This window comes from Paroedura picta, chromosome 4 (genome assembly GCF_049243985.1).
Source record: "Paroedura picta isolate Pp20150507F chromosome 4, Ppicta_v3.0, whole genome shotgun sequence".
In the NCBI taxonomy this organism is placed as follows: Eukaryota; Metazoa; Chordata; class Lepidosauria; order Squamata; family Gekkonidae; genus Paroedura; species Paroedura picta.
Window position 1 is genome coordinate 124,355,480 of NC_135372.1, and position 70,799 is coordinate 124,426,278.

Below are 70,799 nucleotides of genomic sequence, written 5' to 3' on the forward strand. Positions count from 1 at the left end.
GCCAATCAGGGTGCAGCCAGCTTTTCCAACTTTTCCAACTTCCAGCTTTTACAACTTAGACAGCCGGACATGTTCCACCCCCCAGGCTGTTTCCCGCCTTTCCTCTTAGTTCAAGACGGCGAGGGTGGGGTCTGATCATGTGACTTATTTTCAGGGAAGTTCAGCAGTTTGTGTTTTACCAGTCGTCACTGTGTTCACACAGGTTAGTGGTGAGCGCTATATAAAATCGGGGCAATTATGCATTCAAAATTTTTCATTGAAGTCAGATCACTGATGCTGTTAAAATGCTGTCAAGTCACAGCTGACATATGGCGGCCCCATAAGGCAAGTTTTCTCAACCGTTTCATGAAACCCTGGGGTTTCTTGGTGGCCCTAGAATGGTTTTTATTTATTTTATTTATTTATCTTTATATACCACGGCTCTCAAAAGTCTTGCGGCCATTTACAAAGATTCATAAGAACAATAAAATCCCATAAAAACCCATTAAAATGAAATTAAAACTCAAATGGGTGGGAGTTAATTAATTTATATATGTATATATTTTAATTTGTTAAGCATTTATTGGGCAATATGACCATATATGGTCATGTCGATCCATCCTCAGTGGCCAATGATGGGCCTGGAAGGGGTGGGAAGGAGAGGGTCCCTGCATGGGCATGAACATAGCTCTGCTTCCCAATCATATTCTGCACGATCATACCACTTATGGGGGTTCTCAAAGCCTGAAGAATGTTTCCGGGGTTTCTCAACTGTAAAAATGTTGAGAAAGGCTGCCATTTTTCAAGACAGGATTTTCAAGACAGAAGTGGTTCAGAGGTGGTTTTCCATTGCTTAGCTTTTCACTAGTGACCCTGGATTTCCAGTGTTCATAGACAGAATATGGAGCCTTGCAGAGGGGGGGGAGTCTCCTCCATTGGAAGTTTTTAGGAGGAGATTGGATGAACACCTTTCAGGAGTATGTGATTTTTAAGTCCCTGCCTAGAAGCCCCTTCATTATCTTTTCTAGCTCTGTGTGATTCTGATTCTGACTTCCTTGGTGGTTTGGCTTCCCATCCAAATACTAAGCTGACCCTGCTTAGCTTCCAGGACCCAAAGAGGCCAGGCCATCCTGGGCCTACCAGGTCAGGGCATATATAAGCATAATTACTTATTGCAGACAAGTTAATTTACACTTACGCCCCCTACGATCATCCAAAATCGCACCTAGGATTTGCTCAAACATATCAGATCCATTAAATAGGAGGTATGTGTTTTGATTCATAAGTTTTGAATCATCCTCATGACAATTAGTGGTTTTTGATATTAACAAAAGAGTGATGCTTAGAGATAATTATAGCATTGCAAATACCTTCTTTGGATATATCTACCTCTAAGCATTCTCCTGTTACCAGGGTCATTGGCAATGATTGGTTGTGTACAATGGAAGAACCAGCACTGTAAAACACTAACAAAAGGAAACAATTCTATTCAGGAGTTCAACATGGCACCTTTTGTCACCTTCTGACAATGCAAAAAGCTGAGATGGCCCACATGTGCTGAGCAGCTCAAAGTGGCCTTGCAACAGTATCCGTTTTGCTAATGCCATTCCAGTGGGCCTTGGTCCCCAAAACGCCATCCTCAAAGTGGCCCTAACTATAGCCCTTGCAGAAGTCTTTCAATTCAGAAGTTAGTGGGAAGATCTCATTTTGTACTTTTCACCTGCATGGCATTTTTAAAAGATCTACCAAAGCTGCTGTGGCCATGCAGGCATCAGATGCAAATTTTATTAAGTTGAAATAGGAGAAATCGAGTTGCTAACCTTGAAAAGAAAAAGTCCTGATTGTCCTGTCTTTAACAGAAGTTTAATTGACAGACATGGACCCTGTGAAATGTTCCTTGCCATATTCCATGAAAAGTATGTCTGATTAAGTGTCTGTGCACCATGCTAATAAAGGTAAGGCCAGTAAACAGTAGGGGCATTTCCGCACATTGAAAAAAATAGTGTTATACCAGCATAATGGCGTAGCACTAAATATTATTGTGTGATTCCTCAACTAGTGTTTTAAAACAGAGGATGTAGCCAGCCATTTGCTTCCTGGATGCTGGATGTTGGCGAAGTCGTGCAGAGCAGACGGAATATGACAACTACCTAACGTAAGGATTTCGCTACATTTAATGGGTGCAGAAAGGCTCTAAGAGTCGGGAGAGATGGTTTCAATAGACTTAAAACACTGCAGCTCTTAAGGGGTTCAATGGCATGTTCAACTATTTGCCTGATTTTGTACATGTTTTATCCAGCCCAAGTTTCTTGGCACAGGACTGCAGCCTCTGGTTTATCAAAGGGTTCTTTGTTTCCTGCAATTTCTATGAAGTTTTGTAAGAGGAAGCCTGGAGAATAACTCCACTTGGGCTATAAAGAATATAGTGCAGGTCCGGGCTATATGCACCAACATCTTCTTGTGATTCACAAAAATGTAGCAGTGCAACAGTCTAATGTATGTAATTTATTTGCAATTTTTCAAAATCATGGGCTGCAAGACCGATCTGACTGAACGGATGATGTCTTGGCCGTTTCAGCTTGACTTCTGATCCATGATGCAATCCAAATGAAATTTTCCTAGCAGTAGCATGGATGACGAGAGAGAGAGAGAGAGAGTGAGATGTGTCTCATTCACCCAGTTTGCTCCTAGGAGCAGATCCTGAATGATCTGAATATGGCAGATTATCCTTAAGGAATTTCTCCAACAGGACAGACTCAATACTACTCCAAATATTTTGTGACAGTTACAATGGATCACAAAGCCACTGCATTCATCTGTTGCCTGGTCAGTGCAACAAGAATTCACTCTAAAGCCTCCCCCACCCCCCTCCCACAACAGTACCACCCCTCGTGCCACGCCTTCGCAAACCACATTGGTCATTCCACTTAAATAAAACCCACTCCTTAACATTGCACATACATAACACAGGATCTTGATTACAATGGTGATTTGAATCAGGGTCCATTTACAAACACTTTCATTGAAAGTATCCATACAATCAATTTCATATTAAAAAGTGATCAAAGAGTTAACCTCCTCCCCCCTTTAAAATCCAACACAAAAACAGTCCTTTGCAATGTGTCCACTCACTTAGCAGCTCTCAACTGTGCAAATTAGTATTAAAAATTTGTATGTATTAAGCTTGCATAGTTATGACCAGCAGAGACAGAGAGAAAGAGCCTCCATGGACCTGTCAAGATGAGACAGTAATCTGGCACTGCCTATCAACAATTCTCCGGTCAGCATCAGGAACTGAGTAAAGTTATGTCCCCCTTCTGTAGCACTCCCTCACCCCCACAACAGACACTCCAAAGCAGGTTATCTTTATCTCCGCCTGAGCTGCGGACGAGGGACCACGAATGTCCTACTGGGATTAAGAAGAAGATCAAAGTGCCATATTTTGAGAGTAATTGGTATAATTTGAAAGTGCCCTCCTTATGTTCAATATGAACATACCTTTTTCTGTGCTGCAGAGGTCTCCCCCAAAATGTGTGTGTATTTTCAACATCGTTCAGTTTGAACTATGCCAAAAAGAATTGAGGATAGATGCCCCCTGCTGGCTAGCACCGAGGGTATTTCTCCCACCCTGGAACAGTTAAGCCACTGACTTTGCAAAAGGTTTATAAGATAAATAAATGTGTAGGCCACAAAACATATGGGCATAATAAGGCAAGTTATGAAGCCAGGGTAACACTGCTAGTGAAAGACCTGCGGTGACCACTATTAAAATGCCTCCAATTAAGGGAACTCTGCCTTTTGAAAGCTATTGGCCTGAAAATTGTGTTAGTCTCTACGGTGGGGCTGGACTCAAATCTAGCACGGTCCAAATGCAAGATCTGTCTTCTTCCCCAAGTGAGTGATTTGGTTCACAGGCTCACAGGTCACCCTCAAAGTTCAGCAGTGCAAATCAAGTGCTTGGAAACACCCGCGCTTCTTCCTGTATTTCTTAATTGTCTAGCAATAGAGGAATACCCCAAATGCCACTCCCAGTAATGCTCCTGAAGCAATAGGTCTTCATGTTACACAATGTGATTGCTTGCAAAACGTTAAGTATACAGTGTCTTGCCACTTGTATTACCACATCCCTGCATCAGTGCTTCTCTTCTTGTTGGGCCTCATCCACATAACTAGGCCAGGATTAAACACCAAACATTACATGCCAATATGTCCTTCTGGTATGATGAGTACATACCATTGGGCAGAGGAGCATTGTGGGTACTAAGCCAGATCACGCGGTATTGCTGGGATCAGCATGGAAAATCCAAGAATGACTTCTCGCTGTTGGGTACAGTGTTAAGTGACGCTTTCCCAATCAACCGCTATCAATAAGACACATACTAAGGGTGCATCTGGACTCACAATTTTTCTCTCTGCTACTGATGTTCACGAGAGGAGAATCCACTGTGTCACTCTTGATAGGCCGCTGTATATTTCCTAGTTTTCTAATCCCAGAGGCACACCTTTTCTTCTGGACTGAAGCTTTATTATATCTTCCCCTAGGTGCCAAACTAATTTTATCTCCTAGCAGAAACTACAAACGTAGCTGCGTCACAATTCTGTCTCCAGGTTCCCTCTCTTGCCCTTCTCTTGGCATACCTGCAAGGCTTTATTATTGGGAGTAAGTCAGTGTGCAGGTATTCAAATGCAATTGCAAACATTAGTTCCCATTAAAGCAGAATACATTTAAAACACAGCCATGGAATTGTGGGAGAGGAAAATGCACAAAATTGGTCCTGTGAAAGAAGTCACCAATACAAAGAGAAATGAGGCAGGAGCACTGATGCAGACACACACCTAAGGCTCAGAGCTGCTACCCAAACCCTTTGGCCACGAGGGGTCCATGAGCCCAGCTTGTTGGCAAAATTATCCTTCCATGTGTTGAAATGTCCAAATGTAGATGTCACAACAAACTGGGGCTAGATTAATGACTTCCTAAACCAGGAAGTGTTTCAGTCCTGGGTGCTTTGTCTGAAGGAGGAGAAAAGCATGAACACAAAAACAAACCAAGCTCATTCGCATCATGAGCAAGCCCTGGTTTATAATTCCAAAGGGTTTGGTTTCATGAAGGCTTAGTAGGGGGGGGGGGGAATCTTTTTTTTAAAGGTGCCACTAAACTCTTGTTCATTTAAACTCTGGTTTGTTCCAAATAGCAAAGTCTGATTTATGTGCTCCTAGAATTTTTCAACCAAATAAGCTGTTGGACAGTTGCACGTTCCAAGTTGTGGCCCATCCTATGACTGTTTTGCTCTGCCCTGGAGGCTGTTCTCTAAATTGTAAAGGAGTGGAAATATTGCTGTACTTTTCTAATGATTACAGTTCCATCTGCTGCATGTAGTTGCACCCCTCCCCCCACCAAATTTGCCCCCTTATCTCAAAAGGAACTTTCAAACCCTGAGCGCTCAGCCATCCGCTGGGGCCAAGCCAGTCCATCTGATCAAGAAAGTCCGCTTTCCAGAATTCTGCCTCCTAAGCAGTGGCAGATGCAGCTGGGGAGCCATCAGGACAGACACAGGAGACGAAAGAGATCGTGTACTCAACGCTGACTGATTTCAGGGCCCAGATCGGAAGGCGGTCGCTCCCTCTCGAGGTTGCATAGTTCATGATTTGCTCAGTGAGTTCAAAGTGATGTTCTGAACATCCTGCAGGAGGGAGGTAGTGGTGTTTTCCAAATGTACATTGGCCCAGGCAGGGAACGTGCCTAACTGGAAGATGCTCTTGGCCCAAGTGTTGATAGCCAGGCTGAGAAGTAAAACCCCCATCAGGTTCATAAGCAGGCCAGTCTTTGCCTGTAAGAAAATAACAACAATGAAAGAGTGAATTGCTTTTGATTGACAGAGTAAATAGAGTTTTAGGGAGGGCCCATGGCTCAGTGGTAGGACATCTGCTCTGAATGACAAAGGTCCCAAGTTCTCTATCAACTCCAGTTACAAGGATCAGGTAGTATCTGAAAGAAAGACCCCTGCCTGAGACCCAGGAGATCCACTACCAGTCTGTGTAGACATCACTGACATCAGGACCATGTAGACAACACTGACATGCTACAAGTCCTGCACTTCCAAGGGCCTCACACGGTGCCTTCTTCCCTCCACAGATCAGGGCCAGAGCCTCTCTCCTCATCCCCTTTTCTTTCTTAAGGACACTCGGAGTGACATCACTTTCCACTGTGGGAGGCCCCTCCATCCCCAGTCTGGCACAATTGTACTCTGCCGTGGCCCCGCAAATCCTTAAACTGGCTCTGGTGCTATGGGCCCCATGAATCCTTAAACCTCTCCTGACTGACATTGATAGACCAATGGCCTGATTCAATATAAACCAACTTCAAGTGTTCATGTGAATGAAGCCAAGTTAGGGGAAGAATGCCAGAATCAGGCAGAGAGAAAAAGGGGGCGGGGTATCAAGTTGTAAGAGATGGCACATTTCCCTTCAGCTTTTGGCCAACTGGTATTTGACAACAGCCCAACCTGTCAGTCCCTGGAGAGCACAGGCCAGCCACAAACTGGCTGCTAGACAATGCCACCCTCTGCCAGCAAAATCTGCAGCAACAAGCATGACCTTCCTTGTGGAAGGACCAGTTTATACAAATGATGCTTCCATTATGGGGAGGGTTCAGGGGCTTGTTGTTTTTGTCTTTCGTTTTAGCTGGGAATGTTTTAATTATTATTGTATGCCAAGAGGTAAAGCAGGATAGAAATGCTTTAATAAGTAAATTAATTCATTAAATAAGGGCACATCTCAGCGATGGAAACCATTAAGACCAAGACATCTCCAGGCACTTGCTTAGAGCAATCATCAAATCTGCTCAAAATGGCCCTGCTGTTTTCTCCCCCAGTTTCTTGCACTCCTTGGAGGAGGATGCCTTGGGGATCCCTTTGCTTGATTTCCAGTTAATGCAGTCACTCAACAACAACAAAAAAGCAAATGAGAGATGCTGAGAATAAATTTGGCACAGCAGCTAATTCCAAGCCAAATTCATGCAAGAGGCATTGCTCAGAGAGAACGCCGCAAACCCTATGGTGAGATGCCAATACACTTCAAGAGATGGTTCTCAAGGTCATTCATCTATGATTTACAGGAAGTGGCAGTAATCAGTAAAAACACTGAGCAATTCTGAGTTTAGGTTGACCTGCAGGGCAATTCTATACGAAGTCACAATCTTCTAAACCCACTGAAGTCAATAGGCTAAGAAGGGTATATTTCTGCTTGGGATTGCACTGCTTTCCAATCAAAATATGAGACAGGCCTTTCTGAAAAGGTTCAAGATATGCTGAGGTCACTTCTTAATCCAGCTGGTCCCTGTCACACTGTCAACTCACTTAATTGGGTTGACACACCACTGTGTCACCATTCCCAGATTAATCTGCTAATTTATAAAAATATACTCTTTGCCTATCCTTAGTTAGTTAAATAGAATATTGCTTAGAATCTGCCCTTTTTCTACGTTGTACTGTCAAGTCACTTTTGGCTTACGGCGACCCTAGGATTTAATGGCATCCAAAACTTTCTATTGTTAACAGCTATGCTCAGATCCTGCAACCTGAGGGCCGCAGCTTCCTTGACTGAGTCAATCTACCTCATGTTGGGTCTTCTGTTTTCTTGCTTTTTTCAGCTTTTCCTAGCATTACTGTCCTTTCCAGTGAGTCTTATCTTCTCATTATGAGACCAAAGTACAATAGCCTCATTTTAATTATTTTAGGGAGAGTTCAGACTTGATTTGTGGCTGGATAGCCATCTGATGGAGAGGCTGATTCTGTAAAGGTTCAAGGGGGTGGCAGGTTACAGTGGATGAGTGGGTTGTGAGTGTCCTGCATAGTGCAGGGGGTTGGACTAGATGACCCATGAGATCCCTCCCAACTCTATTAGTCTGTGATCAAGAACCCACTGTCTTTTGGGAAGTCCATGGTATCCATAAAACTCTCCACCACCACCACATTTCTGATGAATCAATTTCCGTCCTGTCAGCATTCTTTATTGTCCAACATAGGTATTTCTTCCCTATCAAGGAAGCTCAATATAGGAATTTCAGTTTGTGTCAAAGTCTGGCAACAGTATGGGATTTTAATCCATGGTCAGATAAATGCAGTCGGTGCTTTCAGTAAGTATGTATGGGGGGGATCCTTCCTCTGCAATTTTTGATGTTCTGTTGGAGGAATTTAGACCGAGCTGATTAGTAAATTCTTCTTGTTATCTCTTGGGAAACGAAGCAACAGTTGGTTTAATATCTGTTCAAGTCTCAGAAAACTGAGAGCTAATGAAGTTCAGCAGGAGCCAAAGGTCAGTCTGCAGTTACTGGCACCACTGCTGGAATTCAATTCTTTGAATAAATATAGCCGGTTGCCAACACATCTGAGAATGAACTTTCCCTCACCAGTCCACACCTTCATAAATTACATTTATTGTTATGGAGCCTTAATAAGTGAAAATTTAGTTCCCACTGACTTACTGGTTTTAAAAAACGGTCACGTTTGAGTGCATTAATTTCATAAAATCACAGAGTTGGAAGGGACCTCCAGGGTCATCTAGTCCAACCCCCTGCAAAATGCAGGACACTCACAACTACCTGCCCACTCACAGTGACCCCAATTTCCAGCCCAAGTGTTCCCCTCCCACCAAAAATCTCCAGAATCCAGCCTGGCCTGGAGGAAATCCACCTACCAGGTGTATTCCCTGCCACCAACTGATTCAGTCCAGGGGCACTTTGCTGTTACATGACTGCTGGAAGATCTAACAGCATTCTGTTGTTGCTGAAACCTATCAGATAAGTTCTAAAGCAGGACTTCATGGCACCCACCCACACCTTTCCTGGCACCCATCAAGTATTCATAAAAAGTGGGCAGGAACATGTGGAGCTTCTGATCAGCGAGGGTTCTGATTGACCATGGGAAATATGACATGACTAGTAAAAAAGCCCATTGTATGAAGAAGACAATGGGCGCTAGCAGGTGGGGACCAGAGCGAGCGGCAGGCGAGGGACAGAGCGAGGGACAGGCTACCTGAAAGAGGAGGCGGACGGCGGCTCCTCTGCATTTTTTTTTTCTTCTGCGGCTTTCCCGGCGGCTCCATTGTGTTCTGGGTCCATGAGGGCAGGGAGCACCCAGCAGCTGCGCTGTGGGCGGCTGCTGGGGCTCCCAGGGCGCCGGCTTGAAGTGGCGAAAGGCTCCTCCAGGGTTTTTTTTTTTCTGCTGGCTCTCGTGGGCGGCGGCTTGGAGCTGCGAAAGGCTCCTACAATTGTCTTTGAGCTGAAAGGCTCCTACAGGAGTTTTTTTTTTCTGCTGGCTCTCCTGGGCGGCGGCTTGGAGCTGCGAAAGGCTCCTACAGGAGTTTTTTTTTCTGCTGGCTCTCCTGTGCGGCGGCTTGGAGCAGCGAAAGGGTCCTACAGGAGTTTTTTTTTTCTGCTGGCTCTCCTGTACGGCGGCTTGGAGCAGCGAAAGGGTCCTACAGGAGTTTTTTTTTCTGCTGGCTCTCCTGTGCGGCGGCTTGGAGCAGCGAAAGGGTCCTACAGGAGTTTTTTTTTCTGCTGGCTCTCCTGGGCGGCGGCTTGGAGCTGCGAAGGGCTCCTACAGGAGTTTTTTTTTCTGCTGGCTCTCCTGTGCGGCGGCTTGGAGCAGCGAAGGGCTCCTACAGGAGTTTTTTTTTCTGCTGGCTCTCCTGGGCGGCGGCTTGGAGCAGCGAAAGGGTCCTACAGGAGTTTTTTTTTCTGCTGGCTCTCCTGTGCGGCGGCTTGGAGCAGCGAAAGGCTCCTACAGGAGTTTTTTTTTTCTGCTGGCTCTCCTGGGCGGCGGCTTGGAGCTGCGAAAGGCTCCTACAGGAGTTTTTTTTCCTGCTGGCTTTCCTGGGCGGCGGCTTGGAGCTGCGAAAGGCTCCTACAGGAGTTTTTTTTTATGCTGGCTTTCCTGGGCGCTGGCTTGGAGCTGCGAAAGGCTCCTACAGGAGTTTTTTTTTCTGCTGGCTTTCCTGGGCGCCGGCTTGGAGCTGCGAAAGGCTCCTACAGGAGTTTTTTTTTCTGCTGGCTCTCCTGGGCGGCGGCTTGGAGCTGCGAAAGGCTCCTACAGGAGTTTTTTTTTTCTGCTGGCTCTCCTGGGCGGCGGCTTGGAGCTGCGAAAGGCTCCTACAGGAGTTTTTTTTTCTGCTGGCTTTCCTGGGCGCCGGCTTGGAGCTGCGAAAGGCTCCTACAGGAGTTTTTTTTTATGCTGGCTCTCCTGGGCGCCGGGTTGGAGCTGCGAAAGGCTCCTACAGGAGTTTTTTTTTCTGCTGGCTCTCCTGGGCGGCGGCTTGGAGCTGCGAAAGGCTCCTCTGGGGGTGTGTTTTTTTTTCTCTGCAGCTTCTCGGCGGCTGGAGTCTTGTGTTTGCGTCGGCGGCTCCCTTGGGGGCCGGCCTGACGCGGCGAGAGGCGCTTTGCGCCTCTCACCGCGTCAGGCCGGGAGGAACTGCGAGCCGCGCTGCGCGCGGCTCGCAGTTGCTGGTCCCTCCAGTTGTCTGTCATGAGGAAGGGTCCAATCTGGACCCTTCCTCATCCCGGACACATCCCGCCCCAGAACCCGTTACTGTTTTATTTAGTCCGTGGCACCCGCGGCGCCACGGGCGGTGTACAGATTAGGACTAAGACAGAAGCATCGATTCCTCAAAATTGAAGCCAAACAGATGAATCAAAAGTTGGCTGTACAATAAAGTCTGTTAATACCAGCAAAATTCTTGTGTTTATTTCGTGTAAGAAGTCATCAGTGATATTTCATGCAAACATATGTAGTGTACCAGGAGTCTGCCAAAACAAGGTCCCGGGTGCAAGCCCCGTTTTCAGTGTGAACACCTTCCTCGGTGGCTACTCCCTCTGCTATTTAAAATCTTGTTGATCGTTGCTTATCTCATCTCAATTGAAATATAATCTTCCAGTATCACTTGGGCAACAGCTCAAAAAGTAATGGAGAATTCAATTGTCTCTAGCATTGCATCTAGAGACAAGAAATAATGGTATCATGATTCTGGACTCTTGGGGGAAAAACAAAAGGAAATGCAAAAAAAATTCCAGAAATCCTAGAATATGGGGGGAAGGGGGGAAGATCCCCCTGAATTGAGTCCAGACTTTTTTCTGGTGCATACCCCTAATCTGTATACAGATGTATGTCTCTATGGGCCTCTCTGACCACACTCAGTAAGTCACCTACTGGCTCATTTGTCATTTTCTGAAAAGTTCAATAATGCTAAAATATATGCTCCTGCAATGGCCTGTGTTATCAACAGAATATAAAACCACTCCAAGTCCTCTTGCAGGGAGGAGAGATATACAAATAAAATTATCAATAAATTTAAATAAAAAATAAAACAACTTACCATGTCTTTGACCATCAAGTGCCCAGAAGCAAAGGCAATTGAATTCGGGGGTGTGGAGACAGGAAGCATGAATGCAAATGAGCACCCTACAGTCCCTGGAATCATTAAGTAGAGGGGGTGGACTTTCAGATGAATGGCCTTAAAAGAACAAAGCAAAAGTGAGGAAATTGGTAAGATGGTATTTTTTGAGCTGGATTGTAGTCCCTTGCCTTCAGCATCAGTGAGGGCCTCTGTGGTCAAGGATATGCAAGTTCAACAACCAGGCATAATGAGATTGTACCCAGCAGCAGAAACATGTTTTACTACTGTGTGGCATGTGGCAAGCAACCTTCTTTATTTCCCATGTTCTGCAGGTGTAGCATTGAACCCTGATTGCTACAACCTGCAGAACGTGGAAAAGAAAGAAGGTTCCTTGCATTTATCAGCACAAACTGTCCAGAGAAAAGACAATAATAATATGGGGTGGCATACATGCTGCTATGGTCCAAAGCAAAGGTAAATTTAAAAGCACTGGATTTTACCATCACTATTGGGAACCCAACATTAGCAGAGATTTTTGCCTGGCAATGAGCAGGAGGAATCATTGCACAGATGGACGATTTGGCTTGTTTTCAGTTATGCGCTGCATTTTGGCAACAGGTACTAAGCTGGTGAAACACAAAGGAAGCCCAAGCATACCAATTACATGCATTCAGGACTGATCCCTCAGGGGGCTTCCCTCTCTCTGCCTTCGTTTCCTTATAGAAGTGCTGTGTGGGAAAGCAGCCACATGATGTTGACCTGTGTTTGTCCTTGACCTGTTTTAATGTTTTCCCCAGTGATGCTGTGATCTTTCCTAAACCTGATTTGATACTATTGGATTGGATTTTTTTTAAGACTGCAAAAAGGGGAAAAAAAAAAAGAAAGAAACTTCTGGTGGCAGCTGGGGAATGAGGAAAGGACAGTGAGGGGGAAACTTCCATGTGTATGCTCTAATGGTGAATGCCACCGCATTTGAAGCAACAGCAAGAGCTATGCAGAAACTCACCTCCAGGCGGAAGATGCCCAGAAGTCAACTTTACAGCTGTGCCGCTCAAACTTCTAATAATTACGCCATCCCTTCCGCTGATTATGGCATGTGTCCAGGCTGCTAATAGATGTATTAGCCAGCACCAGAAGGGGAAATAATGTAGGCCATTGCAGGGTTTACTTTTGAGCTGATTTAATCCGCATGTGCGAGAAAGGCCTACGTTGGTGCAGCTGCTATGAGGCTGGGAGATTAGCAAGCATCTCTTACCAATTCTGCCAGAACAGGAAGGAAGATGATGATCGTGGCCGTGTTACTAGCGAATTCCGTGAACAAGGCAATTACTACGGTGATGAGGATGACGGCCACAGGAGGAGGGAGGTTCTCCAGCGGGTCCAGGCGACCTCCGATCCAGATGGACAAGCCTGACTCCTGCAGCAAGGAAGAAAATCCAGAAGTTTGCGTAGGAGAGTTGCCTGGACTGTGTCTTTTGTGACTTTATTATTATTACTAGTAAAAAAGCCCATTGTATCCTGAATACAATGGGCGCTAGGAGGCTGGGGAAGAGTAAAAGATCACTTACTTGTTGCGGCGTCTTCTTGCTGGCGTCCATCTTCTGCAGAGAGGCTTGAGCAGCGGTGGAGGCGGCAGCGGTTTGAGCGGCGGGCGAGAGAGGGCGGCCAGGTCCACCCGCCGAGGCCTACCCGCCCCCGAAGCTCCCCAAAGCCTTCTCTCGCCCGGCGGAGCGGCGGAGCGGCGTCTATGACGGCGCGAAGCCGCTCCGGCGGCCGGGAGAAGGCGGCGCGGCGGACCACTCACCTGTGCCTGTGCAGGTGAAGCAGGGAATGGGAAGCCGCGCTTTGCGCGGCTCCCCATTGCCTTCTTCGGGCGGGATGGTCACTTGGAGGGGCCAATCAGGAGCCGCTTCGCGGCTCCTGATTGGCCCCTCCGAGTTTTTATCCCGGACCGGTCCCACCCTAACTCCTCCCCACTACCCCTTACTCCTTTATACAGTCCGTGGCGCCACGGGCTGTTTACAGATTGTTATTGTCAAATCTAGTCAAATTTATTTAATACAGCACTGCGGCCACATAAAACAGATGGCAAAAAACATATCACAGCAGAAATTACAAAATCGGGGAACCAATACAAAATTTAAAATATTTAAAATTGCATAATTGATAGGTACATTATAAAAAATGCATAGTAAAATTCCTCTAAAACACCTTTACTTAAGCTTAAGTTGTCTTTCCCGTGTGCTAAGCACATGAGCACAAAATTTGGCAACTTGCTTAACAACATGGCCCTTAGTATTTCACAGGAGAAATTTGACTTTTCCTTTGTTTGAGATATTGGAGGAATCCCTGAGTAATGGGAGGATGAATTTATTTCTTACAGAGTTGAAGGTAGGGCACCTCAAGAGGACATGCTCGATTGACTCTATCTCCCATATTGTTATTGTTATTTGTTATTGTTATATTTCAATTTATTACCCGGCACTCCCAAATGGCTCGTGGTGGGTTACATTAGTCTGGATCAGACTCCTAATAAAACTCCCATTAAAACCCCAGACAAAAAAACAGCATAAATCCCATAATCATAGTACAAAAAAGGAAAGATACAGTGGAAAAACAATTCAAAACACTATCCATTCTCCCGGTACAGATCTCATAGATCAGGGATGGGCAAACTGTGGCCCTCCAGATGTCCATGGACTACAATTCCCATGAGCCCCTGCCACAAAATGATGGTAGGGGCTCATGGGAATTGTAGTCCATGGTCATCTGGAGGGCCAGTTTGCCCTCCCATGTCATAGAGGATGGTGGGTCACACCTGGTTTCATTTCATGCCCTTAAAAAGAGATTGTACACAGACAGAGAGGCTGAATGGGACCTTAGCATTCAGAGGCAAAATATCTCTGAATGCCAGTTGCTGAGGGACAATTAAATGGGAGTTTTTGGCTGCTGTGCCCTCCTTGTGGGTCTTCCATGGCATCTGACTGGCCTCAGTAGGAAACCGGGTGCTAGACTAGATGGACCTTTGATAAGATCCGGCATGCTGTTACAATCAGATAATTTCATACCCAGGGACTTTCTAGCTTACAAGCATGGTGTTAAGAGTAGCAGAGTAGGATTTGGGAGACCCTGCCGTGGAAGCTTGCTGAGTGGCCTGGGGCCAATTACTCTTTCACCCTAACCTCCCTAACAAAGTATGCTACCCTGAGCTCCTTGCAGAATAAAAATGCACTAAAATCAATATGACTGCACTGGTAGGATGACACAGGTGAGTAGGCTTTCATTAGAGCCAGTCTGGTGTAATGGTTAAGAGCGGTAGCCTCTAATCTGGAGACGTGGGTTTGATTCCCCGCTCTTCCACATGCAACCAACTGGGTGATCCTGAGCCAGTCACAGTTATCTCAGAACAAACTCAGTCCCACCTACCACACTGAGTGTCTGGTGTGGGGAGAGGAAAGGAAGTGATTGTAAACGGCTTTGAGACACATGAGGCCTGCTGGGTGACCATGGGCCAGTCACAGTTCCCTCAGAGCTCTCTCAGCCTCCCCTAACTCACAGGGTATCTGTTGTGGGGAGAGGAAGGGTTGATATTACAGTTGGCTAATCTTTGATCATAATCAGTGTTGTTGATGATATTACAGGGAAACATGACAGCGGTACGGCCATGTATTATCCAAGCAACCACTAGAGGGAGCAAAACACATGTGGGGAAAAACCAACCAAAAGCAACAGCGGCACACTAGTGACAAAAAAGCCCTCTAGTGAGCTGCAGGGTAGGGCAGGGCGTCCCTCGGTCATTGTCTAACAGTCTAATCACCCTACCAACGTAGTTCATGAAGCATTTCCAGGAAAAGTCAGTCTCTAGAAAACCAGAGATATGACATACCTCACACCCCTTGGCCATAGCAAAACCTCCTCCGAGCAGCAAAATTATATTCCAAGGTACACTCTCTTCAGCTTTTCTCCATGATAGGAGGGGTTTGTTTTCCGTGTTCGGTGCTACACAACCAAGTTAATGACACAGCAAAGAAACAGCATCATTATTTATCTGAGCCAAAGACTCAACCTAGTCCTCAGGCTCACTCCCTTCCATCCTCCCCTTGTGAATTCCAGCAATGCTCTTTCAAGCAGACACAAGGATAACCTGCAATCCCTCCATCCCCCCCCTCCTTGTTTCTAAACCAGGAGTCCAAGCCACAGCCCAAGGCTGGATTGGAAACTGAGTTTGCAGGCCAAGAAACAAGAGACGGTTTGTTGTTCTGCAAGGTTTGGCTGTCACAAGAATGCACAGGGCAGTAGTCTCTGAGCTGTGTATGGAGATGAGGATGTGAGCCTGAAGACTTCCAAGTGAGTTGTTATGACACGGTAATGTGATGCCACATTAATTTCCAGAATTTCATATCTGCACATGCATACTGAAAGTCCCCTATCTGGGTAACATTATGATAATAGTTTGAGTGTAGTTTACTTTGGAGAAAGATGACTCAGGAAGCATGTGGCAAAGGTTTTCAAAATCACATGGTAAGGGGGAGTAGAGAGAAATTATCTCTTTGTCTCAGAAAAACAGAACTCAGGGTTATAAAGCAAAGTATTTTGATAGTAACTTCAAAAGTTTACTTAATGGTAATTTCTACAGAAAACTCGGAAAATAAGAAATGGGTCTTGATGTTGGTGGACTAGCCACTTACCTTTCAAGTCAAACCACCATTTAAGGGATGGCCTTTCTGAAGGGAAGAAGAATAATATTGTCACTATTGTGACTCCAGTAACTGCATCGGAGACAAAACTATCAAAAAAAAGGAGGAAGAAACATGTTGAAAGCAGAGGAAAAAAAGGGTGTCATTATGTTCAGTATAAGGAGGTGGAAGTGAATTAGGAACTCTCAAAGAAAATTTTGCATCACATGTCGGGAACATTCATGGTTAGTTTCTCTGCGTTGAGCCCTGTCCTGTGAATTACAGTCCCCAAATGGGCTATTATTCTAATGGGATAACTAGTTATAAACCTAAATGCAAATGAAATGTCTCCTACATTTTGTTTGGCTATTGATCACATAGGCCAAAGGCCGGGTTAGGAGATCAGAAGGTGACCTCTACCTTAGGAAAAAGGATCTGGGAAAACCCTTGAGGTGATTACACGGAAAAAGAGGCCCCAAACTTTGTTTCCATGTGGTATGGCTATAAACCAGTCTGAAACTCTGCAATTTCTTGCTGAGAAAAGTTGGAGATGCAGTGCATACAGCTGAGAAAAGTTAAATGGTTTATGTAATTTGACCTTAAGTATGTTTATAGATAGAACCTCTTGTGGCGCAGTGTGGTAAGGCAGCCGACATGCTGTCTGAAGCTCTGACTATGAGGCTGGGAGTTTGATCCCAGCAGCCGGCTCAGCCTTCCATCCTTCCGAGGTCGGTAAAATGAGTACCCAGCTTGCTGGGGGGGAAAACAGTAATGACTGGGGAAGGCACTGGCAAACCACCCCATATTGAGTCTGCCATGAAAACGCTAGAGGGCGTCACCCCAAGGGTCAGACATGACTCAGTGCTTGCACAGGGGATACCTTTACCTTTACCTTTATGTTTATAGATAGGTCCATTCTGCACAACTTTAATATAGCACTAGTCTTGCATTTTGTTTTCACCACTAAAACTACGTTCCGCATGACGTCGTGAGCAATCTGCAACACTAGCGCGAAAATCGCTTCATTGTAGCAACTTCCGGGGAATCCAGAAAAGTGGATTTACCCTCAGAAAATCGCTACACTCCTGCCAACAACCTGCAACACTTGCGAAAAAGACCTGTGCGTTCTCAATGTAGTGGTTACTACCCCCCGCTAACCCCTCCCCCTGTCTCTCTCCTCCAAACTTCCAGCGAAGTGATCGCCATTTTTTTTTCCTCGGAGCGAGCGGGGAAAGCAATGAACCAGCGACGCTTCATTCACCCAGCGAGGCTTCTTTGGCTACAGTCCCTCCACAGAAGTGCTTTAAAGCTCCCCTAAGTCCCCAAGCACAACACAGCCCCTTGTTCGCCAGTCCCCTTTAATTTCAGCCAAAAATCGCGCCTGTGCAGGGTTCACTCGGGGGAGCGTGGTAACGATGACTCGTCAGCTCACACGCCAGCTAGATGGGTCTCTACGTTAGGAAGAATCAAGGCATATTCTATGAAACGTGTGTGTGTCTGTTTTGTTTTTTTTAACTGTGCTTAAAGGGAAAGGGGCTTTTCAGGAGCATAATAACAACCGCCCATTGGCTGTTCGTTTGATTGACAGCCAGGGGCGGGAACAAGCACAGAAAAAAATCGCTTTCCTTCTAGCAATTCCTGCAAGACCGGAAACCTGTGGGGAATGAATGAAACGCTACTGGATTCCACTACAAAGGCAGGTATGCGGAACGCCAAGATTCCACTATTTAAAATGGCGTTATTGCTTTGTGAAACCAATTGGCAACATTGGTCCTTGTGTGGAATGGGCCATAGTATTTCCAAACCAAAATTCTGATGTCATATTCCCATTGGTAGGGCATTTGCATTATTCACATCAAACAGCCACTTTTCTGTGACATATAAGCACTTAGACAGGCTTTTTCAAGAGATGCATGAACATTTAATTCATTTAATCCATTCAAATAGGACAACACTATGAAAAACCAGGTTTGCCCCAACAGACCTAAAAGAAATTTCCTATAGTGGGGAAGAAGCATCTTACCCTGTTGTAAACAAGCTTGCCCAACCTGTGATGAATTTCGGGTCTCTGGAGAATAAGAGGATGGCAAATAGGCAAAAGAAAACAAAAACAGCCTGTTCTGCAAACCTGCAGGAGAAAGAAATGCTATGAGTCATTGTTGGAAGACAATCAGCAAGTTATTTGGAACAGGACTACCTTGTAGGGCTGATTACTGCAAACTGCAAGGTCCTGTTCATATGCTCAGCAGAGGCACCTGATGGCCGCAGAATGCCCATTTCCTCTTGGAAAAGGAGACAGAAAGGGCTTTGTTTCCAGTCAGACTCTGTCCTTTGCCTGCCTGTGTTAGAGACAGTCCCTGGTTGTCTCCTCCATTTTGTAGCAGCATGTAAGAACTGTTTTTTCTTTGTAACCTGCTTAAATTTGTGTAGCTCTGATTGGCAAGGCTGGCCAATAAGTGAGTATGATATATTTGTGAAGAAGAGTCGGTTCTTATATGTCACTTTTCTCTACCCGAAGGAGTCTCAAAGAGGCTTACAGTCGCCTTCCCTTTCCTCTCCCCACAACAGACACCCTGTGAAGGAGGTGGAGCTGAGAAAGCTCTAACAAGACTGCTCTGTGAGAACAGCACTATCAAGACTGTGATGAGGCCAAGGTCACCCAGCTAACTGCAGGTGGAGGAGCAGGGAATCAAACCCAGCTCACCAGATTAGAAGCCTCTGCTCTTAACCACTACATCAAGCTGTGAAGGGAGACAACTATGTATAGAAAGAGAGAGAGAGAGACCTAACTGTCTAGTTAGCTGTCTGCAGTCATTCTTCTAATCAACTGCTGTTCTGGGCCTAGTCTGCACACATAGGATAATGCACTTTCAATGTGCTTTGGCAGCTGGATTTTCCTGTGCAGAACAGGAAAATCTACTTCTAAAGTGCATTGAAAGTGCATTATCTATTGTGTGCAGACTAGGCTCTGGAGGCAAGCAGGGAAGAAGTGTGCTTTAAAAAAGCAGAAAGTCTCCTGTTGAGCCAGGCAGGACACTGAAGGAGATAATTTGAAAATCATCAGGAAGTTCCTATCCTATCTATGCTAAATATACATCCCTTCTGACGCCACCTGCAGGACGCTCTTTATATCCTAGGCACACTGCAGAACTTGCAGGTTCCAAGACTTTCTTAACTTCTTAAGAACTTGTTAGCACCAGTTTCCTCTGACAAAATATTAAAGCCACAGGAACTTTGTCTTCTGAGAAATGTTTTAAACCAAATCATCTTAATTACTTCTGCGCAACCTGAGCAGAACGCCATTAGCTCTCCATAGTCATTATGTCAACAATTATTAATGAAGCCTTCAGCAGTGCATCATTTGCCCGTGGGATCATTCAGGAACATCTTACTAGAAACATTCTATACTCAGTGGGCTGCCTGATTAGAGAATTACTGTGTTCCCTGGTTGGTGTAATTTAGAAGGTGTCATTAACACATCCTCAGCTGCAATATTTGAGTCGACTCCACAGTTTGAAATTTACTTTGCAGGTATATTTGAGATAGGCCTTCTTGAGCCACCTTACCATAAGTTGAAAGTCAAAATGCTTGTGAAAAGTACATAACCATTTTTTTTAAAGAAAGAAAATGATGGGACAGAGGTTTCCAGTGACTAAAGAAAAGGGCAGTCTAATAGAATTGACACACAGAGTCAAAATACACATCACATTTTTTCCTTACTTCAGAGTCATTCTTTTCCTTCTGAAAATGCCTCTGTCCGGAATATTTTTTTCAAGAAGAATGCCAATGAGGAGGTGGGGAATGCTTTAACTTTTTTTTCCCCACTACTGTTTCCTACTGAGAAAAAAATCTATTCCCAACCTGCTTTTACCACCATTGGGGAATATGCTATCTGTGGGGGGTTTTCTTTTTTTGGGGGGGTGTTATTTGAGTAGGAAATTGGGGTCACTATGAGTGGGCATTTCCTGCATTGTACAGGGGGTTGGACTAGCCGACCCTTCCAATGCCATGATTCTATGATTGGGCCAGTCGTCCCCTTAACTCACAAGGTTGTTCTTGAGAGAAGGAAATGGAGGAGGAGGAGGAGGAGGAGGAGGAGGAGAAAACTGGTGTGGGTTCTGTTTTCTGATCACACTGAGAGCTAGACAAAATAGTAACTATCATGTTTAAAGGTTAATTCCTGACATCTATATGTCACATGCCTTGGAATTATTAAAAACAGGGAACTCCAAGAACATGTAAAATTGACAAGATCCAAGGGAGATGCATGCATTTGCCCTCCTGGGCAAAGCCCATCACTTTAACCAAAACACTGCACTGAGTCTCTATAACATGCTTTCTAATTGTTGGCTCATGACTCATTCCAGGTGACTCAGAGAGCTTCATGTCTGAACAAAGAATATGAAGAGTGGGTTGTTGACTTCTGAACTCAGCACACATTGCCCACTGAACTATACTGACTTTTGGTCTATAGCAGCCGCTGACTTTGAAATAGCTACTAATGAAACTAGCCAAGGACTGATTGCCTGAGCTGGGATACTGGGAGCTAATATGAAAATTGGAGCATAAACTTCAAGGTCAGTGGCTCACCTTTAACACTAAGTTTTAACTAAGATATATACCCTCGTGTGCATGCCCACTTCTTCATTGAAGTGGAAGTTACCAGTCCGTACATATAGGAAGAGTGTGAGCATCAACGTAGCGCAAGCATAATAAAAGGTCAAGGACCAAACTGGAATAATAAGTTTAATTTATATGGTTACCATTTGTTTGGGTTTAATTCCAAGGGAAAACATAATGAAAGAAATAAATATATCAGAGTCGGAGACAGATGGGCAGATGTACCCTTCTTAATTGTGGGATGTTGTAAATATTTTATATACCAATGAAGGTGTTTATTATTGTTGTGGGATGTTGAGAGTAATAACTGAGACCCTGCTGTTATGCTCCTCTCAAGTGTGGAGGTAAAACTTGATTTTGTCATCATCCATGACTTACTTGTGAATTCTCGCACGGCACTTAGCTGGTCACTTCCAGCTGCATTTAAAGCTAGATAAACCACAAGTTGCACCCCAGTTGGAAACTCTGATGTTTACATGTCTTCTTATGCTCATTTGTTTGATATATTTTTATCACACCTTTCATCCAATGATCGCAAGGTGGTGTATTTCATTCTCCCCCCTTTCATTTTATTCTCAGAACAACCTGGTGGGGTAGGTAATGCTGAACGACAGTGGCTGGCTCTGGGTCATTTGGTAAGTTCCAAGGCAGAGTAGGGATCAGAACCCAGATCAGAGTTCAACATGCTAGCCACTTCCCCTTGCTGCTATACTACGGCATCCAACAGTCTCATGGTAGCACGGCTGCCTCTTCCACTGACTTTTTTCATTTCTGGTTTGATTCTTGTATCCCTTTATTTGTGACTTACTTTATTGGACCCAGTTTCTGGTATTCATCTTTTATTACCGATCTGGCTTTGGCCTCTGCATCCGCTCTGATTTCTGATTTCTTTGTTCTCCTACCAACATAGGAAGGGGAAAAAACGTTCTTAGTTCTCATACTCCACACTTCCCCATTATTCCCCACCAAGTCCCCTTGTGGAAAGGTTTACGATGTTATGGGTGGTTCTGTTATCTAATCAGAGAATTTGTAGGGAAAAGGTTAAGGACCATTCACTTCAGGAGGGCTGTTTCATTGACTATACCTTGATTGATAGCAACAGATTTTTTTAAAAAAAATTCAGCTTTGTGGTTTTGCTTTAGATTTCTTTAAGACTTCAGTTTTATTTCTCGGTTTTGATTTTTAAAAAATAGTAAAATGTTTTGAGAGCCACTCGCTGAAAAGAAGCACGCTAGATGCCACTAAGCAAGCTAAATAAAAATGAACCCCACCCCCCAAATCTCCAGGTATTTCCCAACCCAGAGATGGCAACCCTAGAAAAAACCCACTGCCTGACAACAATTTCTAGCCCAGGGCTATGTGGAACAATGCTCTGTCGTAGCATAAAACCACATTAGCTGTTCTAATGAGCATCTCTCAATTACTAACACGCCTTTGTTACTGACACTCAATTACTGACTCCTCCTCTCTATCTCTTTCATATTCATAAATTTTCCAGATACAGAGTGGGCCAAAGAGTACACCACATATTGGATGGAATTGTCCAGTCAGAAGAAATGCCAAAAACGTGTTTTAACAGCTCAGTGAAATTCCCAGGAACAGGCTACACCATGCATGCAGTTTAGCAGAAATATCTATTATACTGTCTGTCCTCAATGTTCCAAGGGAAGAAGTTGATGGGGGAGGATGTTGTAAATACCCAGATTAGCAAAAGATTTGCAATAAAACTATGTTACCGCTCGGTAACAGATTAACAAATTGTGTTACAAAATCACTGAAGTTTAATCCTTGTCACGATGCAACACATTCTGGGCCAAATTGCCAGCTACAGACTTTATACCTGCAAAAAGCAATGCAGTGTGAACATCACGCCTGCAAAAAATAGTAAGTTAACCGCTTAGCCACAACGTTTGCATCAGAGATGTCTCCTTGCCCTGATGAATTTATGCAAGTACAATGCATGCAGGTACCCAAAAACTCAGAAACTAAGTCAAGTGGTATATAATCAAAAAGAACATTTTTGACAAAGAAAGAAGGCTACCGCCATGTGTTCTACCATAAGTGTGGCAAATTAGCAAGCTCTGTAGACTTCAACAATGGTAAATACATTACTGAAATGTTGTTTGTGATCTTACATAGGGGAATGCAAAGTAAAAAAAAAAAAATCACAAGTCAAATACAGCCCAACTCAGGGATCAGAGCACCTTTGCAATGTCGTTTGGATGCTGACAGCATGGCAACATGTATAGTCACTCCAGTGTAAGCCCAATAATTATCATACGTCTACCAAGTGCATGAATTGCCATGACTGCTGAAATCATTCCCTTCCTTATTGAACTAAATATTACATATATAAATTATATCAGTTCTGCCTAGGTTAGTTCCATAGGCAAAGCAGCTCTCCTCCCCACCCACCCACACTGCACTATATCTGGTCAGGAAAATATATTTGAGAAACAGGCTATTACTTTGACCACAATGAGAATTACAGCTAAGTTATACAAACAAGTCAGACACAAAAAAATACCTTAAGGTGATCCCTCCGTACAGGAAGGAGATCCAAAGCCATCCAAAAAGGAGAAAAAGCACCATTAAGGGAAACGCAAACACAAACCAAGAGCCAAAGTTTACAACATCGCATTCTGGAAAAAAGCTTTGACAAGAAGAGAGATCAATTAATATATAAACTGGGGGGGGGGGGAAATGTTACATATGCAACAAAGAGCAACAGAGGAAACAAAAATTCCAGATATGAATACCTGGAATATAAAACATCCCAAATGTAGCCAACATTTTTAACTACTGATTTTTAGTACTTTGGCATGAATGGCCTCCATATTCAAAAAGTCCCTTGTATTTGTATACACACACACCTTGTATTCACAATGGGTTAGATCCAGCAAAAATTTCCACTGATGGAAGTGGTGATTTTTGTCAATTCCCCCCTCTTGCAGCAGATCTCCAACTCCCTAGGGGGGGCGTTTGGGGCTGCAGCAGAAGGAGAAAGTGGAGAAATGACCTCAGTGATGGAAATTCCTTCAGTCAGCAGAGGTTTTACACAGGATCCAACCCAACATGTACACAACCTCCCCACCACCACCACAACAAACAAAGAGGATAGACTGTTTGCATGCATACACATACGTAGATGCATATACATGTGCATTCTGGATCACACATGATGGCTACAGCTATTTAAAGAAAGCCCAGGACTCATTCATGTGCTCCATTGCATGCAGAACCTACAAACTACCAGAAGGAATTGTTGGCCTAGCTTTGAACCACATACGTATATTTATTTAATTTTATTTATGCTTCAATTGATAACCTGCCACTACCACACAGTGGCTCACAGTAGGTAACAATAATTTAAAACCCATATAAAATTCCCTAAAAACATGATAACCCTTATAATCCTCCCTGGTGGCAAAATTCCCATCCCAACTAAAGCTCGACACATTTTTTTGATAAAAATCAGTGCTGCGGGAGGGGGCGGGATGGACTGGCTAGCCAGTGGGGGGCCCAGACCTGACTATAAGAACCCTTCAGCCACTCAGTCATTCTTAAGCAGTACTTGGATGCTTTAGGATGCTTAGGGCTGATTCTGTGTTGAGCAGGGGGTTGGACTAGATGGCCTGTATGGCCCCTTCCAACTCTATGATTCTATGATTCTACCTTTTCCTACCACTATTCCACTTCCCCATAGTCCTCTGTGAACGACCTACCCCATCCCCATCCATACGTCATGCTGAGACAACCATTGTAACTTCCTCTGCTCTCAGAAGGAATGCAAAACAGGAAAAAATCAAATCCCCCATCAACTTGCTACAACACAATAACTACAAAAGTCTTCTTTGTCCCCCCTGCCTACCCAGGCACTACATCTTTAGCCATTCGGAGCCGTGTGCAGCTCCTGAGTCACAATTTGGCAACTCCCGGCTATTAGCAGCACTGGCACATCAGTCCCATCCCCCATACCTCTTTAGCTGCCCCAGAAGAAGGAGATTTGGTGCTGTTCCAGTGAGTGTTGCTGTCCCACCAATACTGGCAGAGTAAGGGATAGAAATGAGGAAACCTTTCCAAATGTTAGTCTTGTATTCTTCTTCCACCCTTAAGTCTGAGGAAACGTCAAGGGTCACGTCCTTCTTCTCTGTCAAGTCATTTCTTCAAAACATTTCAAAAAACAATCCTTGAAATCTGTTGTTTCCTTGTGTAGGTGCTGTTTCTTTTCTTTCTTTTAAAAAAACTGGCTTGGTTTTGCTTTCAGGGATAAAATTTCCACGCTGTCGATTTGCCAAACATACCCGCAAGGGATTTTCTATAAAGCTACTCTGTTCAGGGTTTGAACATGGTAGAATCAAAGCCAGGCCCGCTGAATGACTTCTGTCATTTTGTTTCGAAGGCAACATTTACTCTACCCTTATCATGTTTCCCGCACAGGGCTTAAATCAGCCTATTTTGCATGAATATAAAACCAACAGTTCCCCCTGTTCGTTTTCTGTCCCTCTTCTACCAAGAATTAACAACAGGGTACCTGAATGGCTCTCTTCAGCTTTTTGTCTTGCATAACAAAAGTGGAACACCCCAAAGTAAAAAATATTGTTAGAATCAAATAAAAATGCTTATAGCCCAAGCCTTGGAACATTGTCTTAGAATGTTTGTCCCTAAATTTCACTGGGTTCAACACAGCATACTCACAAATACATTTAAAATAGGGGGAATGGGTGCCTGAGACGGAACGGCAGAGTAGAAATTAATTAAAATTATATTTTAAAATTTAAAAACTGCCTTAGTTTCACCCTCTAGATATAGGGGAGGAATATTTTCCCTTTGAATTGGCACGTTTTGGCTGTCTGCACAATTCCTATATTTTTCCTTTCTAAGAACAATGTTAAGGGAATAGAGCTATATTATAATGTAAAGATTTGAAAAGGCACTTTATAAAAGAAATGGGACTGTGAACAATAGAACTGCATTTGGTGTGTATTATCTGTTTGCTGTATGCATTATCCTGCCCTCTGCAATACAATCTCCTGCCTTGTACTATACAATAAATGCTGTAAACAAACAACTCTCCAATACAACCAGCCATGATCACTTACTCGTCAACGCTGGCAAGAAGCTGCATCTCGGTTGACACCGTGTGAAGTTTATTATGCTGCATGGAAGCTGGAAGAGAAAGCATTTCAAGGAACTCTGAAATATAGGAAAATGTTTCCTAGACCATATTTATAAAATAAGGGTGGGGTTTACCAGTTATGCTTTAAATCAGGGGTAGTCAACCTGTGGCCCTCCAGATGTTCATACACATGGGAATTGTAGTCCATGGACATCTGGAGGACCACAGGTTGACTACCCCTGATTTAAATGATGCTAAATTCCAACCACGGGGAATACTTAAGATATCACTGGAGACACAGTCAAGTCAGTTCACATGCAAGTCATCAAGGAACAGGCAGTGGGAGGCAAGCGTGATTGAAATTTGCAGATAGGGGGATGGGACCCTTATAACCAGGGGTAGTCAAACTGCGGCCCTCCAGATGTCCATGGACTACAATTCCCAGGAGCCCCCTGCCAGCATTCGCTGGCAGGGGGCTCCTGGGAATTGTAGTCCATGGACATCTGGAGGGCCGCAGTTTGACTACCCCTGCTTATAACCATCAGCCTAGTGACCAGTCTTGCTCAGTACAGTCCATTTGGGCTGGGAGGAGCTCTCCAGGGTTTCTAGCAGAGAAGGGTCATTCTCAGCACCTGCAGTTTATGAACTTTTCTCCTGACAATACAAGAGATTAAATGTGGGAGCATCTGTACTCCAAGTGCATGTGTGTGTGAAGTGACATCAAGTCACAACCAACTTACGGCAACTCCAGCAAGGGGCTTTCAAGGCAATTGAAAAGCAGGGGAGCAGTTCCTCTGCAGCATCTTCCTTGGTGGTTTCCCATCCAAGGAGCAACCCTACTTAGCTTCCGAAATCCGACGAGATCAGGCTAGACCAGGGGTAGTCAAACTGCGGCCCTCCAGATTTCCATGGACTACAATTCCCATGAGCCCTTGCCAGCAAATGCTGCGAATGCTGGCAGGGGCTCATGGGAATTGTAGTCCGTGGACATCTGGAGGGCCGCAGTTTGACTACCCTTGGGCTAGACCACGTTGCCTTCCCTCCCTCTGTACTCAAAGTCCATACTTTTAAACAGAACAAAGTCTGAGTCCAGGGGGCCCCTTTAAGACCAACAAAGTTTTTTTCAAGGTGCAGGTTTTTGTGTGCAGGTACATTTCTTCAGACAATGAAATGGAAATCATCAGGCTACTTATATAAGTAAGCGACTTTACTCTCTCCTTTTATATATAGTTTGGTGATTTCCATTTCATGGTTTCAATGAATGCTCACACCTTGAATAAAACTTTGTTGATCTTAAAGGTGCCCCTGGACTGACACTTTGTTCTGCTACTTCAGACCAAGGCAACCTACCTGAATCTATACTTTTAAATTCTGAGCCATGAACTCTCCCTGCTTGCTGTCAATTTATGCCAAATTCTGTGAATGCCTGAATACTGAGGACACCCTAGTAAAAGGTTACATTGTGAGCCTTCATTAATGCAAGTCCCAAAGTGAGGAGATATAATTCTGTGAATGTCTTAAATAGATGCACATGTTCTCTTTCTACAGATGTCTGCCAAGGAATGTCAAAGGATCACTTTTAGCCAGCTTTCAACATTCGCCAGCATATCTCAGCATTTTTAGATATTTTAAAAATGAACTCAGGTCTCATATTCACAGGCAAATGCCAACATTAACCAGTTTCTATTCTTTCTTAAAGAATAGAACAAATCCATCTAACACAAAAAGATCTGAGGAGAGGTCACAGCTCAGTGCTAGAGCACCTGCTTGCAAGCAGAAGGTCCCAGGTTCAGTCCTTGGCATATACAGTTCAATGATTTCAGGTACCAGGTTTAGAAGAAGAAGAAGAGTTGGTTTTTACACCCCATTTTTCACGACCCAAAGGAGTCGCAAAGCAGCTTACAATCGCCTTCCCTTCCTCTCTCCACAACAGACACCCTGAGAGGTAAGTGGGGCTGAGGGAGCCCGGATATTTCTGCTCGGTCAGAACAGCTCTATCAGTGCAGTGGCGAGCTCAAGGTCACCCAGCTGGCTGCATGTGGGGGAGCGGGGAATCAAACTCAGCTACCCAGATTAGAAGCTGTCGTTCTTAACCACTAGACCAGGGGTAGTCAAACTGCGGCCCTCCAGATGTCCATGGACTACAATTCCCAGGAGCCCCTGCCAGCAAATGCTGGCAGGGGCTCCTGGGAATTGTAGTCCATGGACATCTGGAGGGCCGCAGTTTGACTACCCCTGCACTAGACCAAGACCTCTGATACCCTGGAGAAATGTTGCCAGTCTCATGCAAAACCAATTCATCAATAGGTAATTTTTTTGGAAAGTCTCTTTTTCTCTTGAATGCAGTATATTGGCGAGTTTCATTTCCCATCAACAGTGTCTGGGATCACTAAACACTGGAATGTCCTCGTGCTTGTTTCGGCAGTACATATACTAAAATTGGAGTGATGAAATGTCCACTTGCTATTTGGACCCAAGATTTCCCTGTGCTAATGTTGCCTGTTCCAGTTCCACATGTTAGGAAATTACGAGAAAGGTACATCATGGGCAAAGTCTATGGACTTGCTCACCCTACTGTAAAAGGCATGTAAGGGCAGACTGCTCAGTGACCCATTGACTTTTGGAGGGTCATTTTTTTACATTTCACTTATTCATCGGTGCAATGCTCAGAGAAGCAACAGAAGTGAGGTTCGTTTCTATGAATCCAATAATAAATAAATTGGCAAACGCTGGAAGGAAGAACACAGATACACTGGCAGCCAAGTTGGTATCCCTTATCTCCAACATATTGACATAATATTAAAATATGAAAGGTGGCATATACCCATTGCTTGTAGTATAGGCTTTAGATCCAGAAAAGTCCACAAGGTGGAGGAGGGAAGGGTAGACAGCATGAAGCCCATTAGAACTGCTTGGAACGCAGGTGGGGTTGTGAGCTCAGCTTGCAGTGGGCTTGTGGTGTGGTGGAAGGGCTTCCCAAATCTGCACTACTTCCAATGGACCGATTTTAATAGGACATTTTAAATGAAAGTAAAAGGTAAAGGTAAAGGTATCCCCTGTGCAAGCACCGTCATGTCTGACCCTTGGGGTGACGCCCTCTAGCGTTTTCTTGGCAGACTCAATACGGGGTGGTTTGCCAGTGCCTTCCCCAGTCATTACCGTTTACCCCCCAGCAAGCTGGGTACTCATTTTACCGACCTCGGAAGGATGGAAGGCTGAGTCAACCTTGAGCCGGCTGCTGGGATTGAACTCCCAGCCTCATGGGCAGACAGATTCAGACAGCATATCGCTGCCTTACCACTCTGCGCCACAAGAGGCTCATTAAATGAAAGTACCATTACTGTTTCCCAGCATTTAAACAATGGTAAATGAAAGTACCATTGTTTAAATGCTGGGAAACAGTAATGTTCCAGCACTATTGGGTAAAAGGTTTCCATCTGGCAACTCAACTGCTGGTAGGTTTACATTTTACATTACATTGTAGTGAAGGATGCAATGAGCCCTTCTGACTTACCTTGGTTTTCTTCATTTTCCTTGCTAGAGGCTTCTCTCTCTCCAAAGAGACTCTTCAGAATTGCTGTGGCGATGGGCAGCATCATGGCTGTCGAGGCTGTGTTACTCAGCCACATGGACAAGAAGGAAGTTGTCAACATCATTCCTAAAATGAGCCTGGAAGGAAGGAAGGAAGGAAGGAAGGAAGGAAGGAAGGAAGGAAGGAAGGAAGGAAGGAAGGAAGGAAGGAAGGAAGAAGAAAGAAAGAAAGAAAGAAAGAAAGAAAGAAAGAAAGAAAGAAAGAAAGAAAGAAAGAAAGAAAGATTTAGAAGACCATGCTTGGGGAGTATTTTCCAGCCCCATCCCCAGGCTGTGAACAAAGCAGTCTCTCGCTATACTCCCTAAAATACAACTGGGATCAGTGTCAATTAGATTCCAACAATATTGAAGTAGCTTCATTTCTCCTCTTCTGCTAGTCCAGAGGGGAAACTAGGGAACTTTTCACATGATTAAAATGAATTCAATTCTGTAGCTCTCCATTTGTATGGATCTAGCCGTACATCATGGCCTAATCGGTGCTTGACAGCTTCCTATTCACACAGTTCCAGGCATGCAGCAAAAACAGAAGGCCTACTGTGATTCAGAAAGCAGCTCATGCTAATGCTGAACCACATTGGACATGGTCCCCCATACTGGACATGCCCCCAGCCTGCCATCGGTCACACCATACATATCTAGTCCACATACAGCAGTGAGGTTTCTGGCAGTCTCTGCAGAAATTCTCAGCACAACTGACGAAGGAGGCCCTCAAGGAGAACAAGAAGAGCTGGGGCTCAGTGGCCATAAATCTGTATTGCATGGAGGAGGCAACTGGTCCAGTCCCAGCACTTACAGTTAAAAGGAGTAGGAAACCAGTGATGTGAAAGGCTGACGCCCCTGGAATGCTCCTGCCAATCAGAAGAGGCAAGACTGGGCTTGGTAAACCAGTGGTCTGGCTCAGTATCAGGCAGAGAGTCACAGAAGACACAGTTATTAAAGGGGACAACTTTTCATCAGAGCACTCCTACACTTGAGTCGTATATTCACACAAGCTCTAACACATACGTATGGATGTAAGCACAGTTGAATTGGGACTGACTTCTGGAAATTGTAGTAAGGCATTTTAAGGCCATTGCCTTTCTCTGCAGACTGTTCCTTGGTAGTCTCCCATCCAAGTACTGACCCTGCTTACCTTCTGGGAGCTAAGAAGATTAGGCTACGTCATGCTACCTCCCCTCCCCTCTACCACATACTAATGAGGGGAAAGCCCCGATAAAATAGAACTTGACCATGGCACGGAAACCCTCAGCCTCCAAGGATTTCCCAAGCCACGGTTGGCAGCCTAAGCTATGCTGTTTTTTACGGGAATTCAAAGTCAATTGCCACATTGTAGTGACTCCTTTTTGGCATGTTTTCATGTCTGCTAGCGTACCCGGGATAAGGGGAGTGATTAAAAAGTCACATTCTGTCCCATGCAGCACAGATGTAAGTGGGTAAGAGGGAAGAAGGGCACCATGACTGGGAGGGGGTGAAAATGGCTGGGACAGGAAATAAGAAAAGAGTCACACCAAGTGGGGAGAGAGAACGAATGTGGCCATGATTCTCTTCTTCTTCTTCACTTTAATTATATAAAAAATGTTATTCACCTTTCTATCATGGGGCATAAAAAGCAACAACAGCAGCCCAACAATATGAAAAAAATTATCTCATGGACACTATCCACCAGCGTTTGCTCAATCTAATTACATATACTGCTTCCAATTGACGCTACACTGGGTGAGATCACATGTTCCCTGTAAGCACACGTTCTGTAATCTGAGAATTGGGGGAAATGTGAGGCTTTTGCAATAGAAGCATGGCCATCAAGAACCCACCATAATTAATAAAGCCTGTGTGTTTATTATGCAAGAGAATAAAGCCATTATTTTGAAAGACTCATAGTTTCATGGAGAAAATGTTACCATTTGTGTAGCTTTTGTTCATGGTGTTCTCCTTTGTTTCATGTAATGCTCTCTCTCACACACACACCACTCACAAATCCTATGTTAAATCGGGGGGGGGGAGGGCATTGAACCGTGTAGTATAAACTACCTTGAGGCCTTAACAATAACATGATTTAGAATGTATACAGAGAGAGTTCTTGAAATTAGGAAGTTCTCTTCATACATTACAGAGTACGTTAGATGGGCCTGAGTCTCCATCACATACTCTGGGACCTGTCACATGTGATTTGCAGATTCTACTCAATTTCCTGGCATATGGTGCCCAAATTGGACCACGGCTTGATAGGGGGCTACATGACCTACAGGGGAAGCCCACAAGTGTCATCCAAATAGCTCACCCGCATGACCCCTGCAAGTCAAGAAAATGGTGCAGGGGGAAGGCTGAAGACCATTTATACATGCTACAGTCAAAATCGAAACTGGGCTTCACACAGAAATGCAGAGAACCTATAAGCCATGTATGATTGTTTGACAGAACTCTTGACCAGCACCAGAGCGAGCTGGGTTCAAATCCTTGCTCAGACCTGGAGCTCACTAGGAAAACTTGGACCAGACATCCTCTCAGCCTAAATTACCTCACCGAGTTGTTATAAAGAGAAAATGGAGGGGTTCAGAACCATGTGTGCTGATTTCAACTCCTAAGAGGAAAGGCAAGCTACACAGTCAGGAGATACCTTAAAGAGATATTACATGATACACATTAGAAGAATAACAACTGGATAGATAACAGAAAATTACAAATCAGTTGGAGGCTTATAGAATCCCTGGGGCTGTAGATAAAGCTTGAAAGCTTGGTGTAGTGGTTAAGAACAGTGGCCTAATCTAGAGAACCGGGATTGATTCCCTGCTCCTCCACATGCAGCCAGCTGGGTGACCTTGACAAGTCACAGTTCTTAGAACTGTTCTCACAGAGAAGTTCTCTCAGAGCTCTCTCAGCCCCGCCTACCTCACAGATGTCTGTTGGGGGAAGAGGAAGGGAAAGGTTTTTAAGAGTCGCTTTGGGACTCCTTTGGGTAGTGTAAAGCCGGGTATAGAAAACCAGCAGTTCTTCTAAATGCTCTGAGGACTCTTGGAGAAGAGGGTGAGGAAAGGACCACTGAAGGCCCCATGGGAGAAAGGGCAGCAATAAAGTTTCCTTTTGTGACTCAGAACATTTAAATGAATAAATATTCTCATCAGGCCAACAGTAAAAAAAAAGCACTTTCTAAAAATTACAGTGTTACTGAGTTAGATCATGTTTCCAAATAAACGCCTTCTTGGGCCAGCCACAACAGCTATGACAATGTCGTTTCCTCATCATAGATGAAAAGCATCTAGAATGGTTGCTTGACGGGATGAAGGCAGTGAGTGACATTTTCATGATTATCTGGACTGTGAGATTCAGCTGCTGAGATTTCTCTAAATTTTACAAAGTTGTACAGAAAGGAAAACAGCCTCTTGTGGCGCAGGGTGGTAAGGCAGCAGACATGTGGTCTGAAGCTCTGCCCATGAGGCTGGGAGTTTGATCCCAGCAGCCGGCTCAAGGTTGACTCAGCCTTCCATCCTTCCGAGGTCGGTAAAATGAGTACCCAGCTTGCTGGGGGGTAAACGGTAATGACTGGAGAAGGCACTGGCAAACCACCCTGTATTGAGTCTGCCATGAAAACGCCGGAGGGCGTCACCCCAAGGGTCAGACATGACCCGGTGCTTGCACAGGGGATATCTTTACCTTTACCTACCTTTACAGAAAGGAAAATTCCACTTAGCACAACAGCACTGTGGTAGTAAAAGCCACACCTAGAAAAAGAGTCTCAGTCTAGTGCTGGCAATTTGAGGTATCTAGATAAATAATTGTTTTAATTCCATAGTGGAAAGTGGGGAATGGCATGCTTATAATTAGTGTTAAATAATAATAATAAGACAAGTTGGTTCTTATACGCCACTGTTCTCTACCCGAAGGAGTCTCATCGAATCATAGAATCATAGAGTTGGAAGGGACCTCATGGGTCATCTAGTCCAACCCCCTGCACTATGCAGGACACTCACAACCCTATCGCTCATCCAATGTAACCTGCCACCCACTTAAGCCTTCACAGAATCAGCCTCTCCGTCAGATGGCTATCCAGCCTCTGTTTAAAAATTTCCAAAGATGGAACATTACATTCGCCTTCCCTTCCTCTCCCCACAACAGACACCCTGTGGGGTAGGTGAGGCTGAGAGAGCCCTGATAGTACTGCTCAGTCAGAACAGTTTTATCAGTGCTGTGGCAAGCCCAAGGTCACCCAGCTGGCTGCATGTGGCGGGGAATCAAACCCGGCTCACTAGATTAGAAGTCAGCGCTCCTGACCACTACACCATACTGGCTCTCAAGGGTACTGTGATCATATTGAAAAGCATACTTCCAATATTTGATAGAATAGGGTTGCCGACTCTGGGTTGAGAAACCCCTGGAAATTTGAGACTGAAGCCTAGAGAGGGTGGGATTTGGGGTAGTGAGGGACCTCAGAGGGTTATAATACCATGGAGACCATGCTCCACAGCAGCCATTTTCTCCAAGATGGCTGATCTCTATAGTCTGGAGTTCAGCTATATTCCCAGGAGATCTCCAGGCCCCACCTAGTTTTGGATAACTCTACAGAAAGACCATCATGCAGATGTAAGAAGGGGGGAGTCAGTAAGGCTAAGACTGCACAGATGAGAGTCAGTCTATGAGCCCTTTTAATTTTAAAATACCATTGCTTTCTATGCTTTCTCTCTCGAGACTGGGAAGGACAGGTGTACACCCATAGAAAATAATGGCCCTTTAAATTGTAGAGGGCTGGGGCCTTGACTCTCAGCTGGCGAGCTTCTCCTGCTGACCAGCATGACTCAATTCCAATATTAGCAGGAGTGATAATGAGGCTTGTGCCAGAAAGACAGGTGCTGAATATTGCCAACCCATTTAAAATAGCGGCCATCTGAAGGGGTCATATCTGAATCTGACTCTACACCCCTATTGGCCTTTCAGATCCTTTCGATGGGTCCACCTTGCTCAGGCCTGTACTTTCCACTTCTGCAATCAGGTTAACAGCAAGTTCAGGTATTGCCTCAGTCACCTGGCTGGCTGGACTCCCACGAACATGAGGATCCTCAGAGCAATCCTGCGATGCAGATTCCACTCCTCAATGGCAGCTGCCATGATCAAGCCGCTCAGGAAGAGGAAATTGGTGTCTAAAAAATATTGGGGGCAAACTTTGCTGGCCGGGAGGATCCCCAGGAAGGGAAAGAGAATTATGGGAAGAAGAGCTGTCACAGACAATGGCAACGCCTCGGTGCACCAGTAGAAAGCCATGAGTAGAATTACATAGAGGCATTTTCCTTCCTGAAAGAAAAACAAAAGAGAAAAAGGTCAGAGGTAATATTATGCACTGTTTAGCTCTTGGGAATGAAGCAAAAAAAAATCCCTTTCCAATTCTTATCTTCTTTTCTACACCTTACTCATTTTAATACCAGCACTACAAATCAGGCAACCAGTATTTTTAATGGACATTTTAGGTTGCCACACCACTATCCTACAATATCTCAGTTCATTAGTTTATAGCCAGCCTCCTCTCCAGAGCAGAAGATAGGTTATTTATTTGTTGTATATTTGACACTGTACTAGTCTGGGCCTCCAATGCAACAATGCAACCAGGTTCTCTCCGAATCTCCTTATATGGCCACCCACAGCTGCTTTTTTAAAAAATGAACATTTATGGAAAATATTCTCATTACAAGGTAGCACATGTAGTTTTTACTCCATCTCTTTCCAGCCGGAGATGACCTTAGGCACGCTGCAGCCTCTCTGGGTCTCCTTTCCTCATCAAATATTTGACCAATGGGCTACACATTGGCTGGTCCAACCCTCTTGTGCAGGGGTAGTCAAACTGCGGCCCTCCAGATGTCCATGGACTACAATTCCCATGAGCCCCTGCCAGCGAATGCTGGCAGGGGCTCATGGGAATTGTAGTCCATGGACATCTGGAGGGCCGCAGTTTGACTACCCCTGCTCTTGTGCTTTCACACGTAACATCGCTAAGCACAAATCTAAGCTTTACAATATCCCTTCTTTTTATGGCAAGCCTTTAGAAAGGCAAAGTCCATGCTGTGTGTCCATGTGGTGGAAGAGACCAAAGTGCACCATTTTCTAAGTAGATGGTGGAGCAATGAGGAAAGCACCCTCTCCAGCCATCTCCTCCCAATCAATGGAAACTCTTCCCCTATCTCTTTTCTGCAGCAAGAAACTTAAATGCAAGGGTAGATTCAAGTGGGCAGCCGTGTTGGTCTGAAGTAGCACAACAAAATCAGAGTCCAGTAGCACGCCTTGAATAAATCTTTGTTGGTCTTAAAGGTGCTACTGGACTCTGATTTTGTTTTAAAGGCAAGGGGTTCATTTAAAAAAAATGTATATCTGCTGCTCAGTATTAGGAAATGGCTCATCACGGCATGTCTCACTTTTAGGGATGCCAACCTCCAGGTAGAGCATGAGGCTCTCCCAGCATTATACCTGATCTCCAGGCTAGAGAGATCAGTTCTCCTGGAGGCAGCGGCAGCTTTGCAGAATGAAGTCTATGGTGGGCCTCTCCCTGAACCCTGCCATCCTCAGGCTCCAACCCCAAATCTCCAGGTATTTCCCAACCAAGAGCTGGCAACCCAATTCAGCTCCTTAGCAGGTTCCACATACGTTGCTCATTTCACTACAAAGTGCATCTTGGTCATGGCAGCCACCTTCTCCATGGAGCATTGACTCTCGGACAATAAATAACTCTCCAACTTGATTAAAGGACAGCTCATTTTTGGTCTCAGATGCAAACCTGTCATATGTGTCTTGTGATTCAGTTAATTTTTCCAGCCATGTAAATGATTGCCAGGAAAGAAGGAGGCAATGCCTTAGGGTTTTCTACAGTTACATAAGATATTCTTTATACAAACACTTCTATGCAGCTAGGGAAGGAAGAAAATAAGAATACTATGGTTTCACTTCATGAATCAGAGAGTCCCATACATCTGAACATCCAAAGAAGAAAGTGAAAGCACTTAGGGAATTCCAGAGTCTATTTCGCATCACCCATTTCCTTCTTCCCTAAAGCAAAGAGACAGTTCTGGCTGTCTGCCATCTCACTGGAGCAAGAGTTGCCACAAAAGGCCCAAAGAAGCATCACCTTTTTGTCTGCTTGAAGCTCCACATCCAAACCAGCTGCTTGAAACCTCCTAATGTTCTGTGACTGGCCTCAGCTCACAATGGCGCTGTTAGTTAGAGCTTGGTTAGTGCTATGTAAGGGGAACGCTGCTTATGGGAGAAAGTTCATACGAAATATGTTGCTCCAGGAAAGAAATAAAAACACTTTGTTATGAAGGAACTCCATGCTAGATAGGAACAGTAGGAAAAAAGGTTCTAATCTAAAATAGGATGAAGAGAAACTACATTCCTCACATGATAGTTAGGGAAGGAAGAGAAGGAGCTAGTCAGAAGGAAGGCACTTCTGAGGGTGATTCCATACCAGTGGCACCACTCTGGGGGGACACACTTTGGTGGCGGACCCAGTCCACCACTTTAATGTGTCCCTGTGGGGGATACAGCCGCGGCTTCCATATGAGCACCCTCCCATGAGGAATAGGAGTAGCATTCTTGGTAAACAAAAAGGCATTTGCATGCACTTATGCTGCTACTCACCAGCCTAAGCATGCAATAGTTGGGCCCAAGGGCAGTTGCCAACAAAAACTTTGCTGTCCACAAGAGAAAGATAATGCATAAGTGGTGGTTGTTCTGCTTGCACTGGCAGGCATGAACACCAAGGTAGCTCGTTCTCTGCAGTCCACAGAAAGCTGGCTGTTCCTTGCATTATTGGCATGCTTCCTCTCCTGGCCATGTGCCTTCTGCTGTCCCTGGAAGAAGAGGAAGAGGAGGAAGAAGATGCCTTTGCCGTAGGTTTGCCAAGTTCATTGGTGCTGCCAGCGAGGGATGAGAGGGAGCTTTTGGGGAGCAACGTGATGTATCGACATCACCCAGAAGTGACATCGGTATGTTGGAGATGCTCTGGCTTTTGAGCAAGGCTACATAGAAGACTTTGCTTCTAATCATAGAGTTTTGCCCCGATTTTGCATCACATATCTAACTACACATGGAATAGGCCAACATGTGATGCTTTTAAATTACGATGACTATGTTTTAATATGTTGAACTAGTGTACTTTATGTAATAAATATTTGAAAAAAAATTTAAATTATTTTTGCAGCTCAGCCTTTGGGTTCTGGTTTCTCTTTTTGGTTTTGCTAATACCAGATGATCCTGATGTCAGTTACAGGAGATGTCAGCAAGTCTTGTTAAAACACAGCATTCTTGCATTTGGGGGGAAAGTTGGGGGAGGTGTCCAGAAGGTGGGGGAGGACCACCACCCAGACCTGGCAACCCTACATTGCCATTGTGCGCTAACTGAGGAAAGGAAGACGGGTCCTATCCCTTCAGGAAGCCCAGTCCCAAGAGAAAGAAAACTGGCAGCTATGTCATTGCCAAACCACGACAGTCTCTGATGCTCAGCCAACTTCACTTGCGAAGTCAGAATCATAGTCTGGAGCAGAAGATAGTTTCAGGGGGCAGCCATGTGGGTCTGCAGTAGAGCTAGATTCAAGTCCAGTAGCACTTAAAAACCAAGAAGATTTTCAGGGCATAGTCTTTTTGAGAGTCAGGCGTCCAACAAAGGAAGTTTTGACTCTAACTTATATCCAGAAAATCTTGTTTGTCTAACTCCAAAGTAGGGTAGGAGACCAAGCCATAGTTCCCTCCAGGCACAGTTCCCTCCGGACAGAGCTAAAGCAGTTCCACAGGTCCCTCAAAGGGGAGCTCCTCCACCAGGCATTTGGTTGAGGTCAACCTAATTCATTGTCGTTTGATTTATTTCCAAAACTCAATGGGGTTTCACTCTGTTTTCTAATGGAGAGGATCTCCGCAGAGAGACACCACTGTGCAGCCACAGAACATAATAGCCAACGGCTATCGAATATCAGAAGTTCAGCTTTCTCTAACCAGCTCTCAGCCTTTCTCCAGGCTCCTTCCCCTGTCTAGAAGCTACAGTCCAAAACAAACATTTCTTCCAGTCTCCAGTGCAGAGTTCCTTCTAATCAAGGGATGAGATTGTGTAAAACTTTGTTCAGGGCCTTTTGCGTCGTGGCCCAACAAAACCATCTGTCCTCTGTCCTACGTATAGCCAGTGGAATTTCCCCCCCCCCCTAAACTTGCTTTTAAAACAGCTGATGAAGATCACCAGGTATTGCTTTGCGACACAAGAGGATAAAGGCCTCCGTGGGTCATATAGCATGTTGTACTCACTCTAAAAAGGGGCCTTGCAGAGTGCTGTGTGCCAGCAAGGGAAAAGAGGAGGACTGGGAGCCATGAACATTGGTAATCAAAACAGGGGTTCCCCGCATGCTAATGTTTCAGAACTCCCCCACTGGACCACCCTTACTTTTACACTTTACAATAATGTCCTACACCAATCTGGGTTCCATCCTGGCCACGGGTTGGAGACTGTGTTGGTCACCTTGACGGATGACATCCAGTGCCAGCTGGACCAAGGTGGTTTGGCCATTCTCATGTCCTTACATCAATCAGCTGTATTTGATGTGGCTGACCATGAGTAATTGGCTCACTGCCTTGCCAGGGGTGCAAATTACACCTGCACTGGTTGCCAGGAATTTGTGAATGACCGTTGATGCCTCCCTTTCCATGGAGCCTCAGGTCAAGAAAGTAGCATGAGTGGCATTTTTCCATCTCTGCCAAGTGCAGCTACTAGTGCCCTACCTGTCCTCTGACCACTTGGCCACAGTGATCCATGCAACGGTCACTTCCAGATTAGAGTTCTGTAAATTGCTCTATTTGGGCCTACCCTTGGCTTTGACCCGGAAACTGCAGTTGGTACAGGATGCGGCTGCCAGGGTCCTCACTAGAATACCATGGAGGGCCCATATTCAGCTAGTATTCTGACATCTGCACTGGTTACCAGTCTGTTTCCGGGTCAAGTTCAAAGTATTTGTATTAACCTTTAAGGCTATACATGGCCTGGGTCCCATTTGTCTGCGGGACCGCTTAGTGGCTTATGCCCCTCGCAGAGCTCTTCGCTCTGTGGGTATGAGCCACAAGGCATAGATGGGATATTGTGTGTGGGGCAGCGGTTCTTGGTGCTTGGGGGGGAGAGAGGGAGGGCTTCTGGAGTTCTGGCCTTGCTGGTGGACCTCCTGATGGCACCTGGCTGTGTGACACAGAGTGTTGAACTGGATGGGCCCTTGGCTTGATCCAACATGGCTTCTCTTATGTTCCCCTGCTGGCCCCAGGAATGACAGTGTGAAATGAGAATCAGAGGCAGGGCAACTCCTGCCCCTGGTTGGAAGATGAGAGCGCTGGGTCCTGGCTTGGGACATGATCTTCAGCTAGGCAGATATGGACCAGCCCAGGTTTGTTTGCTGTTTTGTCTATTTGGGTTGAATCCTCACTTTTGTAAACAGCTTTGGAGAAAAGCAATCTAAGGCTACTTGCTTAAGTGTATGAATCTAAGGCTACTTGCTTAAGTGTATGAATTGTTTTTGTGCAACTGCAACCTCATTTAAGGAGGTTTTGCTCCTCGGCTGACCATCCTATTACTTTTGGGACAGTGGTCTACTGGGAGGATTTAAAGCATGCCTGCCACTGGCATGCCAAGTGAGAAAATCAGTACAAGCTTACCATTAAATGTAGTGTGCAGTTTCTTACTTTTTCTGACAATTTGGGGGGGAAATACTCCACCAATAGATGAAAGCCCTAGCACTGCACGTCTAACCGGAGACTCATTTAACCTTAGAAGTGCAAGGAGCACAAGCTTCTCTTCATCTCTGCATGCCGTCCGGAATCCAGCCGCATGAAGTTCCCTTGCTTGCTGGGACTGTGCCCCTCAGCTCCTCTTGGCATCTTTCAACAGGCTGTGAAAAATGTAACCTGTGCCTTCTTAATTCCCCCCCCCCTTGCAGCCATTCCTTGATGGCTGCGGCTTTGCAGAACAAACTTGAGTACAACCCTCAGGGTCAGAAGTTTAATCCCACTCAGGAACCAAAAAGCAACTCTGGCTGCCAAAATAAAATAAAGCTGTTTGTTTTTAACCCGGTGAAATCTGTTTACCTAGAGCAGGGGTAGTCAACCTGTGGTCCTCCAGATGTTCGTGGACTACAATTCCCATGAGCCCCTGCCAGCAAACGCTGGAGTGCTACAGAAGGCCAAAAGCATGGATCTGTCAGATCCTAATGAATTCACATGATTTTTACTTTGAAACAAAATAAACATGTCATTCTGTTGACATGTTTTAGGGGTAGTCAACCTGTGGTCCTCCAGATGTTCATGGACTACAGCATACGCTGTAGATTCGATGACAGGCAACCACAAGGTACAAAGAGAGAAACAGCAGTTCTCTCTGCTTTAGCGTGGTAAAAGTATAGGGACTTTAGCATCATAGAGGCCTGCAAACGAGATATAGCCATGAGGCACACTTTGATTTTCCCCTCCACTGAGTCAGAACAGAAGAGCCAACCATTCTGGATTGGATCAAAGAGACCAAAGACTCTGCTTCCCATAGAGGGCAAACAGGTGCCCTTGGGAAGCCCACATGTTTGGATCCAGAGCGGGGAATTAGGGGGGGATTTAAAAAATTTATTTACAGAATTTATATCCTGACTTCCTGTCCTCACAAAAGGCCACCTAAAAATACAATGACAAAATCAACCCTCAAAAGAAGCACACATCATATCATTTAAAAAACCAGTTAAAATATGTACATAACATAAAACTGCAAGAGTCCAGTAGCACCTTAAAGACTAACAGAATCTGTGATGGAGGATGAGCTTTCGTGAGTCACTGCTCACCACAAAGTGCACAATTACTCATAAAAGCTCCTACCCTGCCCCAGACTGTGTCAGTCCTTAAGGAGCTCCTGGACTCTTACTCTTTTCTGCTGCATAGACAGGCCAACATGGCTAGCTGTCTTGATACAAAACATAAAACCAGAAATTTAAAAAATGGTTAGAAAGGAGGGATAATTGAAGGAACGAAACAACGAAGTCTTCATCCACTGACAGAAGGCAGCAACAGAAGGGGACAGACAAAACCCACTGGGGAGAGAATTCCAGAGCTTTTGTGCCATGCTTGAGAAGGCCCTCTCCTGGGTAGCCACCAACCTAATCTCAAGAGTTTGAGCACCCAATGCAGGGACTACAAAGGTGATTGTAGTGGTTGAGCTGGTTCACATTCCTTCAAATATGCTGGTCCCAAACCATATAAGGCTTTGAAGGTCAAGAACAGCACTTTGAATTGTGCCTGGAAACAAATTGGGAGCCAGTGTAGATAGCCCAAGACTGAAGTTATATGATCCCTAAAATCTACTCCAGTCCATGTCCTGGCTGCAGAGTTCGGTACTGATTGAAGTTTCCAAATACTTGTCACGGGCAGCCCCATGTGGAGCACATTTCATGAATCTAAACTAGATGTAAGTAGGGCATCCACCACAGCGGCCAGATTTTCTCTGCCCAGGAAAGGCTGCAGCTGGCTCTCCAGTCAAAGCTGGTAAAAGGCATCCTAGACACAGATGCCACATGTGGGTCCACCCGTAGGCCTGTGTCCAAGATCACCCTCAGCTATGGACCCATTCCTTCAAGGGGAGTGCAACCCCTTGACCTGCAGTGGGTAGAGAAAAGCAAGAAAGAAGGAAGACAGACTCACAGGAGACTTTTTCCCCATGGAAATGTCCACTGTCTTCCATATCAGCAAAACTGGTGAAGGATGGCCATGAGGAAGCAGATTGTAGATATGAGAGGGGGAAAACAGAAGATACCACAGATTAATCAACTGCACAGGCAGGAAATTTTCATGGCAAGTGAAGGGTTTTACATTGTAAATGCCCCTTGCCTTGAGCCAAGAGGGAAGGCAGGGTATAAATATTTTAATTATTAAATGGTTGGGAAGTGGTTGGTCAATACAAGGTTTTATTATGCTGTTAATGAGCATGCACAAATGAACAAGCGTCATTAGGTGAAGCTGCTTCCTTGATTTGGTGATGCCTGGCTACCTGCATTTATAGGAAACTTATTTACAGGGTCCTGGGCATTCCTTGATGATGGTCACATTAACTGATAGCTTGCATGTGTGAATGAGCCAGAGGCCGAACTTTCACGTCAGTGATTGTCAGTGGAGCTAGTTTGCTCATTCAGCTATAGGTCATAAATAGCAAAAATATCCATGGATGCCAAACAGACCTTGCTAAAGCAAAAAGAGAGAATCCCTGGTGTATACTATGAAAAATGCTCCACAGCAGCTTGAAGCACCCAGTTTATTTTGCTGTTTCAGTCCTTGACTTTAAGCGTGGTCTTCACATTTTCTCCTCCACAATCTTCCTAGCAAACTCCCTGCTTCTCTGTTTCTTTATGACTATCCACACCATCTGGCCAAAACACTCAGTGCCTGAATTCATAGCATTCCTAACCCACATTTGATCTTCTGGCTCCCTGTCCCTTGACAGCAGGCCTGCTAGCAATATCAACACAGCAATCCTTGATGGTCCCATTGAAGCACAAAGTAACCCATCAAGCCAATCAAGCCAAGATAATATGGTTTTACAGACTTTCTTGGATGAATAATTAGGGATTGTGGTCTATACTGCTGTGTATCTTACAGTAAGTAGGGGCCTCTTGGTGTCATTTCTGCGCAGCTTAATGTGTCCTGTGAATACTTCTGCTATGCTTCAGTCCTTTCTGGTGGCTCCATACTTCTAAAATCCTAATGCACTGGTTACCGAATGTCTCATTTTGTTGGTTGTACTGGCTCGCCATGCAAAATCTGCCTTGAGTCTCTGTGAGAAAGATGGATTATAAATAATGTGAAGAGATAAATAAAACCATCACAGCATAAATCCCTGCCAAACTCAAAATCTGAGCCCCTTTAAGAAGAATTTTCTGTCTTCAGAAGACAACACACAGCTTGTTCCTCATGCCCTCTAAGTAGTATCTGCAGTGTCTCCAAAAGACATTACAAACTATTACAGTTGTTTGCCAAACTAATGTGCAATAACAGGCTAATATAATGAGCTATTTACAAGCTGCTAAAAGGAATTAAATATGTAATTCTATTTCGACTCTTTGAACCAAATCAAACATTACACATGTGCTTACAAAGCCCTGAACAAATATTTTAAAAGGAAATTATGAACAGCAAATCTTTAAAGAAGCTCATCCTTCCTAGGTGCTATGATATCAAATGAAGTGATGCATTGTTCCTCTCCCCACCTTATTCTGGGGATGCTGTAAATCTGAGAAATAACAGTGCAGCGCTGTGGTCTTATCTACTTAAGTTCAGACCCAAAGTAGATGTGTCAAGTAGATATAGTCCATGAAAATCTACAACTCTTTGACAACACAGGGTTCTTTCAAATAACCTCTTTCTCACCCAGTCCTTCCCCAAAGGTATCCAAATCATGGTCCATGGGCCATCAAGCATGGAAAGTGTGTCCAAATTAGGAGCTGTCACATGCCCAAGTCAGCTCCATGACTCCATATTTGAAAGTTAACACAGGTCTCCCCGTGCCGCTCATGTTTCAGCTGCTCTAGTATTTGTAAAGGAGAATAAGTTCTTGTCCTTTTTCAGGCCTTTGAACCACCCAGGCCTGTGTGGCGCAGAAAGCAGTAAATGGGGTAGACCATACCCTGGGCATGGCCATGCCTGTCAAATGGTCTCTGTATCTCAACTTAGCCAAAAGATCTGGATTATCATTAATAAGTGTATGTAAGTGCATGTACAGGTAGAAAGATCTCACAAAACCAGTGATTTCAGCCCAAGATTTCAAATATGCCATGGTTAAAGACTTGGAGCTATTACATTTTTGTCAGGATCCTCTGCTGTTGTAAATCTGTTACAATTCTGTGAACCCCTCCCCCCAAAAGTGGGGTCAGGCACTCTAGCTGTTGTAGTTTCCATGAAAATCTCTTGGAGTTTGGGTAACAAGCACCTCCCTCCTAGGCTAAGAGGGTGAGGATGCCCTGCAGTGGTGAAGAGGGGGACAGGTCTGCAGGCTCTCTGCAGAGGAGACAGCCAGTGTCCCCATCTGCCACAGGTGGGGAGGAGGCAGCAGGCACTGGTGTGGGCTCCGTGGAGAAGGGAGCCGGTCCACGTAGCCCCTGCCAGCAGCGAGGAGGCGTGCCAGCTGGTCATGGAGCCGCACAGCTTACCTCCCGCCGGCTCCACGTGATCAAAGAGGGAGGTGGGGGGGGAAGAGCCTCTGACTGACACTCAGTGGGGGAGGATCCTCCCAGTGAGAGCCAATCAGAGGCCCCCCAGTGCTTCTCAACAGCACACTAGCCTCTCTGAGTGGCCTTCAGCAGGGAGTCCCCTCGAAGGCCATTCAGAGAGCCAGCACGTTGTCAGAATTGTATGTAGTATGATAAGCTCTGTAAAGAAGCTAATAAATGTTTTAAATAATAATAGTAATAAAATAAAGAAGAGTCTTGTGGCACTGTCAACATGTTTTTCTAACAAAATCATGTGTGGACTAGAGTACAGATGCCAAAATGCTCAAGAAAAACACACACACACACACAAATAAATGGGGGGGAAGGACTTCTTTTTACAACACTGCTTTTTACAACAGATCCATGAACAAACATGATGAACAAAGTGCAGAGATGAAAATACTTGACATTTTCCTTCCAGCAGCCCCTTCTTAGTTAAACTAACATCAAATCCTGTGCACATTTATCTGGGGGAAAGTCTGAATGGATGCAATGGTGCTGACATCTAAGCGAACATATATCTTCACACTGCAAGAAGGGCAGATGCTTTAAATTACCACTTCTTTTCCACAGCAATGGTGCGGGTTAAGACTTGAAAGATCACAGAAAGTTGCATGACAGAGCCAACATTCAGCCATTGTTGCTTACTGAAATATTTTTACATCCCCCCTCCTCCTCCTTTCCTCAGGAAAACAGTGGTCTCAAAGCACTTTACAGGAATGGTCAACATCAAAGCACAGACTATAATGTAGCTCAGTAGAACCATAGAACCATATTGAGTATTTTAATAAAAATTTGAAGTGCACTCCAACAAAATCCTGACCGGAGTGAGCTGCCACCAGCCTGACCTCCATATGGGAAGTGAGAGACAGGAAACTTGATGTGATGAACAGACTTGGTGTATCAATAGATGTAGGCAGAAACATTTTAGAACTAGGTGGGCCAGATTCCTTTCAGGTTATTTTGAGGATTAAATGGGAGAGAAATATATAATCATTCCTAGCCCTTGGGAGAGAGGGGGGGGGAACCAAAACAAGGTATACATGATGAAAAAGACCAATATTATTTTGTCTAAATATCAGCATCAATATCTTTCTGAATCAGCCAAAATTTATATATAAGGCTGGACTAGTCAAAGAGGCAAGCAAGTAAATTTGTTACAATTTCACCACCCGTTTATTCTTGGACATAAAAATAACAAAGACATCGTAACAGTCCCATTGATTGGAATTATAAATTATCCTTGCTTTTTTTATTGACCTGCCAAGTTAAGAACAACGGATGGCAAAAAAATCAGAGTCTCATGACTTGAGAGGCAAATAGAGTTAACAGAACCAAATCAATTATTCTCGCACCAGAAGGGGATGTTTTCATCATAGGCAACAGGGTCTTCTTGAGAGACTGGGATGGGGTTGAAAACAGTATGAAAACATTATTGGACATGCCCTGCAGGGCAGATTTGCAAGAACAGTCACAGCATACAAAACGGGATCCTTGTGCACGGTTTATTGTAGCCTGCCACAGGTAGCAGCTTTTTGGTGAAGAGGGGAAATGTAAACGCTGAAAATAAATAGCTTGTAAAACTGTGGTGAGGCCAGTGCACGGCATTATACATTCTACAAGACAAGATACCATGTGTGGTACAGTACAGCCCTCTTTTTCCATTGACTTTGATTAAGGGTTTCTGCTCAGATGGCACTGCTAGGTTTAGGGTCAGGGGCAACAAGAAAAGGCATATCTTGCCAGAGATTGGGAACTGGGGTCTCTTTGGGGCTTATGAATGCCCTTCTGAAACCCTCCATCGGGTCTGGGCAAAAAGAGAAAGAGAAGGTGGCCGATCTGATTTGGAGAACAATTCTATTTGGTGTTCTCTGCACTGATTCTTTAATATACTTTCAACTCTAACACTGGTATGTACAAATTAAGCACTACAGGTACTTTATATTGGGGGTGGGGTGTGTGTGCGTGTGTCTGTAATTCAAAGCCTCCATCATGTCCCAGTGTTGTCAAGGAAACCTAAAGTGCTAAGATATGGGAACAATGACAAAGAATTGCAGTAGAAATTGCAGGTCAGTACCAATAGTCCAAAAGCAAATACGGCATAGTATCGTTACTCGTACTGAGAATAAGCTTTTAAGCTCATGGGAACTCTTTGCCTGGCTCTTTATCAATAAACAAATAAAGGAGGGTGGAATACTGTGTCTGATGAAAAGCCCCAGTCTGCAATTGTCACGGGTCCTAACAGCACAGGAAGCTGTCATAGGCTGGGTTTAGACATGGGGCTGGATCCTGAACAAAACCTGCTTTGACCAAAGAACTTTCCATCAGTTGGCGCAGGCTTGTACCACCTGCTGCCTCCCGTTATAGCCCCGAATTCCTCATGAAATGTTGCTCCTGGGGAACCTTGGCATGGGGGTAGGGGAGTCTCAGGAGTCCGCTGCAGGAGGGAGGAGCAAAAATTGTTATCTTCCCTGTCTTCCACCAGTGGAAATTTCCTGCTAGGCGGAACACTGATGAAACAGACTCTGTCACTTAAGACTAGGTTGATATATGCTCCCTTGGAATGCTCTCTTGCATTTTTCCAACCCCCACCAAACCCCCCACCCCACTCCTGCCAACACATCACGGAAATTTCAGCTTGGCACTTTTTTCTGCGAAAACCTTTTTATCACCAGGGACCGGTCAATGCTTGACATTTTACTGAGGCCGGGGGGGGGAGGAGGAGTCTTTTGCCAAGGGACGTCGCCGCCACCGCCTGACCCCCCTGCTCCACTTGCTTTCCCGCCAGTGCCCCTGACTTTCTGCCACCCATTGGGGGGCGCTGCCAGCAGCAGCTGCGCAGTGCCATGCTGAGGGGGAGCCCCAGCCATGGCGGCCGCTGGAGAGCAGCAAAGGTGCGCCAGGGGCAAAGTGGCAGGGCAGCTCCAAGGCAGCAACCGGGGAGGAGGACGAGGACCCGTACCAAGTGATCCATGGACTGGTCCCGGTCCCCAGACCGGGGGTTGTGGACCACTGCTCTAGGGTAACTGGCTGGCCACTGTGTGAGACAGGATGATGGATCAGGTGGACCGCTTGTCTAATCTAGCAGGGCTCTTCTAATACCCCCCACCCCCATGTTGGTTTTCGAATTCCCAGGAATCTTACCTCACAGGGAGAATTTTAAAATGTGGTTCTCCACCTGCAGTCTGAAATGGTACCCTCCACTATCACTTTAGCATTCTGCCATTTCATTGTACAGCATGGGGAAACCAGGACACAGCCTTTGTTGTCTCCGCACTTTGGGATCATCTTCTGCGAATGAGCCCTGTCTCTGAGCCAACTGGAAGGGACTCAAGTTGGCCTAGAAAAACTGAGTGACTGAGAAACAGACACCAAGAAGTAGGGGAATGGTGCTTTTTATTGGTCTGGCTAGCTTGGAGAACTGGCATAAAACAATGCCTCAGTTAAAGGAGAAAGGCCATTCCTGAGGACCAAACCAAAGCTTAGTGTCTTGTGAGAACAAGAATGAGAGGGAGGGAGAGCCAGTCTTTGCACACAGTGGCTCAATGAAAAGCTCGCAATCTGGAACTCGGAGTTCTATTCTACCAGGAAGGATGGAGGGTGTGCACTCTAGAAATTGAGGGCAACCATCAGTCTTGGAAGAAAATGCATTGCTTTGGATTGAGGGGAGCGTTTTCATTAAATAAGGCCATCTGGCTCTCCAGTAGAGAAGCACAGAATACTACTCATAGAGGAGCTAAAATAGAAATAACACACACCAATGCTGTCGCTGCATGGAAAAATGGTTTGGGGGTAGAAGAAGCCTTTCTTCTCTCACCGGAAAGGTTCCAAGTTTGTTTGTGTAGTTGAAGGAACCTGATCTGGGTCTGGGGCACAACTCAAGCATGTACTTTGGTCTGCTAAGGAGAGAGACAGGTGAGTACCCCTGGAGGGGACAAGCAAGAAAATGTTCTTGGGTCAGAATTCGGGGGATGCCATGTTGATCAGGAAAACAAAACAAACAAAAAACCATGGGGGGGGGAGAAGATGAAGAAAATGAGGGGTTTTTAATACGCTGATTTTCACTACCCAAAGGAGTCTCAAAGTAGCTTACAACTGCCTTCCCTTCCTCTCCCTACAATGGGGTTATAGTCCACCGTGGTTTTTAAAATGTTTTAGGGGTCTGTTTTTGTATGGATGATAGGAATAGTTTTAATGTGGTTTGAAATAGGGTTTTTAACACAGACAAATTGTAACTCGCCATGAGCCAGTCATGAGAGTGGTGGGCTATAAGTCCAAACAAACAAATAGATAAACAAACAAGAAAATAAATAAAACAGATACTCTGTGGTAAGTGGGGCTGAATGAGCTCTGATGAAACTGCTCTGTGAGAACAGATCTAACAGGACTGCAGCTGGCCCAAAATCACCTAGCTGGCTGCACGTGGTGTGTGGGGAATCCAACCTGACTCTTAACCACTTTTAACCACTACACCAAGCTGGCTCTTGGTGACAGGGAGAGGAGAAGGGAAGAAAGGAAGTTGTCTGAGAGAGGACAGATTTTCTTGACAGGGAGTTTTCTTGGGGAATTTCCTTTCAGAAGTAAGAGAAAGAGAAACCACATTGTTCTTTAGACTAGAGGCTGCACCATGCTGGCTCAATGTTTGCAAATGCTTTGAGTGGGAGCACGAGGCGGGAATTATCATCAGGGGCTTCAAAGGAGACCTCTAAGCTATACTCAAAAGATCAGTGGTTTCCCACAAGCACTCAAGGGCACACACGTGCTATGTGTCATGGAGTCATTGTGGGGGAAGAGTTACTCTAAAATCCCTTTGGTTGGGATTCCATACCGGACAGTCATTAAGCAAGGAATAATAAAGGTCAAAAGAAAGGTGGGACTCATTCCAGGTTTTGGGGAGCCCTGGACAGAGATTATCCAGGCCCCCCATGCTCCCTTCCAGGCCCCTCTTCTGGCCCACCGATACACGTGTCCACAGGTGCTTGGACATTATTCTCCTACCCACATGGAAGCTCTCACACCACCTGCAATATGAGCTGCCCATCACACTCTCTGCATACAGCTTCCCCAGTGATGCTAGATGGTGGTGGTGTTGCTTCTATGAACACTGACGCTTTGTCCGCCATCCATGTGCCTTCTCCAGTGGCACTAGGCAGCATGTGCAGTGGAGAGCCCAGATGATAAATAAGGGTGCAACCACAGGCCTAAGTAGGGAGTCAGCACTTGTAGACCACTTGTGGACCACCCCAGAAGCCACAGTCTCCAACAGCTTCAGGGTCTGCAGACCCCCGCCCTGAATCAGCACTGCCACTGTCCAGAGGCGTGTAGATGGGCCAGGGGCTCAGCACAAAAACAAAGGAACGACCACCATTTCTTAAAAGTTCCAGGATGAAGGATTCCCTTGAACGTGTTAAAGAGGAGTGCTTATTAGAGAAACTACAACTCAGGAGAAGCAGAAGAAGGGCAGGAAACAGGATGGAGAGACCAGTGATGAGATGTGGGCATTTCTTCTTGAGGAAGACGGACGGGTTTTTCCTGAGGAACGGGAAGGGCACTGCCATTTTTCGCCAGGACTCCTGCATGACAACTACCCAACCATGATCCCAGGCAGGAAGTCATCAGGGGAACCTCTTCAGATGACAGAAACGCAGAGGACAGCTTTCCCCCCCCCCTCCCATGGACCCTGGGGCCCTGCAAAGCAGAGGTTAATGAGAAAAGCTCTGGAGCAGGGGTAGTCAAACTGCGGCCCTCCAGATGTCCATGGACTACAATTCCCAGGAGCCCCTGCTAGCAAACGCTGGCAGGGGCTCCTGGGAATTGTAGTCCATGGACATCTGGAGGGCCGCAGTTTGACTACCCCTGCTCTGGAGGTTCAGTACCATCCTATAACAGCCAACCAAGACCTACAAGCTGGGCAGGGAAGCCAAGCTGTTGCTAGATTGTCCCCTGCCGCTGACATTCAAAGACTGAACATAGAGGCACATGGCTAAGGGATTTTTATTATTATTATTTTTTTAAGAAGCAAAAAAAAAACCAGACTTGTAAAAGTTCCTTTGCTGGGCTGGGTCTCCTGGAAGGGGGTGAGGGAGGAAGCGGTTTCGGGGGGCTTTGCTAGGCGGGAGGCGGGGGAGGTTACCTTGGGGGGCAGGCTGAAGAGGATGGGCAGCAGCACCAGCGGGGAGCAGAGAAGCACCAGGAAGCTGCGGATACTCCACACTTTCTTCACTAGGGCTCCCAGCGCTGCCATCACCCGGAGGAGGAACCGGCTTGAGAGTCCAGCCGCAGCTCCGGGGCTGAAGTTTTATCCCGGGGGAGAGGGAGGGAGGAGGGCGAAGGAGGCCGGGCTTCGCCTCCAAGCTGCGGCACGGAGCACGGGGCGCCTCGCCCGCCTCCCGCTCCGGCCTCAGTTCCGCGGCAGACGCGTCTTTCCTCCAACCAGCTCCTAACCCCCCGCCCCTCCCCTTGCCCGCCGAGGGCAGGACCGGGAGAAGCGGCCGCGTGCCAGGAGGAGCGCAGGCGGCGGCGGAGCACGTGGGGCGCTCTGTTGACAAAGAGGAGGGGCGGAGTCAGGGGGCGTGGCCGCTGCCGGCTGGGAAAGGCGCGCGCGAGGCCAGTCCCAAAGCGAAAGCGACGCGCCGCCTTTGCGCGGGGACCTCGCAGAAGAACTCGGACCCCGGACAAGAGCCGCGGCTCCGAGGAAGAGCATCGGCGGCGCCTGGCAGAAGTCCCGGGGTGCAAGCCCCAGCGCCTGCAGGGAGGAGATGCTGCCGGGAGACGCTTTGCCCGGACAAAGTTCCTTTTTAAGACTGACTCTGCCCAAGAGGACTGCAGGGCTTGGATGCGTCGCTGCCTTGTGTTAGTTGCAGGGCCCCTTGGCTTTGGCTTTGGCTTCAGGTCAGCGCTGCTGTTTGAAACGGACGGGAAGAAGCAGCAACATAGAGATGGGAGGCCTATAAGCCAGAGCTACGTGGGTTCTCAGGGGGTTTTGTTTGTTTGCTTGCTGTTACAAAAACCCCGCCCTCCCACTCCATCATCAAGCCAAAGAGTTTCGGGCCGCTTTGTCACGCCTGGGAAGAAAGTAGAAGTCGGATCTACACGGATCCTGCAGTTTTAAAAAATGAACCCCAACAAATGGAGTATCAAATCACATATGGAAGACAGAAGTATAGACGGGACCACCCAAAAAATGGATCCTAGAATTTGGAGTGCTACAGAAGGCCAAAAGCATGGATCTGAGGGTCGGATCCTAATGAATTCACATGATTTTTACTTTGAAACAAAATAAAGCCATCTTCATTCTGTAGACTAAAGACAGCAGCATAAAAATCACAAATCTACGGCGACTTGGCGCCGCCACAGAGCAAAAACATGGTTCTAAAAAACATGGTTCTAAAATCCTCACAGATCCTCAGGGCTTTTGCATCCAGTCACCCCAAACTCACCATAAGGTCACCTTTTCTATGAATACACAGAACATACACCACAAAAATCACAGATCCACGCCCTCCACGGAGCAAAAACAGGGTTCCAAAGGCCACATTCTCACAGGGATTTTGTATCTGGTCTCCGCAAACTCACAATAAGATGACCTCTTCTATCAATAGCCACAGCACTCACCCCAGAAATCACAGATCCACACCTTCATAGACATGTACTGTCTATGTACTGTCAGGGACTCACGGTCATTGTAGTCCATGGACATCTGGAGAGCCACAGTATGGTCACCCCTAGTCAGAAGATTCATGTGTGTGTGTGTGGGGGGGGAGTATTGTGAAAAATGCAAAAATACAATGCATATTCTAATCAGCTTGATTAGAGCAGAAGGAAATGGTTGGGGGCAGAAAATTAACATCTGTAGGGAGGTAAAAGTCCTCTGTCCATATTAAGCATGGGGGAGGGGGGTCCGTTGTGGATTTGTAAATTGGGTTGAGTTCAGCAGGCTAGCATTGTCATTTCTCTTTCAAATGGCTTTGTTTGAGAACTGCCACTCTTAGGTCAGCAATGGAATGAACTGGAAGATTAAAATGTTCTCCCAGTGGTCTTTGAGCATTGTGGTTTTTAATGTCAGGTTTATGTACATTAATTCTATTGCATAGGGACTGGCCTATTTGTGCAATGTAGAGAATGGAAGGGTATTGCTGACATTTGATGGCACGTATTTGTGATGGATTGACGGATGGATTTTTTACATGTCGTGGACGTTGTTTGAATAGAAAGATGGAATGTAAATAAATAGAATGAAAGCATATATGGATAATAAGAAATTATGTGCAGGATCACACTAGTGGCCCATCTACTCCAGCAGCCCATTTCATACAGTTTTATTTACTTCATGTATACCTTAACCTTCTCCCCAATGGAGACCCATAGCTGCTTGCATCATTCTCCTTTCCTCCGTTCTGGCCACCAAGCAGAGCAGAGAGGCTAACACCTCTCCATGACCATGGCTAGATCTCAGGAACTGACCTCTCTTACCTAAATTCATTCGGTCCCCTTTTAAAACCATTTGCGCTGTCCCACAGGCAAGTTCGCTGCTGTAATCACATTACAGGACTTTTTTGTATGCTGCTTAGTTTCATTTCTGATGCTGTTAAGATAATTCAATTTACTACTCACACTGGGAGGGGTGGCATCAAATTTCCTCTCCGACCCCAGCCTCAACCATAGACCTGGCGGAAGAGCTCCGTTTTGCAGGCCCTGTGGAACGCCGAAACTTCCTGCAGGGCCCACAGCTCATCCGGGAGCTCATTCCATCAGGTTGGGGCTAGGACCGAAAAGGCCCTGGCCCTGGTCAAGGCTAGGCATGCTTCCCTGGGGCCGGGAACGACCAGTAAATTATCACCCACAGAGCATAGAGATGCTGGGCCTTGACCCTGGAAATTTTGCATGCTGAGTGCTCTAACATTGAACCTTGAGCCTTCCCTAAGCAGAGTCACAGGGTGGGGCTTGTGGAAAGTTTTACCTTTCCCTCCACAATTTGAGTGGTGCCTGTTTTCTCTCGTGGGAAAGGCTTTTGTGCATGTGGCATGTTAAATCCATACAATTAATGCCTGCACTGTATACATAGGCTAGCATCAGGTTCTTAGCCCAAACAGACTAAGGAAGCAAGTGTGAATAGCAAACCATGCAGGTTTTTAGTGACTCCAGACTGTGCCCCTTCACTTCTAGTACGGTGCATCTTAAGGGGTGCCAAATGAAGGTGCCAGATTTAGACAGCCCCCTATTGAAAGAACAAGACCACCCTCTCCATAGAACAGCTCTTGTCAACGATACAAGCAAGCAGAAGACAGTAAGGAGATGAGAATCTTGCACATTTGTATCAAAGTTTTAAAAAATTCCATCATGAGCATTGCCAAGTGCACAGGTCAGTTCAAAGAGCATCTCCTCATTCGTCATCCTCCTGCTGCTTCAAAAATGGATGTTCATATTATTGCTTCAAACGCAAGGGCCTCATTTAAGAAGTTAACCATTAAAAAGGACCCTGATCGGTATTAACGAGAAGAATTTTAACTGGAGCATAGCAAGGGTTGTGCAGGATGCTTAACATCAGGAGGGTAAAGGTGATGCGTAGGATAAATCTTCCACACCAGAAGACCACTTAAACTTTGGAAAGCCTAAACAGGGGGCGGGGTAGGAAAATCACTTGAAGACCAGTCTTCACATAACCTGCAGACAGGACTAGATGAACATTGTACATAATATCTGGGCCAGAGGTGCTCTAGTAAATGAACATTTTGGATCGGTCTGTTTATTAACCAGGATTCTGAGAGCACAGATCCAATACCAAGCACTGCTACATACTTAATCATCAGATCTATAGGTCTGCCAGGAAAAAGAAGCAATACTTGTCTGAAGCCTTTTTTGATCAACATTTTATTATATATAGATAGATGGAGATGGATTATGGAAGAACCTTGGTGAGACTGCTTATTCATTAATTTAGGAACTGATCCTCTTCTCTTCCACTCCACCCCACTAATCTGGCACCCGTTGTATTCCTGAATGCAATGGGCTTGGCCCCTAGTTTTATTATATTGTTTATGCTGGTTTATGCAGAGCCTCTTGTGGCGCAGAGTGGTAAGGCAGCTGTCTGAAAGTTTTGCCCATGAGGTTGGGAGTTCAATCCCAGCAGCCGGTTCAAGATTGACTCAGCCTTCCATCCTTCCGAGGTCGGTAAAATGAGTACCCAGCTTGCTGGGGGGTAAACGGTAATGACTGGGGAAGGCACTGGCAAACCACCCCGTATTGAGTCTGCCATGAAAACGCTAGAGGGCGTCACCCCAAGGGTCAGACATGACTCGGTGCTTGCACAGGGGATACCTTTTCCTTTAGCTTTAAGCTGGTCAAAGATTGTAACAAACTAACTTGATGAAATGATTCAATACGGATGTATTCAAGCCATGGACAAAAGCATCCCAAAAGCACAGAGAGGCTGAATATAATGCTGGCATGTGCCACAAACTAAAAAAAAGGCTTTCTAGAGGAAAGCGCAGCAAAGGTATGCAGTTCCAGCAGATTTGCCTGCTCAAGATCCTTCTGTCGTAAATTTCAAGCGAAGCCTTCACGTTCCATTTGGTGATCCATCTGGATGAATAACCCAAGCAGTTTCCCAAACATCCAGAAAGTTGAGCTGGACTCTGAACCACCAATGAGGGAGCCTGAAGAATGTTATGCCTGGTCAAAATCAGGTGAAGACAGAATTGTCATGCAGTGGGGCTGGGAAGCCGTGGATCCCGTATCAGATTTTTATAGCACAGGGATGACCCTCAAAACCTCTAAAGGGCACATCTGTGGCAGAACATAGGGTCTGCCTGCCCCAAACTCTGGATTCCATTCCCACATCTCCTGATAAGGATCTCTGGCAGCAGAAGTATCTATCTGAAATCTTGCCAATATATTTATTGATGTATTTACTTCATTAATTCTTTGCCTGTCTCCCCCACCCCCAATGGAAACCTAAACCAGCTCACATCATTCTCATCCATTTTAACCCTCCCACCAACTTTGCAAGGTGGATTAGGCTGACAGTCTGACTGGCCCAAAGATACCCAGCAAGCTTCCATGGCAGATCCTAGTTTGACACTCTGACTTCTAGACCACACTGGCAATAGTAACCAGTGAGCAATAATTAATAGGTCAGCCCAAGGTAGGCTGATCACATTGGATTTCAGTAGCCAAGCAGAGGCAGCCCTAGTTAGTACTCGGATGGGAGACCACCAAGGAACACTGGGGTCATAACTCAGAAGCAAGCAACAGCAGACTACCTCCAGGCATCTCTTGCTTCAAAAACCCAACAGGGTTGCCATGAATTGATGGCAATTTCCATCACCTATGGTTCAGCCATGCCATTGTACACCATAAAGATACACAGGTTGGATCCCGGTTCCCCTGTTCCCCACCCCATGTCCTGTGAAACAACCACACAAATTCGGGTTCTCAGTTCCCACATGCACAGACCCTGCCTGATTCGGAACACAACTACAGAGCACATGGAGAAGGACTGTAATCCTTCTTCCTTTTGCTGATTTGCCAAGCTACAAGGATGCCAGAGGTATGATATGTCACTCTCTAGGGAAACCCATTTGTATATGTGTTTGTTTGCCCAGCAGGCCAGATAGGGGCCATCAGACAAGTCCTTATTGCAGAGAGAAAGGCTGAAGTCCTTTCTCCAAATGTGCAACAGTTGCAGTTTGAATCAGACACTCCACATGCAGGAATTGAGGATACCCTGCAACTCATGTGTGACTGGATCCGGCCTGTGTAATGTGTGAACCAGCAGCTTTATTCTGTCTATGTACCTCTTCGTCGGCAGACACCCCACCATCAAGAGCTTGCTTGTTTTTGCTAGCTTTCTAAAATCAGTGGTTGCTATACTGACCTGACACGGAACGCCCAGGCTAGCCTCATCTGGTCTGATCTCGGAAGCTAAGCAGAGTTGGTCCTGATCAGTATTTGGATGGGAGGCCACCAAGGAACGCTACAGTTGGTGTGTAGAGGCAGATGATGACAGACTACACCTCTCTTGCCTTGAATATCCTACGGGTCACCATAAATTGGCTGTGACTTGATGGCAAAACAAACAAAGAAACAAAGAAGCTATATTGCTACAATCCAGTGTGGCGTAGTGGTCAGAGTGACAGACAAGGATCTGGAAGACCCCTGTTCAGATCCCCACTCTGACATGTAAACTTGTTTGGTGACCTTGGGCCAGTCACATTCTCTCAGTTCTCTCCCTCACAGGGTTCTTGTAATCATAAAATGGAAAAGAGAGTTGTGTAAGCTGTTTTGGGTTCTCGTTGGGGAAATAGGCAGAAAATAAATGAAGTTAATAAAATATGCAACACTGTCGGGATATAGCGGTTATTGGATTTTTAAAAGCCGGCCAAAAGTCACCCTGTAGGGCCCAGAAGAGTGGTGGCAGCAAGGAGCACGAGGGAATACTCAGGGAAAACATGCAATATACCTACCTGTGGTTGCTCTTTGGCCACAGGAAGTGCCGATGCATTTGCATTGGCCATGAGCATGCAACAGTGAATCACCTTCTCTCCCCCCCCCCACAAGGTCATGGAAGTCATTCAGAAGTCAGACAAGCGGCTGCCTTCCCAAAGCAACTATTATATGCCAAAGCTGTGGCAAACTGAGCTGCCCCCGACACCCCCAGTCCTGCAACATGGAGCCATCTCACTCTCAGGCAGGCAGGGCTGTTCTTTTAGTTATCACAACATGAGAAAGTAGACGGCATGAAGAGAGAAGAGATTACTCCTTTTAGCAGCCTGAAAAAGCAAGAAAATCCCATCCGCGGAGCCACAGGGCCGAGAGCAGATGATACGGCTTCCATCTCATGCTTTATAATCAAATTGAAGAGCAGATCAAAGCCGTAAAAAGATGCAAAGAAAATTATCCGCAGGATGTTCCCCCTGCCTTGTTTGTGTCAAAGAGAACAAGGGCAGTATCAGAGAGCAAAAGAAACGGATCTTACATTTCGGTTTCACGGCGTACTGACTATGTCTTAACACCTGTTTCAGACACCAATTAAATCTTACAATATGTCTGGGGGATGGGGGGGGAAATGGTTAGGTGAAAAAGAAAAAAAAAGCTTTCTCTTTTGTAGATAATTACCCGTCAAGAGAACTGCAGGTGCTGGAGAAGTGAAACGGCTAATGAACGTCAAATATATGACAATCAAAAAGTCATGTAAAAAAAAAAAAACAACCCACACAAACACCTTCTCAAGACTCTCATTGCTGATCACATCTGGAGGGAAGTTAGGGGCCAACTCATATTTCAGATGAGAAGTTAGACCTGGTCATTGGGGCATCCTAATCCTAATGGGTACTTGAGAAATTAAAGACCTCCAAAGGTGAGTGAAGGAGATCCGACCAGGCTAACAAAACAGACTGCGCTTCGGTCCCTATTCATCCCACCAACTTGTGTGCGTTAAGTGCTGTCAAGTCACTTCTGACTGACAGGAACCCTATGAATTAATTGCAGATCATCCTCTTGTTTACAGCCTTGCTCGCCCCTTGCAAGCTTTCTTGATAGAGTCCATCTGTCTCATGTTAGAACTGCTTCTTTTCTTGCTGCCTTCCACTTTTCCTAATGTTGTCTTTTCCCGTGAGCCTTGCCTCCTTGGCCAAACGCACCAGCCTAAGATTTAAGAAATGTTACTAAACAGAGGAACAGGGCAAGGAGATAGCAGTCAAGAACAAGCAAAAGGTCCATCTAACCAGCACTGCTTATCCTGGGGAGGGGTTGGAGCTCAGAATTGAAAACACTCCGGAGGAAAGATTCGTGGTTACAAAAGAAGAAGAGTTGGTTTTTATATGCCGCTTTTCTCTATCCAAAGGAGTCTCAAAGTGGCTTACAGTCGCCTTCCCTTTCCTCTCCCCACAACAGACACCCTGTGAAGTAGGTGAGGTGGAGAGAGCCTTGATACTATTGCTCAGTCAGAACAGCTTTAGCAGTGCTATGGCGAGCCCAAGGTCACCCAGCTGGCTGCATGTGGGGGAGTGCGGAATCGAACCTGGCTTGCCAGATTAGAAGACCGCACTCCTAACCACTACACCATGCTGGTGGGGGGGTTGTGCTGTTGGCTGGTATTATAAAGCAGTAGAAAGTATTCCCTGGGTCACTTCTGCAGCCTCTCATCATTGACAGAGCATTTGGCCCTCAAAGACACAGGACATGTAAGGAAGCGCTTCAGTTTGTTCATTGATTGTAAACAGTGACCTTCCTGCATCAACCTTGGAACTTCAATGGGGTTTTATGCTTTTATTGCAGTGTCTGTCTTGCTTCTCTCTACTGAACTTAGTCAGAGCCTTGAGGCATGGCTCTAATAGCACTTTGCAACGTTGAGGGGTAGTATAGTTCCTGCACATCCAAATGCCTGCTCTAGATAAAGGCAAAGATGTCATGCGCCTCTCCCATAAGCAGAGCAATGTCCACTAGCCACTTCATTGAATCTATTCCCTTGTGAGTGCTGCGGACGTAAGATATTTTTTTGTAAATTCATTTTATTGATTATATATGGGGAGAGCAGATGGAAAGCCAGCAGGCACATGGAGAAACAATGCTAGTCAGAAAGCAGCATCAATCTCTCCCAGAATCAACAGCACAACCTTGCGCTGCTACAAGGCTGCCTCTTGACAGCCCCCTCCCAAATCCAGAAGCTTCTATGCAGACAAGCTTTGCCATGACAAAATCAATGGGGCTCATGAGTCATATCTAGTGTTGTGCTGAAAGTTTGTAGCTGTTGGTTTTCGGGTCATGGCTTTTGCTCTTTCAAATGACTGTGCAAATTCCCCCCTTCTTCGGTCTGGTTTGCCAGCATTGATTCCAACATCGGCTGCTTCTTAGGACATCTTTTCCCCTCAGGATTCTGTTGCTTCCTGAGTCAATTGCCTATGTGATCTCATACAATCAAGGTCAGTTCTGTAGTCCACAGAGGGATCTGTGGCAGACTGATGTCACACGGAATGATAGAAAATATGATCAGAACCAACCAGAAATGGTTAGACAATAACACTGAAGCAAAATGTAAATTACGTGGAAGATGGGCGTCCAACCCCCTACTTTTCTTGGTGGGCCTTGTTAGCTATGTGATTTGGCCATCATGTACTTCTATTCAAGGATCTCTCATGAAATTCTCAGCCAGGTCTCTCTGGGGCTAATGGTCTGGCTGAGTGTGATGTTTGAAATTTGAATTGCTTTGTTTACTCTCTCCCAAGCCAGCCATGTTATGGCCCTGCCAGGATCTCCCTTCACCCTACAAGCAACTGACCTGCCATTTTCCTTTCAGGGACTTGACTGGATCAGTGGTCCCCTCCATTCAGATTAGATACTTTCTTTGCACCCAGTGCTAAATATTTATTGAAAATAGAATTTATTCCCATTCATATCAATGGACGTTGTGATAGATTGCGGCCAATACATTTAGGATCAGGGCTTTGATCTGCATTCTGTATTTAATGTTTTCAAAGGTAATTATATTCGAGACTTATCTACTTATCCTTTGGTACTATTAATACAGCCAGGGATTTCAGAGATGTTCAAAGCAACTAGTAACCGTTTTGAAACCAAAACACAGAACAGTTTCGCAAGACGTGGAAAAAGAGGAAGAAAAGAGGAAGTAGGAAAAGAGGAAGACCCAACATGAGAGAGATTGAGTCAGTCAAGGAATCCACGGCCCTCAGTTATGAAAACTACATTCATAGAATCATAGAGTTGGAAGGGCCCATACAGGCCATCTAGTCCAATCCCCTGCTCAACGCAGGATCAGCCCTAACCATTCCTTTTAGTTGCCCCTGTTGCTCCCTGGCAGGTGACAGTTCCTATCTCTATGCTATGAAAGGCTTCCAGGGCTTCTTTTCATAATTGTAATAATGGCAAGAGCAAGCCAAGCCTCTTTTTTCCTTCCTAATATCCCAGTACTTGGTCTCTGTTATGACTACCAGCCATTCCAAGCCGTGATTCATATTCATGGAAAAGGAGGCAGCTCAATGAAGGCACAATCAGGAAATCTGAATTTTCTTCTAGGCGGCAGTGGTGGTAGAAGACAAGTTGAAACAACAATATTAATATTGATCTGAACTTTTACCACATAAAGCCAATTATTAAGCTGTTCTCTTTTAGGGCAGACAAATAAATCCTTACCTAACAAACATTTTTACATGGAATTTTCCATTTGGAATGCCAGTTGTGTAAACAAGCCATTGAAAACAATGAATGTCATTATTATTATCATTATAACACAGATCTGCTCAGTTAACAGCAAATGCCTATTTCCAAAATACACACAATCCAAACCTCTCTCCGTAGCATACCTCCTTCCCTACTGCTTTTGCCATTTTGTTCCTTCTCATGCACTTATCAGGAATGATTTGTTGTTATTCTTTACCAGAGGTTTCCACTCACAATCACTGAAGTCATTGGAATCTAAACCTGACCTATTATAAAAGAATCTCCAGTCTCTCAGCACAGCTGGGAACTATCCTCGTAAAGTTCAGCTAGTTTTCTATAATAGAACTCAACTTCTAATAACTTCATCATGCCCCTTTATCATGTCACAGGGCTTCAAGTATCTGATATTCTCTTATTTACGCAAGTGCCATCATATGTTGTATATATACACACAAGGCAGCTTTGCCTGAAGTGAGGAGATTTGTGAGTTTTTGCTTGAGGGTAATGGGAAGCACAGTGATCATAGAGCATGGTCTTGAGACTCAAGTTTTAGACTTTGGGCCCTTAGTTTCAAATTTCACAGCTCGCTCCATCATATTCTACCAGTCTACTTGAAGCACTCTGTCTTCACACTTGAGGCAATGTGTACATATGACTTGAATAGGAAACAATCATCTGGCACGAACTATATTTTGCATTTATTTATTTATGGCATTTTGTCAGAGACTCACCCCAGCTTCAGGTAAGAGTTTGGGTCATGGCATTCTCCAATGCCTTCTTTTTTCATGGCCTGGCTTTAGCTGAAACTCAGGCAATGAGAAGAGGGGAGTTCTAGCTCCCCCAGGGCCTTCTCTGGCAATGATACAATCTTCTTAGTTTTGTTTGTTGCTTAACACCTGGAGTGGATGTGAAAACCTTTGGGATGGATCCAGTGGTAGATTTCCATAAAGTGGTAACATTTTTGCTAAAGTCCTATTTCCCCTGCAGATTTACCCCTCATGCTATTTCTATGGTTCCCCTAGGAACACTATTTGGGGGGCACTCTTTGGGCTGCAATGAAATGAGAGGCCAAATAACTCAGTTCTGCTGAGGGAAATCCCTTCCATGGATCCAATCAAGAATGATGATTGAGACCTTAAAAAATTCAATTAATTTTTCTTTTTTTTGGGGGGGGGTGTACTTCAGCTGCTTCATACTGGTGGTTCTAAAACTATCTGCTCTGGAGCTTGTGTGTCCCAATAACTCCATTGGGCTTTCAGGTGCCCCCAAGAGCCTGTTTGAATTTCTGTAATAAACTAATGGTTCACTCCTATGCAGAATCGCTCCATTCAAAGCCCATTGGCTCACTATAAGCCCATCTCTGCACAGGATTCCACTGTAAATTAGCTGGTAGAAAGAGATGACAGCTTGCAGCTGACTTATGGAAACTGTGTAGGGTTTTCAAGGCAAGGGAAGGACAGATATGGTTTTCTACTGGCCGACTCTACATAGCAACCCAGGACTTCCTGGGGGGGGGTCTCACATAGAATCATAGAATCATAGAGTTGGAAGGGCCATACAGGCCATCTAGTCCAACTCACTGCTCAACGCAGGATCAGCCCTAAGCATCCTAAAGCATCCAAGAAAAGTGTGTATCCAACCTTTGCTTGAAGACTGCCAGTGAGGGGGAGCTCACCACCTCCTTAGGCAGCCTATTCCACTGCTGAACTACTCTGACTGTGAACACTTTTTTCCTGATATCTAGCCTATATCGTTGTACTTGAAGTTTAAACCCATTACTGCGTGTCCTCTCCAAATATTATCTAGGGACAACCCTATTTAACTTCCGATCTCTAACGAGATCGGGCTAGCCTGGGTCACCTAAGCTAGGGCGTAAAACTACTACCACTCGAGAACTGTTTCCACCTTGGAAAAATTCACTTCATCCTGCCTCTCCGCACCCCAGTGGACTTTTGGTAGAATCCAGTCAGGAATGTCCTTTCTCAGACTCCTCTGGACAGGCCTTAATAGTTCCCAGTTCTACTAATCAGACCTTGGAACTGGATCTATTAGTCAACCATTAACAACAATAATCACTAAAAACCCTCCAGAACCCATTAAGGTGCCCAACCAAGTCTCCCCATCTTGCATAACCTCTCTCCGGCCATTAAGAAATGTGCTGCTGATGGGCCCAGCCCCAGCGTTCCGGTCACTCACAGGGAGCAGCCAAAAGCTACATGTTAATAGCTTCACAATACTAATAATTAGAAGTAAATGCCTTCGAAGCACTCTGTAAGCAAAATTTAATCCCCCTGCCACTCGCTGCGGTATTTTCACAGATGAAACTCTCAGGCAAAACGCCAACGCCTGTGGCCTCCCATCCTGCAGCAAAAGTGGCGGAAGGACTCCTTTAAGCTCCTGCCTCACAGCTTTCCATTCAAATCCTTTTACCAAACCTTTCCTCAAGGCTCCCTTGGGGCCTCCTGTCGGGCTCTTTTCCAGCCACATTGTTTGTCCAAGGATCTTATCAACTTACCCAAAGAGAGCGTGTAAAGGGCTCATCAGGCATCTGCAGGGTGTACAATCTCTCGACATGTTCTCTTAGTGTCCTGTCTTCCATCCAGCATGTGGAATAGTCTGTAACTCTCAGAAGACTTCACGTGGACTACAAGCCATTAGAGCCAACAAAAGAGACTGAATGACAGATTTCAGTGCATGACCAATTAGGCTGCGACCACCACTTGTTTGCGCACGAGCCTAAATCCCACTTTTGCATGAAATTGGACCTGGTCTGTGGCAGTCCCAGGCCTGGCCTGACTCAGGCCCTCCAGTGCCCTGCAGCCATTAGGATCCAACAGCATGTGTGTGTCAGGGCTGGGCTGTGTGTAAACGGGAAAACTCAGGCCATCCCCAGTAGGGCGTTGCTCCCCCTCCCCCCCAAGCATCATTTTTGTCATCTAGCCTCACAGCCTTTTTAAAAAATGTCTGATCGTGTTAGGACTTGATTCCAAAGAAATGACATATCAAACGGCCTCACCTCCCACCATGTTTCCTTCTTTCTCTTTTCTTGGTTTTAATGAGATCAAGGAACAGTCTGTGCATGCATGCTTGAATATGTGGGAGAATGGAGTGATAAAACAGCCCATTTTTTACTCTCTTTGTTTGTGTTGTAGTGGTTTTGCTTTACAACGCAATTGTGGTAATGTTTTTTTTTTTAATATTTTGGATTTGGAGGGAGCTGGGGAGTTTTCCTCACTTGACAATGGATGATGAGTAAAACAAACAATGGGAAATTTTGACTTCCTGTTCTTTGGCTACCCCATGTGTACACAAATCCTCAGGGCAAGCAGGGAGAAGAGTGGGGCAAGAGCGCCTCATGAAGTCATTGGAAATGATCGGGAAAGCCAGTCCATGGCAAAAGTCCAGGGGGCAGCATGGCATAATGCCTGGGTGAGTCCTCCATGCCGTAAACATCCCCCTTACTATAATGTATTGAAGGGAAGGGGAGGGGCGTCTAGTATGTTTCTAGTGCCCATTTCTGTAGGGGAAATTTTGTGGTAAGTGGATAGGGCCCCTGCCTACCATAAGCATGCATTCAGAGTTCAGACACCAAAAGGCAAATGAAACGGACAACAAAGCAGCAAGTAGAAAAACTCCACAGCTTCCTAACAGTAATATCCTACCTTGCAAATTGATTTCATAGGAGAGCTCTTCAACCTTTCCAAAACTGCTGTGTTTGAATGGGCAGGTGGAAACAGCTTTCTCCTCATGAGTGGTCAAGATAAACTCAGTCTGGCTCCACACACTGTAAAATCACTTTCACACAGTAAAGATCCAAATTGTACTACATTTTGAACAGCTGCCCATTTCAAAACCAGTCCAAAGCAATGTCCTTTGGGGAAGATTTCTCCGCCATGCAGATCAAAATAGCACAGGAGCTTGAGGCCAGATGAAGATGTAATGAGTTGACCGGATAGGCAAGCTGCCAAGCAGAGAGCAGAAGTGGATTTTTGAACAGGTTTCTAGGACACTATATTGAATCTACAGAAGTAGCAAAGTCATCTTTTTATTTGCTGGATATATAAAGGGGGGAAAGTCAAAATCCAGAGTTGATTCTTGAGTCATTTTTAAAAACCAGGATTAAGTTCTTTAACATCAAATAAGATGAAGAAAACAATTTGATATATATGGTGCGTGTGCTAAATGCCATCCAGCTGCTTACAACTTATGGTGACCCTACCAGTGAATGTTCTCCAAAACATTCGGTCATTAGCAGCATCACTCAGGTCCTGCAGACTGAGGGCTGTGACTACCTTGAGACAATTCATCTCATTTTGAGTCTTCCTCTTTTCCAGTCACCTTCAACTTTTCCTAGACTCATTGTCTTTTCCAGGGACTTACATTCCCATCATGTGCCCAAAGGAAGAGACTCAATTTGGTCATTTTACCTTCTACGGCAGGGATTGCCAACCAGTGGTCCATTAACCCTGGGGGTCTGTGGGAGCTCTGAAGTGGCATGCTATGTGGGGAGAGGCTCTGGGCAGCCTTCTCAGCTCTTTCTCTTCTTTCTGGCCGACATGAGGCAGGGCCGCCATAGTAGTAGCAAAGGCTGGGGGAGGGAGCAAAAGGAGGACTACGGGTATGGGTAGTGACGTTACTTCTAGGGGTGTGGCAAGATGCTTGGCCACATGGGAAATGAGCACTGAGAAATGCTGATCTTGTGAGCCTCTTTGGAATTCTGAAAACAGGCTGTGGGTGCCACAGCAAAATGGCTGCCATTGAGAGAAGGAACACTCACAAAATGGCTGACAGGCCCTAATCACAAGTTCTTGTGAGGTCCATGACATGGCCAAGCATCCTCCTGTGACAGACATGGCTGTTCTCAAAAGGGAGAATTGTGCCTGCAGGCACAAATAAGATGCCTCAGGACTTCCTCCTACTCCAGCAAAGTAAAAGCCAGGGAAATTAATGGATCAAGATACTAAATGAAATCTCAGAAGCAGCACCTAGATTAGAACCCCAGCTCAGACTGAAACTGCGGAACCATGCTGTGTAGCTGGCCATATCCCAGTGATCCATCTGTTGTCATTCTCCAGGGTTTCCCTGGCAGCAGAAAAGATGTAATCATATTTGCTTGCAATGATTCTTCCGCGGATGTGATTTTCTTCTGTAGATTGCTTAAGCTACTTAATAAATTCCATTTTCCTTCACCTTTTCTGTGTTTGTTGCCCCTGTATCCCCCAAAGGAAAATAACTGTTGCTCTTTGGCAATAACACCATCTTTTAAAAGTCTACATTATCCTCTTGTGTTGAAGCATGCTTCGTTCCTACCTTCTGACACATTGACATCCTTGACCCCTATTTACAGAAAATGGTCCTATGTAAAAGGAGTGGCCTCTCAGATGCAGTGTTTTAAAGCCTTTAAAATTCTATCTGTGGCAAACTATTGCTGATAAAGGTTCTGGTAATTACCTTCAAGGCCATACGCGGTCAGGGCCCAGTGTACCTGAGGGATCGCCTCCCTGTCTACGCCCCCAAAAGAGCCCTGCGCTCCACTGCTACCAACCAGCTAAGGGTCCCTGGCCCTAAAGAAGTTCGCCTGGTCTCAACCAGGGTCAGAGCATTCTCTGTTCTGGCCCCCACCTGGTGGAACGAGCTCCCGGAGGAGATCAGGGCCCTGACGGAGCTTAAACAGTTCTGCAGGGCCTGCAAGGAGGAGCTCTTCCGCCAGGCATTTGGTTGAGACCAGACATAACCAACAGCGACCAAAGGGCCCCTGCTCCCCCCTGCCCCCCCCCTCAGAACACCACCTATATACTCTGGACCTGTTTGTATTGTTGCACTGTTGTATTGTTTATTGGTCATACTACTATACTGTTTCAGGTTTACAATTATCAGTTATTATTGCACGGTTATTCAAATGTTTTATAGACTGTTCCATGTATTGTTCTTATGTTATTATGTAAACTGCCCTGAGCCCCCGGGGAGGGTGGTATATAAATATAATAAATAAATAAATAAATAAAATAAAATATGGTACATAATATGCTGCACCACAACACCAATAACAGACACTCCTGTGATAAAGTCTGTGTCCCGATGAGAGTTTTTTCCTGCTAGGGGAAAAAAATTAATTAGAAAATGTTCTCTTTGACATCTACTTCATCACCTCCTTGGCTACAACCTCCAAGGCTGATTGTTTGCTGGGATAGCCCGGACAGAATAGAATTAATTTTATACTGTTCAGCCTCTAAGCAGACAGCAAAGACATTTGTTTGAACAAAAGGAAGTCAATTCGGATGTCCTATAAGATTTCGCCCTATAGGTCAACAAGTAGCCTATTGGCTCTGGTTCCAAGAAATTGTACTTTAAATAACCTTGGTTTCACATATCTGATATAGGATTTTGCAGAATCCTCCCACATAGTTGCAGGAAAGAGGAATTTTGTGGCACCGTAAATGTTGATTCTAGTTGAACTTCCATGAACTACTGCCCAGTTCCCCAGATGTCTGAGATGGATCTTCTGTTAGCATCTTCCAGTAAAGGACTTACCTCAAGCATTTAAAGAGGTGGACACTAATCCATAAAAACTTATGCTAGGAAAAAACAATTATCTCCCTATGTTGTAAGCAGCCTTCAGTTCTGCAAGGAAGTGTCTAGAATTTTAAATAAATAAAATCAGAGTCCAGTAGCACCTATAAGACCAACAAAGATTTAATCAAGGTGTGAGCTTTCGAGTACAAGCACCCTTCGTCAGACTATGATCTTCTAACATGACAGGGAATATATAGCAAAATATATGTAAGAAGATCATAGTCTGACGAAGAGTGTTTGCACTCGAAAGCTCACACCTTGAATAAATCTCTGTTGCTCTTAAAAGTGCTACTGGACTCTGATTTTATTGTGCTACTTCAGACCAACACGGCTACTCATAGGAATCTATTCTTAAAATAAATAGTTTATTTGTCAGGCCCCACAGGACTCTTGTAGAATTTTGCAAGTACTTCTGCTGCAGCAGGTGCATTTCCATTTTCAAAGTACTTTGAATCCATAGTAGGGGAAAGTGTAAAGTATTGTATTTGGGTAATAATAATGTGATGCATAAATATAAGATGGGGATAGCTGGCTTGATATTAGTACATGTGAAAGGGACTTTGGAGTTCTGGTGGACAAAAACTTGAATATGAGTCAACAGTGCAGCATGGTGGCAAAGAAGGCTAATGCAATACTAGGCTGCATTGCTAGGATCTAGAGCAGGGGTAGTCAAACTGCGGCCCTCCAGATGTCCATGGACTACAATTCCCAGGAGCCCCCTGCCAGCGAATGCTGGCAGGGGCTCATGGGAAATGTAGTCCATGGACATCTGGAGGGCCGCAGCTTGACTACCCCTGATCTAGAGCAAGGGAAGTTATAATGCCACTCCATTCCACATGGGTTAGATCTCATTCAGAATAGTGTGTCCAGTTCTGGGAGCTGCAGTTCAAGAAGGATGTTCACATGGGAAACGTCCACTTGGAGGTTGGCAACCGTAGTTGCCACCTGGAGGAATGACTTTTTTTGGGGGGGGATGCTATAGAATTATACCCTTTTGAGGTCCCTCCTCTTCTTAAAGCCCATCTTTACCAGGCTCCCCCCCCCCCCCGCAAATCTCTAGCTATACAGCAAAACCGACCCTGAATAGAATTGCTTTGTGACACGGTGTGAGAAGGAGGCAAGCAAGAGGCGATGAAGACTGGAAAGCGGGCTGAAGTCGAGGAAAGACGCACAAATAGGGTTGCCAGGTCCAGACAGGGAAATCCGCGGAGGTTGTACGGGTAAAACCTGGGCAGGGAGGTCAGTGAGGTATAAATGCCATGGCGTCCGCTTTACAAAAGCAGCCGGTTTCTCCGGGAAAGCTGATCTCCGTCAGCTGGAGATTAGTGGGAATCCCAGGCGCTTTCCAGCTTCTACCTGGAGGTTGGCAATGCTGCGTGGCGACTATCGTGAGCTAAAATTATGCCCTGGCCGGTGGAACCCGGGACCCACATGGGAAACGAGCACTAGACCTGGAGCAGTTTTTTCTAGCAAGTGAGTGAATACGCCTCCGACACAGGCAGCCGGGGGCGCTAGGACGCTTGCGTGGAAAATCACAAGGGGCGAATAGCAGACTCGAACTCCTGCCACTTTCCGCGTTCTTATTAAGGAGGGCGGCGCGCTGCCGCTAGGCTACGCAAGAAGCAATGCAAAGTCCTCTTCAAGAGAGCATAAATAAAGTGTTTTTTTTCTCCGCAAGGGGCACTAGAAAGAACGTGTGAAGGTTCTCTCTGTTCGCAGCGAGCGAGCTCCTTCCTCACTGCGCCTCTATTGCTTGTGTTACCGCTTTCCACCCCAAAGCAAGTAGTTCGACTGATTTTCGGCTACAGTCAGCCCAAAGAAGCTATGCACGTTTCCTTGGAAGTAGATCTCATTCGTTTTCATAGAGTTTAATCGCAATGAAGTGTGCCCAGGGGCACTTTACTGAGCGAATTAAGTCAGATTACCCTCGTGTGCTCCCATTGACTCAGTGGCATCGAGGCTTGCTTTCGGTAAGAACGGCATACCCGAAGTGAAATCCTGCTCACATTTACGGAGGTTGTAAACCCTTCTGGATTAACTGAGTCTCACTTCTGGAGAGATGTCTTAACTGGACACCATTAAGTGAGTTACCATATTTTGAAAAGAAAAAGAAAAATGGATGTTTTCTGACTCCTTCAAACATGTGATCACTATGACAAATCTCAAATCTCAGTTTACATCCCCCCTGCTATTTAAACTATGAGAGTTGCTACTAACTAGGAATACACTAGAACAGGGGTAGTCAAACTTCGGGCCTCCAGATGTCCATAGACTACAATTCCCAGGAGCCCCCTGCCAGCGAATGCTGGCAGGGGGCTCCTGGGAATTGTAGTCCATGGATATCTGGAGGGCCACAGTTTGACTACCCCTGCACTAGAACATGCAAGAGCTGCACTCTGCCTGATTCAATAGCCTATGTTGTTGAACCAAGGTGCCTACAGGGGGCATGGGAGGAGGAAAGGTAGTTGGGATACTTAGATTAGGAACTTCCTGTAATTTTCAAATCATCTCACATTTGGCTCAACTGGAGACTTCCTGCTCCTTTGAACACATATTCTTCCTCTTTGCTTCCACCAGAACATCAGTTACCCAGGCCTCTCTCTCCCCTCCCCTATTTTCATCAGTTTAAAAAGTGCTCCAAAGACAGCAGACTCCAAAAAAGATATGTCAACATCTAGCACCCTGATATGAGGGGAAATCATTTCTTAGTATAATGTGGCAGTGATTGGCTAGAAACTTTCTATCCAAAGTTCACTAAACCTTTCCTAGTCATAGTCCTGCCTAGGGAGGAAATGTCACGTCCTTTTAATTGAGACTTAATGGGAAGATATTTATCTTCATGCTGTGAAAAACATAAACTGACCATTGTACATGAAGTGTCTTCTTAAGGGGCAAAAGATATTTCTCTGTGTGGGCCACTCTAGCCAGACTCGCTTTCATCCTAACCTACCTGAAGTGTAGAAGCAAAGAATCCTTGGGGAAATGATAGGATAAAAATGTAATAGGCATTTAAATGATCCAGTTTGTATGTTTTCAAGACTAAACCTGGACTGGTGAATAAACTTGGATTAGTATAAAAGGGTTTTTAAAATAAATTAACACTTAGGTAAAGGTAAAGGTATCCCCTGTGCAAGCACCGAGTCATGTCTGACCCTTGGGGTGACGCCCTCTAGCGTTTTCATGGCAGACTCAATACGGGGTGGCCTTGCCAGTACCTTCCCCAGTCATTACCGTTTACCCCCCAGCAAACTGGGTACTCATTTTACCGACCTCGGAAGGATGGAAGGCTGAGTCAACCTTGAGCCGGCTGCTGGGATCGAACTCCCAGCCTCATGGGCAAAGCTTTCAGACGGCTGCCTTACCACTCTGCGCCACAAGAGGCTCAATTAACACTTAATCCCCACCATTTGGTTGACAATCCTCAATTTGTTCTTTGTTATGAAA

General features: G+C 45.4%; 1 protein-coding gene across 2 annotated transcripts; it reads right to left on the reverse strand.

Moving 5' to 3' along the window:
• Window positions 1-2,464: 2,464 nt before the first annotated feature.
• Window positions 2,465-51,019, reverse strand: SLC13A3 (solute carrier family 13 member 3). Of its 2 annotated transcripts, none has more exons than XM_077335528.1 (13): window positions 50,740-51,019; window positions 34,391-34,656; window positions 29,297-29,451; window positions 25,766-25,832; window positions 24,642-24,827; window positions 23,191-23,316; window positions 21,472-21,561; window positions 18,067-18,171; window positions 16,056-16,153; window positions 15,254-15,366; window positions 12,623-12,784; window positions 11,347-11,484; window positions 2,465-5,807 (listed from the first exon to the last, which is right to left on the reverse strand). In XM_077335528.1, the coding sequence occupies exons 1-13, from the start codon at window positions 50,848-50,850 to the stop codon at window positions 5,619-5,621; spliced, it is 1,806 nt and encodes a 601-aa protein (XP_077191643.1). In that variant the 5' UTR covers window positions 50,851-51,019; the 3' UTR covers window positions 2,465-5,618. The 2 variants fall into 2 exon arrangements, with proteins under 2 accessions (XP_077191643.1, XP_077191644.1); XM_077335529.1 differs by lacking the exon at window positions 50,740-51,019 and adding an exon at window positions 36,988-37,121.
• Window positions 51,020-70,799: the final 19,780 nt, after the last annotated feature.

What these genes read in the sequence shown, in the direction of transcription:
- SLC13A3 (XM_077335528.1), bottom strand. Translation starts at nt 50,850, where the DNA reads ATGGCAGCGCTGGGAGCCCTAGTGAAGAAAGTGTGGAGTATCCGCAGC. An exon ending in GTGGGAGTCCAGCCAGCCAG is followed by an intron (nt 29,452 to 34,390) that starts GTGACTGAGGCA and finishes CCTTCCTTCCAG; the next exon opens with GCTCATTTTAGGAATGATGT. An exon ending in CTTCTGGGGCAGCTAAAGAG is followed by an intron (nt 23,317 to 24,641) that starts GTATGGGGGATG and finishes TTCTTGTCAAAG; the next exon opens with CTTTTTTCCAGAATGCGATG.